At 41.1% G+C, this 72,089-nt stretch overlaps 1 protein-coding gene across 1 annotated transcript; it reads left to right on the forward strand.

Moving 5' to 3' along the window:
- The first annotated feature begins 19,155 nt into the window (after positions 1 to 19,155).
- On the forward strand, positions 19,156 to 46,712 carry ZBTB10 (zinc finger and BTB domain containing 10). The gene is made up of 5 exons (XM_063170797.1): positions 19,156 to 20,079; positions 27,068 to 27,965; positions 36,980 to 37,153; positions 38,971 to 39,146; positions 41,622 to 46,712. The coding sequence occupies exons 1-5, from the start codon at positions 19,156 to 19,158 to the stop codon at positions 41,925 to 41,927; spliced, it is 2,478 nt and encodes an 825-aa protein (XP_063026867.1). The 3' UTR covers positions 41,928 to 46,712.
- Positions 46,713 to 72,089: the final 25,377 nt, after the last annotated feature.

Below are 72,089 nucleotides of genomic sequence, written 5' to 3' on the forward strand. Positions count from 1 at the left end.
TGTAAACAGATTCTTATTGAGTCATTCTTGTCAGCCCATCAGCACTGTATTTCCTCAGCAAAGGTGTTTGACAGCAGACACTGCTGTAACATCCCATGTGATCCCTCATTCCCAGGCAGGGCTGGGACAGACACCTGCCATACAGAGAAATGAGGAACCAAAGGCCATCACAGCTCACCACACTTTCTTGTTTTGCCTTTTTTTTACCAGACTAGTGAGGACTTTTCAAGCCTGTCCTAAGTCAGGCTGAGCTTAGGCCATCAACAATTTTAAAAAGTATGTAGTGACAAGACAGGGGGAATGGATTCAGGCTAAAAGGGAGTAGGTTTAGATTAGAGATAGGAAGAAATTCTTTACTGTGAGGGTGGTGAGGCACTGGAACTGTTGCCCAGAGAAATGATGGATGCCCCACCCCTGGAAGTGTTCAAGAACAGGTTGGACTGGGCTCTGAGCAGTCTGGTCTAGTGGAAGGTGTCCCTGCACATGGCAGGGGTTGGAACTAGATGGTGCCTTGGGTGCCTTCCAACACAAGTGATTGTGAGATTCTGTGATCTCCCACCCATCCCCTAGTGTGTGAGAGAGGTGAGCAGGAGAGTCCTTCAGGGCCCACCTCCTGTGGGATGGCAGACAGAAAGGAGAGAGAATAGACCTGCAATGCAGATGTAGGGAGAGAAGGTCTTGACATGACATACCCTAAATATATGTAGGCCTACAAATACTGACTTTGGGATAAAAATATATATTTTATACATAATATATTTGTTTAAGGTATTTATACACACACACATATAAGCATAGAAGAGTCAACACTTTAGGGCCACTTACCACAGATTAACTACTTCTTGGTTCAGTGCCCTCAGAAGATGTGTCATCTGTAGCAATATGAAGGAGAGAATCAAGACCAAAAATAAGCTCTTGACTTAAACCTGGGTTTAAATTTTTTTCCTCTACAAAGCAGGCGTGTGTACTCTGCTGCCTGGGAAAAGACCCAAAGCAAATTCTGAAGGACAAAGGAGATAAACAAACAGCAGTTTAAATTAGCAAACCACAGATTGATACACAGCATATGAAGCTAGAGCAAAAGTGAAAGCTCAGGGAGAGGCTTCACAAGGCAAGAAGATTGTTTTGCCAGAAGATAAGCATAAAGACTTGCCTGCAGCCTAGAAACAGGCTCAGATCAGCAGTACCCAGCTCCCCACAGCTGCTGGATTTACAAGACTAAAATTATTTCCCGTAAAAACTTCAGGCAGGTTGTTCTGGTATCTGCAGTTACCATCCAGACTTTGTGAAGAAAATCCAGGTGTGCTGCTGTAGACCACCAATACAGACTGTGGGGAGCAGTTATTTTGGGAAATAAATGCTTGTAGTCATTTCAGCAAGTGGGAAGGGTTGAAAAACATGAGTTTAGTAATAGGGGCTCCATTCAGTTGCATAAATAAGTAATTTATTTCCCTCAGAGTGTCCTACAGAGTTCTGTCTGACCCCAACTATCGATGCAGGACATCCTCCAGCCAGGGAATAACATGCTCTGACTCCATGATTCAGAAGGCTGAACAATTGGTTTATTGAGCTATACTATATTACACTATATACTAATACTAAAACTATACTAAAGAAAACCTGTGACCCTTTCAAGTCAGCCACAACACAGCTTTGACCTAATTGGTCAATCAATCAAACAACCATCACCAGTGTCCAATTAACAAATCACTCTTCAGTAAACATCTCCATAACACATTCCACAAGTGCCAAACAACAGGAGCAGCAAATAGAGATAAGAATTGTTTTCTCTTCTCTCTTTGAGCTTCCTCACTGCCTTCCCCAGGAAAAATCCTGGGACAGAGAATTATGTCTCTCTCTGTTCCAAGAGTATGTGAATACCACAGCCATGTACTCTCCCATAGGGCATGTCTGTCCTGTAGACCCTGTGCTTTATCCATCAGTGTATGTGGATGTCTCACATGCCAGTTAGGACACCCTGGGTGTCAGGAGCAGAGCATTCACCATAGCCAGACAACCCATGAGGACAAGAAAAAACAATACTAAATACAAGTATAGAAGTTATGGGGGAAAAACACCACAAATTTACAAGAAGGAGATGAATAGCAAATGGATAAAATTTTGCTACTACCAAGTGTGACTTGAAAAGTGTTAGAGCCAAGAATCCAAGACCAGAATCCAATGCTGTGTACACTACTGTTCTAGGAAAAGTATTTGTACTGAGGTGTGCAGATGTGTCCCTTGGCCACGACCTGGGCTCAGGGAGCTGTGATGGGAGGAGGCACCAGCCCCAGCTGGAGCCCAGTCTGGGGGTTCCCCAGGGGTACCTGCTCTGGCTGACCCCACTTTGGCCACACAGTTTGCAGAGAGGCTGTCTGGTCTGTGATTGCATGTGGAAAAAATGTACTCGCTGTCTCCAAGTTATGATTTCTTCTATCCAGAAACATGACACAGCTGATGAGCGTATAACCAACGTCATAGTCAAGGTATTTGCCAGAAATAGCACACTGATAATGGCAGTGGTAGACAATGGACCACAGCTTACAAGTGTCAAAGTCAAAGCCTTTGCAAATCATGCAAACATTTTACTTCAAATGCAGGATATTCACTGGGCAAGTATGCTGTGGATAGTAGTGCTGCAAGAGCTAACTGTTTAAACAGGTTATAGCATGCAGAGGTTAGGGAAGCCAGATGTTTTGTGAAAAATAACTAAAAATATGTAGAAGACCTCATGTGAATGATAGAAAATAAAAGAAGACTCAAGTGCCAACAGCCTATGAAACAGCCTTAAGAAAATCTGGAGTTATATCAGAGGAATGTCTGTGAAGAGAGGAAAAGAGAGGGAGCATAACCACACAGAAAAAGCTTCATCAGTGCAGGTCATGGAGATGGACTAGTTAGAAAGGTAAGATGGGAAATATGAATAAAAGACATTATCTAGCTAAGGGAAAGATGGACATAAGCAGCCCATGACAGATGGTAACAGCTGAAAAATTGAGAAACATATGTATAAATGAGAAAATTATTCAAGTAAGTACTCTAAAGAAAATGCAAGCACATCAGCAAAATATTTTGAAAGAAAGTCTGGCTCAGGGGAATTTCTGAGAATAAATGGCATTGAAGAAAGACCGAAAATAGTGAAGTTCTAAAGAGGAAGGAAGGAAGGAAGGAAGGAAGGAAGGAAGGAAGGAAGGAAGGAAGGAAGGAAGGAAGGAAGGAAGGAAGGAAGGAAGGAAGGAAGGAAGGAAGGAAGGAAGGAAGGAAGGAAGGAAGGAAGGAAGGAAGGAAGGAAGGAAGGAAGGAAGGAAGGAAGGAAGGAAGGAAGGAAGGAAGGAAGGAAGGAAGGAAGGAAGGAAGGAAGGAAGGAAGGAAGGAAGGAAGGAAGGAAGGAAGGAAGGAAGGAAGGAAGGAAGGAAGGAAGGAAGGAAGGAAGGAAGGAAGGAAGGAAGGAAGGCTATGCAATGATGGTTCAGCCTATGACAGATTATAGGAAAAAGGAAGAACTCACCTTCCCATTGAGTGAAGAAGATAAAGAGATAAAGACAGGGCAGAAAATACTCAGGTTCACATTCAAAAATAAAGTTGGGTTTTTTCAATGGCAAGACTCTGAAAATAGGAAAGGTGTAGAAGAACTTGTCCATGCTGAAGAAAATGTCACAAGACACATGGCCATGTTCATTTTTGCATTTGAACTGAGATGGCCACAAAACTGAGCAGGTGTCTGGGGAGTCTCTCAATCCCTGGAGGAGCAGGGACACAGGAACTTCTTCCTAACTAAGATATTTTAGCAAGGATCCCTTGCTGGAGACACACTGAGACTGTTACACTGACTCTCCCTGCTGAAGACTTTATTAGAATTTTTCTGGATATGGGACCAGGACAACTCACCAAAACATAAAGGGCAAAATCTTTGACATAGGTTGCAAACAGAACAAGAGATCAGACAGTACAGAAAAAAAAAAAACAGTTAAAAATGCAGCAAAATGCATGTGTACAACAGAAGACTGAAAACAAAAGACCTTGGAAAGGAGTGGAAGAAAGGCAAAAACAATTTTATGAAGATAGCGAACATCATTGTTAGCAACATAAGTACCACTATCTTCATTAACCAAAAATAAAAGCCTAAACCAAACCTGCAAAGATGGATTTGATTTGAAGAATTAGGCACCAGGGTGAAGCCTGGACTTTCTCCAGCTCCATTCAACAGCCCAAGGTGTCAGAAAGATGAAAAACAGGAACCAGTCAATGCTAAGGAGTGTCACAGATGCCAGAATGTGAAACAAGAAGACTGAAGACAAAGAATCACAGCAGTAAGACACACAAAGTCTATAACCAGCTGCTCTGTCTACCCAAGGTCACCATGTTATTTGCAGGAAATTCTAGGACAAGAATGTTGAGGGAGAATTCCATACAGAATTTTTTATAGTCTGTGGTATCATCTAAAAGGAGTTGACTCAGAAGTGGTCTGATTCAATGGCCAAAACTCTTCTTGAGAGATGTGGCATTCTGCTTGTGACCACACAGGCCACATATCCCCAGTGGAGACCAGATGCTGGATGCCACAGATAAAACATTATTTGCCAGCTTTGCTGAAGGCAGTTTGCAAGAGCCCACTGGAAAAAAAAAAGACAAGATCTTGTCTACCTTTGCTGATCCCAGGGCAGAAGCAGGAGGTTCCAAGTGCACCAGTTTTTGCTGACACACTCTGCAGGCTCATCACACCTCTATTCTCCCTGCTGTCCTACATGGATCCAGACAGGAGCCAGACCTGTTCCTGCATGTAACTATCCTGGTATCTCATAAGGATTTAAATCTGACATCCAGGACAGGAAGGGGATGTGTCAGCAGTGATCCCTCTGAAGGCAAGTCACATGGGTTTCCTGGTGATGTGACAGACTGAAGACATCAGATGCAGGTTGTGAGATTTTTGTCCATGCTAATTCCCAGCTTTGGTGTAGGGTCATGACCTCAGAGAAGTGCAGCTCCACTGTCGTGACAATTTGCCAGAGTTAACAGCACCCTCAGAACTTGCAGGCAAACCATGTAATTCCATCATCTAACGTTGGAGGAGGCCACTAGGAGCACCTTCCCAGCTCAGGAGCAAGTTGCTGCTGCTGCCTGGAGGGTTGGCAAGTCAGATGTGGGTACCACAGTAAAACATAAGTCACTTTTTAAACACATGGAGCTGAGAACTTGCTGTAAACTGTGTAAACAGCAGCATGTGTGCTATAACCCATGATACAGAGTGGGACATTGAGTGATAACATCACAGTAACTTTGTGAGTGCACATGTTGTGTGAGGAAGGTGCTTCACATTCAGTGGGATCAAAGGGCAGCTGAGATATTGTCTGTTTAAGCCTTTGCCTGTTTTCAGTACCATGAATATCTACCCATATTTCCTGCCTTTGAAGGCATCGTTGAAACAGGACACTCAAATTTGCGATTTTATTTTTCCTGAGCATAACAGTAGGGCCACAGTAAGAGCTATTTATTATCATCAACAGCAATGTCCAAGGATTTGTATATTTGGAGGGGAAGAGGAGCAGGGTCTAGCTAAGGGGTCTGCAGCTGTCTTCTCCCCATGAGCACTACCTGGTTAAACACACTCTCCAGGCCATGTAACACCAGAACATTCTGTGCTGTGCTTCCAGCTCCAACAGCAGCTGTGCTTAGCTGCACGTCAAGGTACTCAGCCTGATCTGTGTCTGTTGGGTTGCACACATCAGCCAAAACCCTCCTGGTTTTAATTGCAAAACCACCTTTGCTGATAGATGAAGGAACAAGAGTAAGAAACTTTGTATGCTTTTTATTGACAGTATAACTTGACAATATGACTTTTTTTTTAAGATGAGGGTAAAGGCCAAATTGATATTAGATTTGCAGGAACATTCAGCAATGACACCTACAGAAGTCTGAGGCAACATTTGCACTGTGTAAAATCCCACTATTATGTGGCTCATTTGCAGATTAGTTATGAAAAATACAATTTTCACTAGTTATGAAAAATAGAATTTTCATTTCAAATCTATAGATTAGATTTTAAGGAGCAGTCATGGGTTACTGTAGCTCATTGTAGGTAGCTTTGTCTTGAAAACATGGCACAAACATCAATTAACTAATTCACTCGAAAGAGTAGAAAAATTCACAGGCAAATCTGTAAATTGGGAAATATAACCAAATAAGGCTAGTGGTGATGTTTTGGCCAAGAATTTCAGAAAAAAAAAAAAGAAGAAGACATGTTTCTGTAACAGCCCTTTGAGCAATATGGTAACTCTCAATAATATTCACTGATTTCTTCAGGCACGCTTCTAGAAGTACTAGAAAGTCATACTTTTTCTAATCACAAATCTTTCAGTCTACTTGCCATCATACCACAGCTTATTTTTTGCTTTAACCTTTTACTTACAAAGTTAACAGTTGCTCACAAATAAGGTTTAATATATTCAAGATTCAAATAGTTCATACCAACAGAGTTAATCCTGCATTTTTGTTTTCCCACATGAACATTTGTTTGTGCCTTCCATGTCTGTTGTAGATTTAAAATATTGGCTTTGATACAAAACATGCATTATTTATAAAAGAGTGGACAAGAGGCAAGTTGCTAATATACTTCCTGAGCTATTACACACCACATTATGGAAATGTTACTAAAATGCCCTATTTCACACTCAGATCAGTTTCAGAAGCATTTAATACCTGAGAAAAGTTAAGTGATAAGTTTATGCAAAACTTGTCAAGGTAGATTTGTCCTACATAAAGCTAAATTCAGACTTCCTTCAGGAAACTGGCAAGTGTCATTATTTCTTTTCATCCTGTTTTATGATCCCAAAGACAGTTGCTATTCCTGCATTTCTTTCATGAAAAAAGCACTTAGTAATCACCAAGGATAAGACTTCAGCAAAAAGCAAGGCCATATTTGTTAAAGTGGGTTTAGAGGAGGCCACGAAGATGATCAGAGGGCTGGGCACCTCTCCTATGCAGTCAGACTGAAAGAGCTGGGGCTGCTCAGTCTGGAAAAGAGAAGGCTCTGGGGAGACCTTAACGTGGCCTTTCAGTACCCAGAAGTGGTTTACAGAAAGAATTGGTGAGATATTCTTTAGCAGCGTCTGCGAGCGACAGGACAAGAGGTGGCATTTTTAGACTGAAAGAGGTCTGGGCTGGATACCATTAAACACTTTATGAGAGCACTGTGAGGTGCTTGAAGGGGTTGCCCAGAGGAGTTGTGAACTCCCTGTTTCTGGAAGCATTCAAGGCCAGGTTGGATGGACCTTTGAGCAATCAGGTCTAGTGGAAGATGTCCCTGACCATGGCAGGGGGAGTGGAGCTGGACAACATTTAAGGTCCTTTCAGCACAAACCATTCTGTGATTCTCTGAATCTATTAGCAGACATAAATTCTACTGCAGTTTTATTTATTGTTATACTGGTCAAACAAGTTGTCTGTATTTTTCACCAATTGTGGTTCTTCTGTACTCAAACACATATCAATAGCTGTACTCAACTTTTTACGGGTTCTGTTTCAAGGTACCTCCTCTCGGTACAGGACACATATTCCAAAGCTTCTGATTAGGAAACATCAGGGTAGAAAGTCACATTGAAACAAGGCACAAAATCTTTTCTTCCAGTTATCACAGCATTAGATTTCCATTTTCCATTGCCATCTCGCTTCATAGTTAGAAAGAGTTTGTTGTTTCCAGTAAAGCTGTCCCATTCTTTCCCACTGGCAGGACAAACTGCATCTTTCATAACATATCAGCCAGGGCAGTGAGAGGGAAACCCCTGTGCTGCAGTAAGAGATGTCATTTCTGTCATGATAGAGATATCATGACTAAGTAAAAAACATTGACTATAAAATTTCTTTTTTTTTTTTTTTATTTCCAGAAAGTACAGTTTCCAATGTAGAACAGAAGTTTCTAGCTAGCCCTAATCACTTCAAAAACCTGGCCTGCTTTCTTGTCATAATCAGGAAAGCATTGGATGAAGTATGAAGTTAGTCTCTTCCCATTCCTACATGCATCTGGAAAACAGATCCTGGCTGAATGAATTGTATAAAAGTGAGGTGGGAGCATGCAACCTGTGTTACCTCGTACTTTCCCTTGTGCAAAGGACTCAGGAGCAGAGAAATTCTTGATTCCAGCTTCATCCCACCTCATGCAGCAACTATGGGGGAGTTGGCCAGGCATCAAAGATGAAATAAATGTCACCCTTAGGTAAAACAGTACTGTGCCTCCAGGAAGGTTGGGATTCATTGTCCTGTGTATTAACTCAATTTACAACTCAGAATACTTTTTTGAACCAATTTTGGAAGCAAGCAATTTAAAGGTTGATCTATATTTAGAGCTGTGCCAATAAAGCAATCCAGCTGTACTGAAATATTACCCAAGAAAGCCTCTTGAAGTGAATTCAAGAAATTAGGTTATTTTACAGCCAGACACAGCTAGAGTCCATGATTTATAGTAATTTACTCGTGGTTTTACAGTCAGGATGCCACTGTGGAAGGAAGAAAACAATAGAAAAATCCAGAAAAAGCAGTACCCAATTAGAAAACGGATATATAATGCCTGTTGACCTGAAATGAACATTAATTCACACTGGTGCCGTTTTTAATTGAGTGGAAGCAGTAACAGATTCGGGTTTCTATCAGACACTAGTCTGTTCATGTTCTCACCCCATTGCAGCAACACCCAATTGCTTTCCAGTAGTGCATTAAGCAACACCTCCTTTGTTCTCTCTTCCTCTGCCCCAGGGGAGACGTTTGTAGGAGATTTGCTTTGATAATTTGGATGCTTCTCTTTAATGTATATGTTGCAATGTATTTATGTCATAAAGGCAGGTTAAATAACCTTGTTTACATTTGGATGATGATGTTTGCAATTGTCTCAGCTCCTGAGGGAATTAATTCCATAGTCTTGGACCAGGCTTTAAAAGTTTTAACCACCTGCATTAAGGAGATACTTTAAGGCCCAGGGGTAATATTTTTTTCTTCATTTTCGTCATGTTTTTTCATCTTGAATTTTAGTCCATCTTCTAGATGACTGGTTTTGAAAACAGGGTGTGTGGACTCAAGGGATATGAAAGATAATCCACTGGGGTGCACAAAAAAAATACGTTCTGTACCATTAATAAATAAATTAATTAATTTTATCTTTAGCTCATCCTTCTTTAGTTTTAATTTTGTCTATGTTTTCTAATGTACATAATATATCATGATGACATTAGATATATATATAATTTATAAATTAAAATTACAAATATATTGAGAATGATGCTCAAAATTTTTTTAGCGATAGGGGTACACTACCAAAACATTTGAGACCACTGTTCTAGAGAGCCCTATCTATCCCCTAATGACAGTGCACCCTAATAACATTGAGATCCCAAATTTTGATCAGTATTTGTAAGCCAATGCAAAAAAAAAAACCCTAATAGAGCATCAAGCATGCTTTAAAAATTGCTGCTGTTGTGGGGCAGTCTTCCTACACCACATGGATTTCCCTGGTGCCAAGAACCCCCAGCAGAAATAGCAGGGAGCTGTGCTCTAACCAAGAGGTGTAAGAAATATGAGAATAGAGCACAACAGATCTGTGAACACAGGAGTCTCCTGGGCAGGAATGATTAAATATCAGTGGCCTCATCAGCTGCTTTCAGGGTACCAGCACAAAACCCAGAATTGCTCCCAAACTGTAGACTGAACTGACTGTGGGTCTGTGCATTTCCACCAAGGAAACTGCAGTGGACATGTAAATTCTTCAAAAGTAATTTCTCTGAGAAACACTTTTGTCTTCCAGAGATTTCTGGTTCAGGAGCTGGTACCTTTATGTCCTTGGAAACACAATGGAGCTGTTAATGTGAGTGTTGATGTGACACAGGTTGGGTGACCTGTGCTAAGTGCATTAACATTAGCACCTGGCTTTGAAAATGTAGCCTCCCTAGATTAAATCAAATTGTTACAAAGGTGCTAACTAATTTTGAAAATACACACACACAGATGTGTCTGCAAGACTTTTCTTGAAGTAGCCACTTTGATTTAATCTCAACAGTGCTACACCTTAACCCATTCTCTGGCACACAAAAACAATTAGATATTTTTCCAGTTTATTCACACCTTCCAGAAAAACCTTGTAGTTATACTGAGGTAAGCCTGAAGTTTTCCCTACTAACCAGGTTTTCACAAAGCACCAGAGTTCACATTTTAGCAGTACTATAAAAATGGGGGGATGTGAGAGAGAGGGAGTTCCTAGAGAAAACAAGAGATGCCTTTTTGAAACGCCCATTTAGCAGCAATGTTCCCCACAGAACATTAAGATGTAGCAGATTAGGACAAGTGCCTGTCCACACCACAAAGAAGAGGAAGAGGAGGAAAAGAAGGATGTTGAGCAAGACCACTTCAGGGTGGCACCCGAGGTGCTGATGCTTCTGAGACTCACTTTAGGTCCATGCCATAGTGAAGGGAACAGCGACCAAAATTTCAGCAACATTTTCCCAGGCCTTAAAGGGAGTGCCAAGATAACAATGGGTATTCCTACTAGGATTCTGATTCACATAGGGGAATGCACGAGGTGTAAGGTCACCAACACTGCATGTGGGAACCCCTTGTAGCACAGTGTGTGGAGAGAAACGTTTTGGCACACCTGAGAGCTTTGCTGGTTTGGCTTTGGGGAAATGTTCATCAGGGAGGAGGATGGCACCAGGGCAGTGCAGAGGCAGGCAGCGCTGCTGTGGAGTCCTTCCCTTGCTTGCACTAGCCTGCCTTGGGAAAAACAAAAAGAAAAGGGAACATTAGCTCAGGGAATGACTGGTGAAGCTGGCAGGGGATATTTCTAAGGATAAAATGGAGTGTCAGGGTCTTGAGGTCACTCCCATCTTCCCGAGGGTTTGGCTCTCTGGGCTCAGGGCGAACCCAGAGACACTGCAGGTGGTGACCTTGAGGAAAACTCTTACTGAAAGCAGAGCAGGGTGGCAGCAGCCAGGGCTGCCCCTCCTTCTCCTGGAACCTCCACCAAAGCTGATTCTCTTCATTTTCCTCTTGCCTTTGGTCCCTGACTGTGTTTCACTGCAGTGGCACTGCATTCATGCCTGTGCATTGCCTGCCAGACTGCCAAAGGAAAATATTTGCACAACTGTGTCTGGCATTGGCAACAGCAGAAATTGCAACATCTATAATGTGTTCAGCAGTATTAACATTTGAGAGTGCTAGCCCTGCTCCTTACTGACCTGGCATTAACATTTTTGCTGTCAGATTTCACTCAGTTTTAGGAATTTTGATTTAAATTTGATTTTCTGAGTGAATAAAGCTATCCTATATACAATATTCTAAGGAATCATTCTAATTCCCTCCAGCAAATACAGTTATAATTATGGCTGCTGTATAGGATTGCAGGATTAGCAAAGTATGCCAATAATTAATTGGCTTGTATAGTTTCTTTATCTCCTCCCAAGAAAGGAATCCACAAACATTGTCCTACAAGAAGGACATTTCAATAAGCAGAATTTTCAAATTCACTCCTGTTTAACACTGTGTGGACTAACTCCACCCAGGTGAGATTCTGCAGCCCATGATAACTGTTAGTAACTGCTCAGTAATTAATGAGGCAGGCTGAATGGATATATATGACTTTGTGAACTTTGGTAGCTTAAGATGGAGAGTACCATTGGCTCACTAACAGATTTAGAAGTAGGAAAAATGTGTAAGATTATCCAGAATTGGATAGTTGGATAAAAAGAGAGGGATACATCAGATTACCCAAATTCAGCAGTCAGAGTGTTAGGAGGAGGCTGTAACCTGACTGAAGGGGCACTGATCAAAGCCACAGGGAAAATGCAGTTGTTTAAGTACCCAGAAGGACTTCATTCCCTTCCTGATTAGAGGGTATCTTTGACAGCTCATTCACGGCCTGATAAAGCACATCCATCCAAGCTGCAGACTGAAAAATACAGCACTACTATGGAGGCCCACCAAAGAAACAAAAAACATGAAAGAACAAAAATGTACTATTTTTCCAGTCAGGCAAAGGTTGAAAACCAGATGTTTCCAGAACCAACCACCGTTCAGAAGAGACACCTAACCCAGACAGACAAAAGGATCAGAAACCTGTGAATAAGAAAGAATAACAAATCTTAGGTATAAACATGCTATATTACTTTAAAAGAGATTGCAGCTAAGTGGAAATGCCTTGCATTTGTGAAGACCAAAGTGGTCATAGCTGTAGCTATAGGAATAAAAAAAAAAAAAAATCAATTCCTTCATCATCTGAGCAGTTGGCCACAATGAGTGAGCAGATTTCAGCCTCTTGTAGCACACTTCAGATCAGGTCCTTCAGTTCTACTTCAGAATTTTTTTTTAGCAAATCCTATGTTCTTTCTTCAAGGAAGCACACGGAAATATACCTATCTAGAGGTAAACACATGTTCAAGTACTTCACTGGAACAAAAATTCATTTAGGCTGCAGGTGACCAACTGAAACAAATAGCAGGGCTGTCCTTGTGTAGAATAAAAAAAAATGGGGAAAAAAGAAATAACAAAAACCAGTTATGTGAAGCTACAGCATTAAGATCAGACTAAGCAGAATTTTCCAAAAGAAGAGATAGTTAGTAGTCATAACAACAACAGTGGTAGATAAAGTACAATCTCTTCATAAGGATGTTTAGGAACTCCAACATGAAAATACAAGAAAATGTAGTCTAAAGAGATCAGGAAAAGACAGTGCAGGGGTTCCATGAAGGAAGGGAAAACACTATGCATCCCATGGGCCTTCCAGGCAAGCTGATGATGCAGCTGGAGGAGAAAGCTCTGCAACAGGAAGGGCACACCTGGAAAGAGGGTGGCAAGGACAGCGCTTCACAGCCAGGCAGACAAAACTTTCAGAGGCCTGTGGGCAACTGGACCCCTGTAGGTTTAAGAGTAACAGGAGGTCATTCACATGACCATGAGAACATGTACAAACTGGGAATGAAGTCTGGAGCCCCCTCCCTGGGTGTGAACTTCCACCCGTAGTGTAAAATCAGTGTGACACAGCCCCAGAGCAGACTGTCCCTGGGCCGAGGGGCAGCACTGCCACCCTGCATCCAGGTGCTGCCTGTGCATCTGGCATCCTTGACAGCAACAGCTCAAGTTCAGGATAAGGAAATGATGCATTTAATTTTGCAAGACTAACAGTTGAAATTTACCCATTAGACCTTCTGACAGAGTTTGTTGAATAAGGTGGCTTTTACACCTCTGGATGCTTTCAAATTGTTTTGTACAGCCAGAAAGGTATAAAAGCACTTAGTATAAAAGAGATTTAAGCCAGGAATGTGTAAGAGGACAGGCACAGCCCTGTTTGGAAGAGGCACAATAGCCGTGGTGCAGACAGGAGTAAGTCATGCTCTGGCACTCAGCTGGCAGACAGGTGTGCCGGCTGCTCGGTGACATTATCACGCTGCCAGTTGTTCCCTACCACTCCTCTGCCGAGGCTTTCCACCCCCGCAGCTCTGTTGGCAGAAGGAATTAAGTGAGCACTCCCCCGTGTGCTTCCAACAAGTCAGATGGATTAGTCAACAAAGAGGGTTTAAACCAACCTGCTCGCTTTGCCTGGAGCAAATGAAAGTGCTCCTAAACAAACCTTTTTACCAGCTGAGCTACGGCTGCAGCAAGGGCAGCATCGGAGGGGAAGCGCGAAGGGACAAACTGGCAAAACCTTCAAGAGGCACATTTACACCTGGCACACACTGGCACACACTGTTATCCAGAGATTTATATGTAAGCACAAGTGATACCATCTTACACACACAACACCGGTCCATGTGTATGTGTTATTCTTCAGAAACACAAAGTTGATGCAATTACACTGAAAATCCTTCCACCGTGGGCTAAATTAAGGCACATTATCTCATGTTTGTTATGTACTAAGAGCATGCAAGGGAACAGGTATCAGACAATGGATGGTTAGCTTTCATTCATAATACCTTTGTAACCTAAGGTCACAGCCTGTGACTGTGTAAAATTAAGTAATTGACCTGGAAAGATTGTGATTTACTTTTCCATTGTGATTTACTTTTCCAAATATCACTTACAAGGTAATTCCAAGATGAATTATTGCACAAGTTCAATTTGAGTTCAATTTACCTCAGAAACAGCTGCTGATTAGTCCAAACATTCTGCTGACACACCAATATGAGAGTTTCTACTCATAGGAATTACACTTTCAAGTCTTCTCCAATTGTAATCTGGAAACAAGGATTGTGAAATGACCAGATATGCCCATGCCAGGCTGCACAGCAATGAAATTCCAGTACACACAAGTCTTCCCACAGCATTCAGTGCTCCCTAGGCAGCTGAACACGTGCCACCAAAATCTACTTTGGTTTCTGCACTTCAGTGACACCTGAGCATAAGGAGAACTGCAAACTAAGGATGGAATCCAGGTTTCTGAGTTCTTTCTCATTAGCTTCAATCATAGTATTCTCTTTCTGGTACTTGTGCTGTGGAGTAGCAGAGTTCAAACTACAAAGTGACAGCTTACACTATTTATTTTCTGCTATGATCTATTTTTCCACTTCTGGGGTATCAGGAAAAATGTGCACTTGTTCCTGCCCTGGTAATAAAGCTTCAGTTCCAATACATTCACTTCCTGGGTGATCTCCACATCAGAGAAATGCTTTGCTTGAGAGACACGAGCACCTTCTCTCCTATGAGTCAGCTCCCAGCTTCCAAAATCCCTTAACATACAGGAGTATTTGAAGTGAAATGCTCACATGCCCAGGAATACAGATTTCATAACGCAAAAATCATCTTAGTGAGCCTCAAAAGTTCTTTAAAAGAAATCTTGAGTCTTCCTTGCTGAACACCCAATGCAGAGATACAGACTCTAGGGATAGGACAACAATCCATCAGTTTCAGAAGCTGTCTTGGAAGAGTCAGCCTTATCATGAAAGTGTTTCTTAGGTCACAGCAGGAATTGCAGGACACAAATCATTCCAGTTATAACATGCTATTGCCATCAGTGCATTTTTGTTGAAAATGCTTATGACTGGTATGGCATGATCTATTTCTCACTCATTTCTGTAAGAGTTAGATCAGACTTTAAATACTCTCCTCAGCTGCAACAGAAGGAGACACTGGATGTGTGTGACAAAGTCACTGGCCATGGTGTGGGGCTTGGAATTATGTGATACTTAAGGTCCCTTTCAGCAAAACCATTCTGTGATTCTATGGATAACACACAGGCATCAGTCATGCAAGTATGAGAATTTAATCCTCAGAGTCTTGCACAACAGGTTTTATCATCTAAAAGCAGAATATCCTACGCTTTTGTGTGGGAGCTTGCAATTTGTTCACTGAAAACCTAATTCAGCAGTATATACAAACACAAATTTAAAAGTTTTGGTAGAATGAGCTTTAAGTAGTATTAAATGTGAAATGCATTATGAAATACAAGTGATTATATTCATCCACAAAGGAGTTTTGTAAACCATTCCACCCAGATATATATACAGCTGGCATGAGGAACAGGATTTATGTGATTCTTACTCCCTTTTCACAGCATTATGACCATTTATTTTTAAATATTGAACAAAACAAAAATAATAGCAAGTTATGCCTTTCTGGACAGTGTCCCCTGCACAAAGTACTACCAGTGATTGGCAGTTGTATAGGCATATTTGGATTTCTCCTGATTTGGAGCAGAATGCCACACTGCAATACTGTATGTACATTGAGGTATCAATTATTAATTCTGTTGTCTTGTGTGAGGCACTGGCTTTTCATTTGCAAGAAGCTGAATCAGTTTATGTTTCTTCCCAACTGAACAGTGGAAGATTTCTGCATCTTTCTGTAAGAGAGGACAAAGAAGCAGACAGAACCAAGGACTATCAGAGACATAAGGTAAGGAAGCTCCATGTTGTGTCTAAAAAACTAGATTTCACTGAATAAAACTGCATTTTCCATCTACAGTACAAGAATAGTTAACCTCTAAAGATTTCTTACCTACACTTCCATCAAAGAATGTAAAAGCAAAGATATCCTGGCTGTTGGCCAAATTAATGAACTTTGACAGTAAACACTACTGATTCTCAAGAGACCGTGGGTGAAAAACATATGTTAAAAAATACCAGCAGGTGTACATCAATGGCTATTTTTTAATTATGAGCCTTACTAGCATGTGGGTTTGTCAGGGGAACAGGAAAGCTGAAGAAGAAACTGCAGTGTTGTTACAAAATAAATGCATTTTCGCTACAGCATCTCAGGATGCTTTTGGAAATATTTTCTCCTACTATGAACACAACAGAAAACTGCATTTGCAACAAAGCAGTCTGAAAGTGAGAATTTCTGTTGTGAAGATTAAGTGGTTTGCAAATTTTTGCAAATTACTCAGCAACAAAGAGCATCATGCAAAAGTTAAGGTTACCTGGGGAGACCTGCGTCTGTGAAGACACCCTGTCAAATGTAATTAATAAGCACACCAATGCAATCTTGGTTCTAAGCGTGGCAGAGCCATTATAGAACAATTAAATTAGCAACAATGATTCGGTTATGTTCCCTTTTCTGCTCAGTGGTGGAATCCCTCATAGAGAGCTGACAACAAAGGCATGATGAGCCCATTTGGGAGGAGCGATTGCAAGAGCTCAGCACCCGGGGAGAGCGTGAGGACGTCTCTGAGAAACTTACTGTAACTGCAGGGTTGGCCGTGCTGTGAACTGAGCGAACTCCAGAGGCTTCCTCCAATCTAAATCATTTTATGATTCTGTATCGATTTGTTAGCACTCGAGATTACCTGTTGCAATCAAGTAACACCTACTTCCACTTGGGAACAGCAGCGCTGCAGCTCCCTATCCCACCATTCCTCCGGAGAGCTTGGCAGCTCATCCCTGGATGCCCACGGAATCGGTTTTTAACAGAGCAGTCCAGGGTGCACTTAATGTTCCCAGAGATGACAAGCAGCCTACTCTGAAAATGTGAATCCCAGCAGGGATTCCTCCTGCAAACTTTCTGTATGCACTCACTGCCATCTGTGCTGATTTAAACATATAGTGCGAAAGACTCTACACCACAAAATATTTCTTTAAAATCAATATAAAATGGGTAAGAAATTCTAATGTAGGTAAGGGCTGAGTTAGCTGACAAATGCTGACAGGTGAGAATCAAGTCACAGGAATGCCAAATTATGGATACATCGCAAAACCTAAAACTTTATGAAGTACAGGTCTGTTTTGTGTTGTATAGAGGCTGTATCATGGGAACTCTTTGCTTCAATGGACCCAGACCAGCAACATTACCTTCACCCTGTGCCCCAGCGAGGCACAGCAAATTTAAAAATTCTTTTACTCCAATCATTCATCTGACTCTTTGCTTAGATTTAGACCATTTTTGCTCCTCTACAAGAAATCTGATACTGCCTTTTATAGTTACTCTGTTTCTCCACGACTTACTCTCCTCTCCTCTCCCCCGAGAATTTTAGAAATATTTTCCCAGAATATAAATTAATTTTCTACCAAATATCTCCTTTCCACAAGCAATTATTTGGAAGGAGGAAATCATTCTGGTTTATAGATTTTTTTAATAGTATTCCTGCAAATTCTTCTCAGAAGCTTAAGGCCAGCTGTTCTGGACCCCTGCCTATTTCCAGGTGAGCACGGAGGGGGTTTTTTACTACTGAATATATGTGTGAGCATTACATGACACCATCAACACCGCACTTCTTCAGCTGGAAGAGCCCATCCTCCTCCCTCTCTAAGATATTTTGCTGTCTGTAGTACTGGACCTGACTAGATATTTTATTATCTGTACTGGACCTGACTAAGTGTTCGTCATAGTGGCTGGATGGGCTGTCATTGCTGAATTGCATCGGCACCGAGGCCTCTTCTGTTTCTTACTCTGTTGGCACAGTGAACAGACTGGGGGTGCCAAACGGGGGAGCAGGTGACACCATAAAGCAAGGAGAGCAGTGCTCCGTGCTGGGTAACATCCTGTTTCTGGGCAGAGAGGAAAATTAGCCACCTTTTTCTTGGGAACTGCCATACCCCTGGGGTGTGGACAGTGACTGCCTGAGCACTTGTTCTGGTTTCCTTCTCTCATTTTTGCACATACTGAGCTATTCTTCACCTTGACCTACGAGTTTCCTCGCTTTTCCTTTTCTGTTTCCCCCACACTGGGCATGGGGCAGAAGCGAGCAGGTTGCCCACAGAGATGGTGGAGTCTCCCTGTTATTCAGGAGCCGCCTGGAAGCAATCCCGAGCCATGTGCTGCAGGCTGACCCTGCCTGAGCAGGGATTCTGGCCCCGGCGACCCACAGCGGCACCTCCCAGCCTTTGCCGTCCCACGATGCGCGCAGCCCGCCGGGGTCAGGTGCCCATGGTGTCCATGGTGTCCATGGTGCCCGTGATGCCCAATGGTGTCCCGGCCGCTCCCGCCCCGCGCCGCCACCGCGCGCGCCGTGCCTCGCGCCTCATGCGCGAATTCGGGACCCGCCCCGCCGGCACGTGCGGGAGGCGCTCGCGCCGCCCCGCGCGCCTATAACGGTCCCGCCGCTCCGGGGCCCCGCGGAGGCTCGGCAGCTGCTCCGCGGCCGCCGCCCCTCGCCCCTCGGGACCCGCGATGTCCCCCTTCCCTCCCTGTTTCCGGCAGCCGAGGGGGCGGGCAGCGGCCCCCGGCGCGGGCAGATGGGGGGGGGGGGGGGGGGGAAGGAAAGGAGGGACGGAGGGGGTCGACCCCGTACCCCCCCACACCCCCCCCCCCCCCCGCCCCACACTGGGCGGGGCAGGGCGGGGTGGGCGGCGCGTGACGCGGCGCGGCCGCAGCGCGCGCCCGCCCCCCGCCGGCCCCCCCTCCCTCCTGCCCGCCCCCCGCTCGCGCCCCCCCTCCCCTCCCCTCCCCTGCGGCGGCGGCGGGCGGCGGCCGCGGTGCATTGTGGGCAGCCCGTTGTTCATTTGCCACCCGACCCGATCCGGGGCCTGTCGGGACGGAAGCGCCGCCGCCGCCGAGCGATCGAGCGGGATCCATTGTGGGCAGCCCCGCGCCCGCCGCGATCCAGGCCGGACCCGGGGGAGCGGGGAGCGAGCGGCCGGACTTCGCTTCTCTCGGTCGCCGCCCCCGCACGGCAGCCGGGCGCCTCCTTCCCCCGCCCCGTTCCCGCGGCGGACGGAGCGCTCGGCCGGGCGGGGGGCGCGGGGCGCGCCCGCCATGTTCGCGGAGATAAACCGGCGGACGCTCGCGTTCCGCGGCGGCGGCCTCGTCACCTCCGCGGCGGCCGCCTCGGCGGCGGGGGCCGAGGCCTGGGAGCGGCAGGACCCCGAGGCGCTGAACGGGCGCGGGGCGGACGAGGAGGCGGAGCTGGAGGGGCTGGAGGCCGAGGAGCTGGAGGCCACCGCCGCCGAGGAGAAGGAGCTGCTGCTGCCCCAGGACGCGGCGTCGCCCCCCGCCGCCGCCGGCCCCATGTTCGCCGAGAGGAACCGCCGGACTCTGGCCTTCCGCGGCGGCGGGGGGCTTCTGGCCGCCCACCCCGCCGCCAACAATGGCTGCGAGGCCGCGGCCTGGCCGCGGAAGCACTTCAATGGGCGGGGGGCGGACGAGGAGATGGAGCTGGAGGGCGCGGAGGGACTGGAGACCGAGGGGCTGCTGGAGGGCAAGGAGCTGGTCCAGGACGGGGGTTCGCTGAGTGACAGCAGCGACGACGAGGAGGACGGCGAAGGGGGCAGCCTGGGCGACGGCAGCGGCGCCGAGGGCGGCAGCTGCAGCAGCAGCCGGCGGTCGGGGGGCGACGGCGGGGACGAAGCGGAGGGCAGCGGCGAGGGGGAGAGCATCCGGCACTTCCCGCTGGCCAGGCCCAAGTCCCTGCTGCAGAAGCTGCACATCTCCTTCCAGGGCTCCTGGCTCAAGGAGTTCCCGTGGCTCTACTACTGCCAGGAGACCGGCCTCATGTCGTGCGCCTGGTGCACCGCGGCCGTGGCCGCTGCTGCGCCCCCCGAGGTGATCATGTCCGGCGCGCCCCTGCCCGGGGGGCACGACGAGCTCTGCAAGGGCACCCGCAACTACAAGCGCACCCTGCTCCTGCGGCACCACCTCTCCGCCGAGCATCGCCTCAACGAGCCCGGCAGCGCCGAGCAGGTACGGCACGGGACGGGCAGGGGGCGGCGGGGACGGAGGGAGGGAGAGAGGGAGGGGCAATCCCGGCCTCCCCTTTGCATAGGTGAGGTTTTCCTGTGCTCACGTGTGTGAACTTCTCTAATGGCTGCTCGTGGTGGTTGCTGCCCGGCGGGCTGGCCACACCGCGTTGCTCTCGCTCGCCGCGTCCGGAGCGGGGGACGAGCCCCCTCTGGGATTTGGGGCGACTCTCCCGCTGGATGTGGGCAGGCACACAAACGCAGCACGAGCTGTTGTTTGTGCCTGTATTCCGTTCCCGTTATCCGTCCGGCCCTGGCGAGTGCCGCTTTCATTAGTTCGTCTGTTTATCTCTTGAAGATAAACCGGCGATGTGGGAAAAAAGTTGCGTACGAATCCCAGTGTCACAGCACTGATTTAAATACGCTCGTTACAACTTCCTCCTGCGGTACGGGCGGAGGGCGGGCAGTGTCCGGCCAGCGACCGCTTGTGAAATGGGGACTCGGCGGCGTGGAATTGGAATCGCTCTGCCTGCTTAGCGGTGTGGCCCCGGTGCACTAATCGGATAACTCCGTGTATTTAAGTTCTTCGCGCTGAAATCTTTTTTTTTTTTTTTTTTTTTTTTTTTTTCCCGATTGCGTTGCCTTAGATTGCGTTGCTGAGCAAGAAGTCTGCAATCGCTTGGTGTGTGTTTGAGATAAACATGTGGTTTCCTGAAAGCCGTGTTACTATGCCAGCGCTCCTCTGACGCTGTAGGAGTAGTGAAACTCTTCACGTTCCCCGCTGAACTTCAAATCGCTGTGTTTCTTGGCTGCTTTCACGAATGAGGCAGGGCTTGCCCTAGAATATATGTGGATGAGAAGCCCCTAAAGAATACTTAGGTTGAATCCGCAGCCTTCTGCAGCCTTTTCTCCTAGGGATGCGGGATGCCTGCGCTGCTAAAGTCCGCTCGATCGCTTCGCTGGCGTTAAACTTGCCTGCGGGCACTAAGTGTTGCTTCAGGTTAGGCTAGTCCCTGAATTGTTAGGCTGTTAGCCGGAATTAATTGATTCGTCACTCCGTTTTTCTGCATCTAGAATTCCGTTTTAATTGAAACACCCACCTTGGCTGGGTAGCTTTATTTGGCGTCTGAAATGTAATGCGGTGGTTAGATTGAGGTTATTGCTTGAGCACTCTTAAGGAGCTCAGGGTACCTTGGACAAGAGCTGCTAGTCAAATGTTGGGGCAGTATATCAGGATTACAGGATGACTGATAAAACATTAGGTGAACGTTAAGGGAAACCCTATGGTGCACAAATACCAGTTATACAAAATATTATTTTTGGATTTACAAATGCAACATTCACCTTCAAGATGGTTAATACTACCTTTTCAGCGAGCGCAGTTTTATCGCAGCTACTCTTACAGATATTATGTGGTAGTAGGTCATCTTATCAGTTTTCTTCAGTCTTCTGGGGTTTGCTACTCACTCTGCAGTGTTTTAGCCAAGCTTGCTTTCAATTAGTTGCTTCTAATTAAGAGACTTATATTCTTAGTTTCTTTTACTTCTTCATATCTTTGAAAGTGTTCCAGTTTTGCATAATGCTATTGCAGTGTGTTCCTTACCGTCTTGTTGCCTAGTTTCTAACTTTGAGTTGTGAATGATTACTTTGTAGAAGTATGTTCTGTCACTGTGTAGCCTCCTGTGTTAGTGGATGCTGTTAATCCCTGCTACACTTGGAAGCTTCTCTCTGTCTGTTTTAGCTGTATTTAAATAAAAGCTATTCCAAGCATTTTTTCTCTACTCAAATAACTACTTTTTTTCTTTCTGTCCTCTTACCCTGACTCTGTTGCAAAACTGTTAAATATTGGGAGGGTGGAAGGGAGGACAGAATATTGGCTTGTTATCACAGTAACCTACAAGTTAATATAAGTTTGTATTTGATGATTGTAAGTGTTTATTTGAAGACCTTTCATTGCCATGGGAATATTTGTAAAAATGAATCGCTACTTTTATACCACTGATATTTTAAGAAAAAAATATTTGGACTAACTGTGATAATAAATGAAACAGTAGAATAGATGAGTCAGTGGTTCTTCACTGTACAAAAGATAAGGTTGGGACAAAGGTAGCTGTAATGAGATTTTTTTTTAGTGGAAAACAATGCTTTGTGCATCCTTCTGCAGTTACATTTCAGTTAAAAACTTCTCACGAGGGAAGGAGTTGCAGTTTTTCGGGAGTCAGTGGAGTTTTCTTTGTGGCGTACTTTCACATTACAGTTGCTTTATCAAAAACCTGATTAAGAATCTCTGTTTTCTTTCCCTTCTATGTTTAATTTCCGTATCCTTTCATAGGCTTAATGGCACTTGAATTTCTTTTGATACATATGTTTAAATTAATACCAAAACAATAGCCCCATTTTTTTTCTAAATGCCATGATACCAGATACTTGGAACAAAAGTAGGTAATTTGTACCCTGACCGTATTTCCAACATACATAATGAGGCAGCAAAGCCGTTTAGATTTAATGAAACTTGGGACAGATCTCTCAGCCTTTGTGTTAGAGACAGCACACATGTATTATGGACTTGACAAGCCTCAACTGCAGGGCATGTTCAGCAGCTGCTAATAAACATATGGCATAGTGCCACCACTCCAGAGCAGAAAGGAAATTGTAGGTGTTAAGACAGTAAAGCAGTGGAAATTTCTATAGGTCTGTTGGATATTACACTCGTGAAGAAACAAGTGATGATTTCAGTTTATTTTGGGGATACATTTAATTTGGAATGCCAAAATACATCACAAGTGGTTGCAGCTGCTGTAATTCAAGGGTATTGAGCTGTCAACCAATGCTACTTTCTAAGACCAAATTCTTGAATCTTTTTCTATTCTAGTTTTTAAAATAATTTTTCTCCACATTAAAGCTTAAGGAAATCTGTCATCATCTTTAAACTACCTTTGTAGTGAACAGACTACTGTGTTGCAAGAATCTTAAGAAATGGATGCTTAGTGGGAAATTATGGCAAAATATTTTAATTCTTTGATGAATTTGGGTCCATAAGATGCAGATTTATTGGCTGCTGGGGATTTCTCTCCTCAAACCATCTTCTTAAAACATTTTCTTTCTGGACGTAATTTAAAGCTAAGCCTTGGAAATACTGCCAGAAAAGCTTTCTCCAGTCTAACAGGCATGTTGGTTTAAAGCAGAAGCTCTCCAAAAGGAGGAAGGCCTTTGATGTGTTATTTTTTCCATGTGAACTGGAATTGTTTGCATTATGTGAGCAGTGATGAATGGAAGTCATGCTTCAGATGTTAGAGTTACATTACAGTGTTCTAAGTTCACTTCTTGACTTACTCTTAGCAGAGTGGAGAAGTTGAGGAGGAAGTCAGGACTTAAAGTAGACAGTACCACTTAGTGTGTTTTTATTTAATGTTTTTATCAAACCTCAAACTACTCAGTTTGATATTAGGCAATTAATGAAATAATTTGAAATCACTGAGTTGTCTGTGAGTGGTGCTGTATGGCAGTGGAGCATCGTGTGCAACTGATGGGACCATGTTTTGAGATCATTTTCCTCTGCATGTGGTTAAGAAGCTACTGATAGCTTAGAAGATACATTTACCAGAGTAAGAATTAATTTGGGGGCACAGGGAACTGCTGTAGAACAAGATGTGGTAGTGGGGAAGGGATTAAAAAATGTAACGTGATTACTTTTTGTATGCATGTAGCTGAGATGTGATGTGTGGTTAGGTTGGTTTGGGTTTTTCTTAATTCTTCCTGCCCTCACTGTCCCTCCAGGGACAGAATGTGCTGATGGAACAGTTGGAAAAAGAAAACTAAACAAACTAAACTTCTAGTTGCAATTTTTGATCATCTGTTTCTGCTCCTTCTGTTAGGTTTTGGGCAAGTTTAATTAATGAATTATACATATAACATAGTAATTTATCTTAGTGTGTATTCTTTTGAAACTGAGCACAATATCAGTTTCCTTAAGCCGTCTCTGTTCTGTTACAGCACTTCTTAATCTCACCCACAGAGAGACGTTTTTGACTTAGAGCACTGAAGAGTCCATAAATTGAAATGAAATTGTGCTGATTTTTATCTTCTATTCCTTACTAGTGTTTATTAAAGGATGAGGTGGTTTGGTGTTGGGGTAATTTAGTTGATGAGAATATGGGGTCTGTATTCTGAAAATATAGTTGATATCTAAGCAAATATCATTAGTTTGTTGTTCTCATTAGAAAAATCAAGAACCCATATGATGATGTGTCGTGTAAGTTACAGATGTTTGAAAATACACTTTTTCCTGTAATTATTTTCTGCATCTTGCCTCCTGTTGAACTGTACTGTATTTTTTTCTGTATCAATGTCTAAATTTCTCATAGTAATATTATTTTGTCAATTTTTCTCATAGTAAATATCAGTTCTACTTGTCATACTTGGTGTACATAGACTTGATAACTGCTCAGATGTCAGGACTTCATTTGAGTTGTGGCACTAGGGTTAACTGTTGTACCATACCAGCAGTAAAATAGTTGGTTTTAGTACTGCAGTTAGTTTTAAAAATGTTTATGCACCCACATTATAGTGAAGCTATAATACTAATTAAAGCTGTAATACTGATTGATCTCTTTCTCCAACACACATCCCTAATAGCTTGGACACAGGTTGCATAATATCTCATTTTTCCACTCAACCTTCTGGTCTTGTCACAATGAAGATTTCAGTCTTGTGTTTCTGTAGCACATTTGTGATCTGCAGCTGCTCTTCACTATCCTGGCTTGTCCTGTTCTCAGGAAACAAAAACCCCACATTGTAAATATCAATTTATTTTTTTTGTCCCAGCTTGATTGGGTACTTATACTTGCTTAGTTAACATGTACTCTCTCTCCATTATTTAATCAGACGTTTGTCAAAAGAAAATAATTGCTGCAGGTTGTTTTTTAAATTTTCTGTGGTGTTTGATGTGTTCTCAGGGAATGAAATTGGCAGCTATCATAGCATCTACCTAACATTTACTGTGTGAGGTGCAAGTCACTGGTGATTGACGAGCATGACAACACTTTAGGGTACTGTCATTTTCATCTTAATCTGATCCAGTGTCAGCGTAATTGGTGTTTTGGAACTGTGCAGTGCTCCATTGCTAAAGTGACAGGAAGCTAGTCTAGAACCAAAATCTGCTGAGAGCTTGGAGTGACAGCCTTAGCTGTCCCACACCTGGAGCAAACTGCTTCACAGCCTTCATCCGAGGTAGTACTTGGGGTGTGTCACAAAGTACAGAAAAAAAATTAGGATGAGGTGGGCAAAGATCTACTGCTTGTTTTCGCATAAAAGCCTAAATGCTTTTATTCCTTTTTCTTTAATGAAGTGTTTTTCTGAGAAGAGTAGAGATTCAGAAGCAACTTGAATGTGACAGCAAACTGAAATTTCTCTGCAGGATGCGCTGAAATGGCACAGTTTGTTTTGGTTATACCAGGCCTTATTTGCTGCTTATGAATGTAAACACCGTTTTAGATGTAGTTACAGCCTCAGGTGTCATTCCAGTGATCCGCACTGGGATTATAAATTGACATGAGTACTGATTTAATCCACTAAGGTCTATGGGGTGGAAAGTGACTTTTAAAATATATGTAGCTGGTTTCTGCTATAATCTCAAATTAGGGGTAGTACTGTCCTGTAATGTATATTTTAACTCTAGCATAGCTTATGGGTTCATGACAGTGCTAACATTTCCTTCTTAATACTGATTTTGACCTGTAATGTTGAGGCAGGTGAGCTTTAACATCACCTCTAGTTCGCTAATCAGTGAGGTGTTTTAGGAGCTGAGAGAAGAAAATAATGATTTGGCTTGGAACTATCCAGTTTTGGGCTTTCCTTGTTTGCTAGGAAAGAAGAGAGAATCTTGGGGATAAGAGTATGAAACAGACTGTCATTGTTGCTGCTCTTGATGGCAGCATATGTCAACCCATATAAGTATGGTTTCAAATATGCCAGTCTGTGTTTTCTGCTTTCTCCTAGCTGCTGCTTTGTAGCATCTCTGAATCATCTTTAACATGAGTTAGAAGTCTTCTATGTGCTCTAAAATCTAGTTCAGATCTCTTGATCTCTCCCTGTCCTCATTTTAATAATGAATTATGTCTTGGTGTTGGATTTTGTGAAAGTATTAGGTTTTAGCAAAATTTTGAAGCCTTTTTTGAGATCACATCTTAAAAAGGCTGTGTGTGTGTAATAAGTACTGTGCTAGTGTTGCCACTGGAAAGTTTGGGAGGCTTATTTCAAGAAAGTCTGAGGCAAGTATTGTAATGGAAGCTTAAGTCAGGAGTTTTTTTGTCCTCTGCAGTATTTTGTCTGCTTGTTATGTGATACACTGTTTAATCCTAACCCCGCTGCAGTTAAAAAACAAAGGATAAATACTTAATTTGTCAAACTGTATAAGAAATCTGTTTGCTGTTATATCTCCTTTAGCAATATGTTTTCTTTAAAACATTCAAGACCGATTGGGGCATACAGGCCTAATCTATGTCTGTTCATATCTCAGCATGAAGAAAATGTTGAATCACTTATCCAGATTCTGTTTAATTGTTTAAGTGGAGATTTCTGGGGAAGAACAAGGGATTGGATATGTAAGAATCATGTAGTTAAATCTTCGGAAACAGAAGCTCCTGAATCTTTAGTATATGTGGGTTAGGAATAACAAGTACTTCACACTCAACTATATATTTCCTTACTTTTGGCTGAAATTTCCCTTCCTTTGCCCTCAAGGCAAATCTAGCTCTGTTTGTTTTAAACTTGGGGGTGGAAGGTGCAGAATGAGAGCATGATTTTTAGTTTTCAGAAGTATCTTGTTATTTATATATTCCTCTCTGCCTTTGTGACCAAGAACATAAATAACAAAAAAATTAGTTTGATTAGAATAATCTTCTTTATTTATTTTCGTATCCTTATTTTCATGTTTAACTAAGGAGAGCATTTAGTAAGAGCTAATTATGTTTGTGTGGCTTTTTTAATTGCAGGAGGCAGAGTTACCATCAGAACTGAATAATGAAGGATACTGTGATTTTAACAGCAGGCCAAATGAGAACTCTTACTGCTATCAGCTCCTGCAAGAGCTCAACGAGCAGAGGAAGAAAGGCATTCTTTGTGATGTTAATATTGTGGTGAGTGGGAGGGTCTTCAGAGCTCACAAGAACATCCTGGTTGCAGGCAGCCGCTTCTTTAAGACTCTGTATTGCTTTACAAACAAAGAAAACCGTAACCAAACCACTGTTACCTATTTGGACGTTGTTGCTGTTCAAGGTTTTTCTGTCATCTTGGACTTCTTGTATTCTGGTAACCTCGTGCTCACGAGCCAAAACGCCATTGAAGTGATGTCGGTGGCCAGCTACCTTCAGATGACGGAGGTTGTCCAGTCCTGCCGCAACTTCATTAAAGATGCCTTAAACATAAGTATAAAATCAGAAGCTCCAGAGACTGTTGTAGTGGATTACAACAGAAGATCTGTTAGTAGGGATGGTTTATCTCCAAGGGATCAAAAAGTTGCCAGCTTCTGGGCAACACGAAACCTCACCAACTTGGCAAGTAGCATAAAAACTGAGAACGATCCCTACCCTATTGATGAGGGCCAAATGGAAAGCTACCAAATGAATGACTGCAGTTGGGTCCAGGACAGCTCACCTGAAATGGCTGAAAATGAATCTCAAGGTGAGGGAAAAGTTTTCGTGTGGAATGACATGGGTGCACAGGGACAATCAGTTCAAGAACCTGGAAAAGCAAGAAGGAAAAACCAAACTGCAAAGAGATTTATTTATAATGTACCACCTAATACTGAAGAGAACTCTGAAGATTGCTCAGTGTTGCAACCGTCAGTCCCGTATCCAGAAGAAGACTTGTCATTTATTAAAGAAGAAGCAGGTAAATATTGCATAATGTCAATTATGTCATTTGAAAATTAAAGTATTGACTGCAGTACCTGACTACATAACTTTTGGGTTTTTATTTTTTAAATTATTATGCTGTATGAATAGTTAATGTATGTATTTGAAGTACTGTCATTTGCTTGCCTCACTTTTTGGTGAATTAATAGTTTTGAAAACTTACTGCAATTTAGAAGCCAAGTTAGGGGTGAATTTGAGACACAGCTGTAACAAAGTTCTTTAGATGTCTGTTGTTTCTAAAGCAGTTTAAAATGTATGCCTGCTTCAAACATCAAGGAGCTGTGGATGTCTCCTCCAGGGGCCCCGCTCTGCTCCTGCCCACGGACGAGCAGTGGTCCCACAGGGGGCACTTGGGGACCCAGGGCCGTGCTGTGTGGTGCCAGTGCTGCCTGGGTACCGTGGTGACACGTGCCAGTGCAGTGCCAGTGCAGAGCAGCGTGGGGTGGGCGTGGGGATGTGTTTCTCCAGTACAAGAGACCTTCATGTGCTTAGTGAGTAGTGTGACACAACAGAGCAGCTCTGGAGAAGCAGCTGTGCTGGGGAGCACTTCTGCAAATGCCTCACTTATCTCTGGTCTTCATCTCTGAACTCTGGGTAGGTCTGCTTTAGCTTTACTTGAGAGTTGTGCTTGTGAAGTGAATTTCCTGTACTTCTCTTACTGGCTAAGCTTTGTTAGGCTGCACAGAATTCCTTCTGGCTGAGCTGAGGATAAGAGCTGTTTCAGGAATGTGATGGTCGCTAATATGCCTCAGGTCCACAGCACCAGGTTAGATGTAGCCCAAGTGAAGCCCTTTAGCTGCAGAGAGTGGGGGATGTTGAGTCCTCAGCACCCACACAACAATTCTGCCTCTGCTGGGCTACACTACTTGCTCTAATTGCAGTGCCACGAAAAAGAACAACAAAGTCTGGAGCAAGAGCTGTGGGTGTGTGTATTAGCTGCACAAATACAAAATTTCTGACACAAATTAGCATGTGATTTTTATTGATGATTTATAGGGGGTTAGTATTCAGTGTCTTAGTGATGGAAATGCAGAGAATATGCATTTGATGGCACCAACAACAAATATAATTAGTTGTTTGGATTCTGTGAAATTTTATATGTGTGCTGTGAAGATTTCTTGGAGAAATAATGGAGGGCATGGGCAGTGCAGTATGTTTAGTCCTTGTTTTTTGTTGGGTTTTTTTGTTTGTTTGTTTGTGGGGTTTTTTTGACAGAAGCACCAATGTTTCCAGTACCTTGTTATGCTAAAGAATTAAATTACAAAATACATTCATGTAGCATTTTGATGAAAAGAACTGTATTGGAGACAGATCATACTGAATATGTGTTGTGGTGTCAGTCCAAAACCATTGAAAGTTCTGTGACCACGGGGGAAAGTTTATTTTACTGAGTTTTAAATTACTAGTCAACTAGTGATCTCCTTGGTATTTTCAGAGCACACCATATATGTTCCTAAGTACATAATTACATTTTCTGTCAGTGTCAGAATTCTTTTGGAAGCCTTATCTAATATTTTTGTAAAACATCTTCACTTTTACTAAGTTCTTGAATGCATATTGTTTGAAACAAGAAGAGTGAAGCAGGGCTTGGTATAACTTACTTTTCACCCATAGACTGTTATTCAGCCTTTGGTATTCTTTCTCTTCTGCTTGTGGCTCTTTTTCTTTGCTTTGCAGGTCGATTCCACTCTCAAACACTCTTTTAACTGCTCCCTCTATGCCAAAGAAAAGGTGGAAGAGGGAGGAGTGCAGAGTTGGAAGAATATCAAGAATGAGTTGTAGAGTAACCTGCAGGTTACACAATAACTTTTTAGTTTTGGATTAAATTTCCTGTGGGGATGAAAAACTACCAAAAATAATAGGCACTGAGAGGTAAAAAAGCCATAAGAAAATGTAATCTGGAATAGATATAAGACAATTCTATAAGAAGAAAAATAAAGAATAATTAATTCTTCTATTCAGAGCTAAGGAGTGCGCTCTCCTGTTGGTTGCTGAAACAGAAACAACGAGCTTCTACTATTATGCTTTGTCATGTTCTGGTGGGGGTAACACCAGCAGTTATGAACCCTCAGTTACATGCAGGGGGAGTTTCTGTGCCCTTGATTTAGGTTTGGGTTGGTCTGGTGCTTTTATGATGATACTGTAGATATGGTGGAAGAGAAGCCTACTTAAGATCACTCCTCTCACTACAAAAATTTATCCCCGAAGCCACTTCTTTGAATTCTATAGTAAATGAATTTTCCAGTTGGGTACAGTTGGTAAGTATTAGATAGTAAAGAGCAAAAGCTTTCTGAAGCATCTGCTACCCCTCTTGTTCCAGTAAAGCAAATATGTTAAACTGCTCCTTGCTGAACATGAGTTTTTCTGCTCCTATCCAATAAGGATATGTCTGCTGCTTCTTCCTCTCACCCTGTGTTGCTCATGCCTTGTGAAGGCTGATGTAGAATAGAGGTTAGATGGAGTTAAAGAATAAAGTAGGTATTTATTAAAAAGCCTCAATGGACACACCTTGAGCAGCACAAGACCTCAGCCATGGCTACACCCAGGATGAACCCAAAATGGCCACAAAATGGACAACCAGCCACGTGGTCTCACACTCTTATAAGTTCAGGTCCGTTTGCATATTGGAGTTAATTGTCCAGTTACAGCTTTAGGTTATGAAGTCCCGTCCTTCTTGTTTTTCTGTCTTCAGCAGACCACTGTTTATGCTTTTGGGCCTGAAACTTAGATCATTTGTCCTTGGTCCCCAGCTAGAGAAAGAATTGATTTGTCTACCTACTCTGTGAAGAGAGCTTACTATCCCCCAATATGAAGCTCAGAACTACACACTAAAGCAGTACAGAATCTGAAAAATTTAAAAGCTAAAACCCGAGGCATCATTGCCAGTGAGTTTGTTTAACACCATCCCTGTACAAGTATCATGTTGGTGAGCTTTAGAGAAGCTTTAAAAATCTAAGATAGTACAAGGAATTTGAAATCTATCTTAGATTTACTTATATTTTACTTAAGTTTTCAAGACTTCTCCAATTTAGCTATATTAATTAAAGTAGCTGTTTTAGTTAAACATAGAATGTTACCACTTATCTCAGTATTTTGTCTCCTAGTTGATAATCTGCTAAAAAGGTCTTTTACTGTTTACAGCCATCATTCATCCTACAATTAACCATTTACCATAGTGAAAATAACCATGCAGACAACATATTACAGTCAGTGTTAGAGTGTGTTACAAAAGATCATAAAAGCTCAGTGAACATTATTCATCATATGCTTAATGTCTCTTCATGGGGTGATTTTGTCAATTTTCATCACTTCTTGGGTATGCCTTTCATCTGGGTGTGGTGTTTTTTAAATCTGTCCTATCCTCAGACTTCAGAACACAGCTGTGAAGTGTTGCTTATGCTTTCTGGAACTGACTGTGTTGATTTTTAGGACACTTGCATGCAATAGCCCAGTAGCTTTATGAAGCTATAAGTGTGTAATTTGTTATTGTGATTTTCAGGCTAGATTATGCTGTGCTCTGATGGGGGTGAGGGAAAGGATAACAAGGGCAGGATTAAAACAGTCCACAGTGGAACGAGAGGGTTCCTAGCTGATATTGTAGGGGTTCTTAAGGAATTAATTCAGCTTGCTGTAGAAACAACTACTTTTCAGAAGGATACAAACAGAAGCTAAACTTGCTTACAAAAAATGTAGTGCTGGTCCCAGCGTTTGTCATGTTGCAAGGGAGGAGCATAACACAACTTGATTAGGCTTTACAATAAAGCAGGTATCTTTGTATTTGAAGAAATCAAGATTGATGGACTTATCAGGACGTGTATATTTCTTGTAGGGATAAACCCCACTTGACTGACTGTGTTACAAAAGAAAAAAGAATTGTATATTTTTCCTACTTTTCCATGGTACTCTAACTCTCAGTCATATTTTTTTTAGACCTTAAGCTGATACCTCGATTAAAAGATTTAAGTTCCTTGATGGACCTTTAATCAGTTTATTTGCCCCATTCCCTATGTAATCCAGTGTTGAAGGTGTCAAAAGTTTTTAGAAGTCATCTGAAAAAACTGCAATATCTGACGGTCAACCTCTTCCCCATTCATTCAATTCACCTCTCCCAGGGATCATCCCAAAGACAAGCAGATTCCCTCCTCACATTCTTACAGTATGGTCTGTCCCTGAGCCTACAATTCCAGGCAAATATATTATGCACTATATGCAATATATTATGTTTTGTGGGGTTTTTTGGGGGGATTTTTTTTTTGGTTTTTTTTTTTGTTTTGTTTTTTGGTTTTTTTTTTTTTTTGTGAATGGGTTGGGGAAGAAGGTTTTGTGGTGTCTACAGATCATCTCTGCCTGAAAGTCTTTTTGAGTCCCAGTGTAATGCATTGACTTACTAAAAAGGATCCATGAGAACATTTAACTCCCCCACAAATAAATGGTCTGCATGAGGAAAGTTCTTGACTTTCTTGTGTTTCATTGGTGTAGTTGTTGGAGGAGATCAGCAAAATAGCTTTCACTTTCTTGGGAAGGAATTTTTCAGGGAAGGTATGATAATCAAGTGGAAAAGCAAGTGCATAATATATTTGGCATCAGTTAGTGGTCTTCTCTCAGGGGTAGTTGATGCTAGATCTGACTACATAGTTACAGCAATATATCACATTTTTCATGAATGAAAAACAGTAAAAATGGAGAGCAATTTGGAGCAATAGAGTATGAGTAAGATTGCATTGGCAAAATGTCTTAAGTATGTCTGAGCCCTCTGTTGCCAGGGGCAGTTAAGCAGTATTGTGCTTCCAGAAGTCTTTTCAGAAGAAGCAAGGTTAAAGACGTGAGGAATACTCTGGGAACAAAGGGAGCTCAAGATACTTTGTTTTCCCCACCTTCCCAGTATGTCAGTCTTGGCAGTGCTGTTTCCTCTGTCATGTTACCTAACATAAGCAACAAATCCAGCTCTCTACTAGCAATCCAGATTGTATCAGTAGATTACCACTGCTTTCTTTGCAATCCTTGAAAGCTATGGCCTAATCGCTTATCCTGTCTACTTTCCGTCTTTTTTAATTGATTAGATGAGCAGTCAGTGTCAAAAAAATACAGTGAAAAATAGTATTTATTTTTCTCTTATTTTGGCACTGTTTCCAGTGCTAATATATGTAAAGAAAACAGGAGTTGAGTTCACTACAAACAGTTGTATCTAATGCAAAGTTTTGTATCTTTTCCCTCAGTGCACCATATGCGTGTCCTTTTCTGTAATGCCCTGTTCAATGGGCACTTCTGTCACTGAACTTCTCGTTATTTCCCATATCATCACCTACTCAGTAATGTATCCTTTTCTGGCCCCAAATCTGTATATCTCCTCATATAAATCAGAAAAAGAGTGAAATCTGTCAAACTAAGGGTGCTTCTGGCTTAGACACATTCTCTCTTTCTGGTGGTGCATGCCTACCTCTTGCCTTCAAAACTGAAAATCATTGTATCTGGCTTCTGGTTATCCTTTTTCCTGAGAACAAATGCACTAGAACATAAAATCCTTTCACAATGTTTTTGATAGCTTTTTTTTTTTTAGTGGTGTAAAAGCTATACAACCACTTTATTTTATTTCACACTGTCCTATCTCTTGTCAAATCAACATAGTGTGAATTTTAGTGCTGATTGTTAATGAGTTTCTTTGTATTCTGTTGTATTTTTTTTTGTTTGGCTTTGCTTGTTGTTGACTTTTATTAAAGATCCCATTACTGATATCCTTTTATCCATGCAGACTAGAAGAATGGGTTAATATTTGAGGTTAATTGACATTTGGATTATTAACTTACACCTCTTAGAAATCAACCAAAGTGTAAGAAGGTTACCTTAGATCAGAGAAAAGTTGTGATCAGGTGGTTTAGTCTGGAGACACAGAATATTATTGCTTCTAATTAGCTTTTTCTTTTTTTTCTCAAAGGTCTGCATTACCTGTCTATACTTTCCCCCTTTGCACCCCATCCCCAGTCTACCAGTATGACTGCATCCATAGTTGCTTTAGCCTCCCATCAAGAGGCTGTCATCTGGCTTTGAAGTGACCAGAACAAGTCAGATGATAATTATGTCTAGTTTTGCAAGCAGGTTTCAGGGGACAGTAGCCTGGGTGAGAGGAGAAATGGGAGAAAATACTATGAGCCACAGGGGTCTGTAAATGTGTTGCCTTCTGGAAGCTTACCGGACTGTAGGATCTATATCCAGCTGGGGAAGGTGGAAGAGGCTGGGTATTGCACTTCCAGCTTCCAGACTGTGTGTAATTCAAGTCTGTCTTGTTTGGATGAGCACTTAGACACTGAAGATGCCTTTTGCATGGTTTTGTTTTGAACACATTAAATGTGTGCTTAATCTAGAAAGCAGGTTTTCTAGGTCAACGAATTATTCTAAGAATAAGCATTAGGTTTAATTATTATCTACTTAGTCATGTATACTGAAGCACAAAGCATGTGTAGCAACCTCTTATCGCTTGTGGTATCTGTGCTGGTGTTCTTTCATGTTATAGTGGGTCTTCTCTTCCAGTTGGAGGTTGAAGGATTTAGTAGCTACTACCTACACTAGATGACAGCTCTTAAATTTATTTGGCTATGCTGAGTCTTGTGCTAAGTTCTCAAATTATGCAGGGGTTTGAACTCTTAAATTCCCTCAGACTTAAATATCAGCTGCGTACATAAATGTTCCTAGTGACATTTAGTTTGTATTCTCATAAATACAGAAGAATTGTCAAAGTGACAGTGTTATATATAAAATGTGCTCATCTTGGTCCAACTCTTACCTATGGTCAGTCTTATTGTGAAGGAAGCTATACAATAGTGCCTGTACACAGCATAACAATACATCTGTGTGCAGTAAAGACTTGGGTCTGTTGATCTTACAGATATTCATCCTATAAGGGAGGGAAAAGTGATTAAAATACTTTGTTACTGACTGACCTTTTGCTGTTCAGCTACAGTTCTAGTTCAGGGAGAAAAATCTATAACGAAAGGATCTAATACTTTAAACATTATAAAAGTAGGTTTGCTTTTTTTTTTTTTTCCCCTCTGCTAGATCCTGAAGCCTGCTGTAATTTGGAGGCTTTTAGCCTTAAGATCACAACACTGCTTCCTCTCTAATCCTTTCATGTGTATTACAGAAGGAAATCTTCCTCCTCACCTCAAAGGAATGTGTAGTTGGCATGTCTATAGGGTATCTGTGTTCTATTCCTTGAGCTGTTGAGATGCCATTGCTGGAGTCCATCACTCCAAATTAGTATAAGGAGTTCTTGCCTCTTTTGGACATAACAGAAGTTAGGTCAGTAATTATAGTTAGAGTCAGTAATTTAAAAAATTTCCTCACTGCTTTGTGTTTTTTAAGGGAGAGGGAAGTTTATTCCCTTCCCTCTTCTTCCTTTTATAGCAAAATAAGTAGTTAGATGAACTAAAATACTACTATTTCTCATCTGCATTCACTCATGCTCTGCTTTTTAAAAGCTCTGGTAGAATGCCTAATTTGGCAGTCATGATCCAGCTTTGCTTGTTGTTTGCCATTGTCTAATGGATAAGATAGATAGAATTATAAGCTTCCTACTTGTTGAGTGATATCCTTTTGAACTGTTGTCTTATGGTGCAGACTGAATCACTGCTGCCAGTGTTAATGCTGCCTGACAGTATATGAAACTACTGTATGTGTCTCATACTGTGAGGATTTGTAATCTGTACTTTTTTCCAGTAAATCTGCAGGTTGGAAGTGTTTAAATATGCAGCTTGCCATTAGCTGCATGAAATTCTGATTTAGCCTAAGAGAATTTCCTCTCCCAAAAAATCCTTAGAATGAATAGTGTAAGGATAAAAAGAAGTCTTTGGGCTATTAAAATCTATAGTTTCAGGCTTGAAAGCAAAAATACATCTCCTCAAGACTTCACAGTGGTGACATTTGGAATCCAGTGTGAGGACCCAACTACCATCTAGAGAAATAAAAAGAAATCTGCTAGTTACCACTGCAGTTTGTTTATTTAACAACTGTTTGCCTGTGAGGAAAGTAATGGATTTATGAGTTCATGATTTCCAGCAAACTCCTGTCTTGGGGATTGGGGGGAACATTGATTTGCACTATTGCCAGAAGAGCTTTTGCCCAACAAATATGATTTTGTCAAATTCTTAGTGCAGCTTTATTGTGTTCTATTTATAGTTCTCTGTGCTCTGCAATAGTGACTCCATGGTCACTGATGCAGTTCTTACTTGTTATAAAGTATGGAAGTAAACAAGCTAAGATATTTTAAAGGCATTGCACACTTCTGAATGGTTTTGGTTTTTTAAAGAGGAAAAAACAATACAAAGGCAACATAAACTGCAGGAGATCTTGTCTTAAGAGCAAATGTAAATATGCAAACTAGTCTTTTAGACTGTAATATTCCAAGTAATTATGTTCTCTTGAATTGATGTGGTTTTAGAGTAATGGAGAAGATTATTCAGAAAGGATTTAAACATAGCTGTAGGATCCTTTATATAAATAAAGGTATTTAAAGCACTATATATATATACCATGAAGATATTTTAAGGCAATAAAGAACCACCATGTCTCTAGTAGAAAATACTTAGTTTTGTACCAGCTAGACTACTGTGGCAGTCCAGGTGAAGTCACTGCACAAAGCAGTTCTGAAGAGAAAGGTTTTCCATCAGAAAACCTTTCAGCCCCCTCATGATGGTCATGAGGGAATACATATCCTTAGCATCAAAGCCCCTGTAGTAGGAAAAAGGCTTTCAACTTTTCTCAGCATGGGGAGAAGAAATGGTGCTGGGGAGAGTAGTTCAAGGGTCCCATTTCATTGAAGTTAGGAATACAGTTCTTTCTTGTTTTAGTATTGAATACTATGTGAAAACATGCTATAGTTACTATTTTAAGGTTAGAAACGTTTTTGTCACAGTTTAAAAAGGATCTATATTGCTAAACAGATGAGATTGATGACTGATTAGAACCCAGGAAGCTAAAGAAAGAATGTGTCTTTAATAGCTACTTCAAGTGACTTCAAGTATGGACTGTTGCCGGGTACTTCAAATGACTTCAAGTACGGATTGCTGCCGGGTACTTCAAGTGACTTCAAGTATGGGCTGCTACCGGGTACTTCAAGTGATTTCAAGTATGGATTGCTGCCAGAATCTTGGCCAAAAGAAGCTTGGGAAAATGGTAAGTGTGTCTGATGGAGAGTAGGTAGAGGGTTAGGAAATTATTTAGTCAATCTTCTTCCATGTCATTTGCCTTTCTGGATAATGTACTTCCTTGGAGGGAGGAAAAGGAATTCAAATGTATGGAAGTGTAAAACCAGAATGTGATTTATATCAGTTCTAGTATTGTGACTCAGTGTGAAGGTACCTGAGGTCTTTAACGTGATAGCTGCCTGTCTCTTTACTAAGCTAAATACAGATAAATGGCCTTTGAAATCAAAAACTTGGATGGTGAATATATGGAAATAAATATAATTTTAAAAGGAGATCTCAGCATATGTCTTGCTATTAAAAATAAAAAACTTCATTGCAATAAATGTTTTTAGTTTGGCGTAGCTGTAATTAAGCCTTTTTCTGTCAGTTCAAGCAAGCAGTTATCTGTAATTATTTCTCTGTCTGAAAACATACTGAAAATACCACCATATCTAAAACAATAGTTGCCAGTTTCTTACAATATGTAAAGTCTTCAGTAAAAAGAACATATCAAGTACTGGGTAATAGTAATGCTTACCTCTTCTCTTTAACTGAGCTGTTACTGGGATGTGCCTTATGGTTTATTTGAAATATTTTGGGGTTTACAGTAGAAGTAATGTGGTCATCACAAGGTGAAATTTGCTGGCAGTCAAGAAATTAGAAGTGGCTCTTAGGAAGTCCGCCTGTTCTTAAACCAATAAATTCCCATATATTTTACAGCCCTGATGTCTGCCTGCATAGGATTTACTTTTCTTCATGTGATGTTATGTGGACATGCAGCTCACATGAGTGCTCCAGTATGCAAACTTGTGAATATTAGCAAAATGTAACTTGCATGTTTGGATCGATTTAAAAGCTCAAAGGAGGCAACTCTAGAGACATGCCTGTGAGCATGTGCACAGAATGTGCAATTATGTTTTCTTCTTGCCAGTGTGAACACTAGAAACTCTTGCACATAATCAGGTAGCCTTAGCCAGTGCTTTTTGGATGCTTCTAGATGGTTATGATTATGTTCATAAGTTCTCACCTGTAGTAAGCTGAGTCAGTATGTTATTATCAAAATAACCTTTATATTTCTGTGTGGCCTTCTCCACGCCATAGAATCCTGTGGTGTTTTTTCACACAGTAATAGGCAGCTGCATTAAACCTGTTTTGCATATATCCTTTGGGCAAACTATATAAAGAGCTCTCTTCCATCATAAGGAAGAAGTGAGATGTTGCTTCTTCCAGAAGTTTTTTTCTGCTCTTTTTATTTTTTCTGCTGTTAGATCAAAGTAGAAAATAGGTAAAATCTGAACCAATAACTTCCCTTTTGAGAATTTCAGAATTTTGCTACCTCTTAGTGTCCTACTCCTCTTCTTACTTATACTTTTTTTAAGGTCAGATCTTGGTAGGCAGTTCCTGCATGTAATTCTAAATAGAATATGGGAAGAGAAGGTTGCAACTGTCTAAATGCTGCAGGGTTAGAGGGTTTCTAATCCAGAACAAAATGTTTTCTGGTAGAAGTGACATCTAGGAAAATGAAATATCGGTAAATTGTAGTTAACGTCAATTCATGAAATAAGATTTCCATGGTAAAAATTACTTGATTACAAGTAGGTATTTTTCTAGTAGAATTGTACATGCAGAACTTAGCAACATTTTTGAGTTCTGCAGACAGGCATTGTCCTGATTTCACTGATGAAAAGTCATGTGTTTTGCTTTATTGTTTTGGCATCTGTTTATTTTTGTGCACCAGACAGAACAAATTTAGATTATTTTTTGTGTGTTTCATCATCTTTTCTCCTGATGCTTCTTATGTTTTAGGTGATTCCTCTGCTTTAATCATGAACAAGTTGAAGTGTCCACACTGTAATTATGTAGCCAAATACAGAAGAACACTAAAGAGACACTTGCTCATTCACACAGGAGTGAGGTCGTTCAGTTGTGACATCTGTGGGAAGCTGTTTACACGAAGAGAGCATGTAAAGAGACATTCCTTGGTAGGTAATCTCAAGTGTTCATGTATATGTATGCACATGTATGAGTGGGGTTTTATGGGGCTTTCAGGTGTTTTGGTAGTTGGAACAAACTGTTCTCTGATTTGACATAATGTAAATTGTCTTATCTTGGATTTGAAATGGATGAAGATAAACATTTCTTGGATAACTGTGCCTCTCATTTTCTTAATGGAAAATGCAGTGTCAATGAAGACAGTAATTTCAAGATTATTTTGAAAGTGATGTGATAAAGGGATGCAGTGTATATAAGTATTCTGTAGATAATGAAAAGCAGTTCTGGCTTAGCTTTACTGCAGTAGAACATCACATCTTGGTCTATAATGATGAATCACTGTTTTCTGTCAGGGCACCCTGTTAATTCAGCAATTGCACAATATCTTGAGGTAGTTCTGAAATGTTTATTTCACAACTAGACAAAGCTATAGTACAGTATCTGCTTTAAGATTAGGAAAGAATGAAAAATATCTGATGCAGAAAGTAAACATCTGTCTGACTTGCATTCTGCCAGTACCACAACCAGGAGTTCAGCTTACCCTGTTCTGTGCACATTGCATAACTCGGGATTTGATTTGAGTACTCATTTATCTGTGGATCCAGAGAAAGTTTTATCTGTCTTGGGTATTTTGTAGGTGCTTTATATCTAGTCTATCATGAAATTAAGATTCCATTATAATATATACTATATAAAATCCAAGGTGTGTTTTAGGACAGTAATAAAAGCAAGACCATGTTGGTGGTGAGAAAATAATAACATTTTTCCAAGCTGTGATTTTAAAAATTCCCCTTGTTTTGCAAGATGTTTTGCAGATAGCTAGAAAAGGTTAGTTAGCACATGGAGTGGGTAAATTGCTCTTCTTCTAGGTGCTGACCCTGGGCTGAGGCAACTCTCAGTATCTGTAGAGGCTGTTGGGTGAACACATCGAGAGCAGCCCTGCCGGGAGGATTGAGGGTGCTGGTGGGTGAGAGGTGGGACATGAGCCACCAGTGTGCTCTCTCACCCCAGACAGCCAAATTGTATCCTGGGCTGCATCCAAGGCAGTGTGGCCAGCAGGGTGAGGAAGGGCATTGTGCCCCTCATGAGACCCCACCTGGAGCACTGCATCCAGCTCTGGGGTCCCCAAAACAGGAAGGACATGGAGCTGTTGGAGCTACTCTAGGGGAGGGCTATGAAAATGATTGGAGGGATGAAGCACCTCTCAGATGCAGAGAATTGGGGCATTATTGCCTCATTGATGGCCATGCTCCTTCCTTTTTGGCTCACCTGAGAAGATGGCAGCAGTGGGAGTTAGCTGGTCTACCAAGAAGAGTAGAGTGGGACTTCAGTTTTCAGTCCTGCATTGTCTGACCAGGACTTGTAGCTGAAGATTTTTTTTTTTCCTCCAGGAAAGGAGAAGAAGTCAGACAATGTGAAAACAGCTGTGGAGTGAGCTCAGAGCAGTTCTGTGCTTTAATTGAAGTGTTCTTTCTCTGATGAAGTCAGAACACTTTTTTTTTTTCTGGATGTTTTTCCCCCCTCCCTTCCCCTCTCAGCTCAACAAACCTCAAACATTCTGCCTTGTGTGAAGTATTATAACAAGTCTAGAGGGTGAGGAAAGCACACATATCAGCTGTACAGACTATACAGCAGAGCTGAAGTAACTATTTGTATCATGACCTAATTTATTTTTCCCCTCATTTAGGTGGTAATTTCTTTTATCTAAAATTGCATCTTTTTCAATGGGACTTCAAATTAGATATTTGAGCACATAATTGTAATCTGTTGTGGGAACACCAGATAGAAGAAGGAAGTCTTCAACTTCATTTTTTCATAGATAATAATTAATATACATGGTTGCTGAATTCATTTACTTGTACAAGCAACATACTTCCAAATTCAAAATCAAAATTTATGGTTAGTCAACAGCAGCCTTCTAATTTTACACACAGACTCAAATACAGGACATAAAACTTGCCTAAGCGACCTGGAAAGTTGATGTTAATTTTAACAGTGTTGGGAAGGAGAAGTCATGGAAGAAGAATTTTGCTCTTTGAATTCTTGAGTATAATAACTCTTGTTTGTTCTTAGTATTTCTAGAATTTAAAATTGTAAAAAGCAATTTTCTAAATGAGCTATCTTGTGTGCAGTGGAAGGGTTTGTGCTGCTCTCATTGCTTCTGAGTCTTGCTCTGTACCCTGAGGAGATGTGAACTGAACACTCTCCTGTGTACAGAACAGGTGACCTGCTGAGCTCCTACAAAGTGGTTTGTTTGTGGGCAGTAGCTCATATCTGCTGAGGAATACATGAATAGCTCTCCAGTAATCCTGCCTTACTCTGAATAGTGTTTGGTATCTTTTGGAAAAGTTAAAAATAGGAATTTTTATATTAATAATTATTGTTGTTGTTAATAGTTTTCTAGTACTATATGCAAATGTAACCTGATATGCCTATAGTCAGCTGTTAAAATTTCTCTTCCATAGGTGCATAAAAAGGATAAAAAGTACAAGTGTATGGTGTGCAAGAAGATTTTCATGCTTGCAGCCAGCGTTGGAATAAGACACGGCTCACGGCGTTACGGAGTTTGTGTAGACTGTGCAGATAAATCTCAGCCTGGAGGGCAGGAGGGAGCAGACCAGGCGCAGGACACAGATTTCCCTAGGGATGAAGAATACGAAGAGAATGAAGTGGGAGAAGGCGATGAGGAGCTGGGTGATGATGTAGAAGAACAGAACGAGCAGTCTCGGTGGGATGAAGGCGGGGAAGTCTGTATGCCTTTAGATGACTGACCGAGCACGAGCCTTCAGGGTGCTGCAGGTGGACACTGTACGGATTGACTGCTTGAATTCTGGGACTGAAGGCTTGCGAAATATGGTACAGGCTGGATGGTAGTTATGTTGCTGTGAAAATGTAGGGTCAAAGCCTTATAGCAAAAAAAAGGATTATTAATTTTTTTATGATATTTGCACAGGACTGTACAGCATACAACCGTTTGGTTGAATTATACAGAGTCCTCACATCTACAGTCAGTTATCAAAAGAAAAATGTATTTTTTATTATTTATAGGCTATAGCTACTTGGGTCCTATTCAGACATAGTAGTAACTGTAATTATGTTGCACATTCATGTACCTGTTAACATGAATGAAGAAAATTGCAATTTGGTATGGAAATACAAAGACAGCTTTCCCAAATCCACTCGTACTTTTGTCAGCGAGTCAGTGAAGCTAATTCGGGCTGGTGGCTCGTTTTCCACAAGCATGTCTTTGCCATACAAACCTTACCTCTCCTGTAATCTGATAGGTGAAAGCCAATCATTTAAATATGTGTCACAGATATTGCCAACACCGTCTTGAAATTTGGGTTGAAAACTTTTGGCTCTATGCTGGCAGGTGCTATGGGTGATAAGCACTGGAGAAGTTTTTAATGGCATTAATTTAGTGTCTGTTTTTAAAGAAGGTTGTTGTTGATTCATCAGTTTTAAAACGATGATGCAGAAGAAATGACCAGTAATGAAATAATAGGCTGATCAGAGCATGGGTAACTCTTGTGCCACTTAGTCAAAAGAGACAGTCATGCTAAAAGGTATCTGATGTAATAATGTTTCTTCTCTCTCCTAAGGCCCCCCTTCTCTCAAAATTTTTTTTGTTTCCCTGGTGTATACCTCAGTCCCACAGAATAAAAATGCAAGGAATGGAGAAAGTGTCATATTAAAACAACTTTTTGGTCAATAATTTCTTACTTGTCCGTTTTTTGGCTAGTTTATGTGATATGAATTGGACACTAGGCTATTGTGCCCATCGTTCATCATTGAACACAAACTATTTTTTATTCTTTTGTACTTCATGGGTCGTTGTTAGTATTTAATATAAACAAACTACATTTAACTTGCTCATTTGCTGGAATTTTTTTTAAGAAACACAAAAGTCCAAAGGAAAAAATGCTCTTTGAGTTGTCTACTTTTCAGGAGGATATGCTCCCTATGCTCTTTGTTTCAGATTTTCTAGGAGGCATTGAAACTTGAATTTTTGTAGCCACGTAGTTTTTTTTTTTTTCTTTTTGTTGGGTTTGTTTTTGGTTTTTTTTTTTTTTTTTTCTTTTTCCTAAGCTTGTAATATTGTACCAATGATTTCAGGCCCCTTTCATAGGGAGGGGACGGCATTACACCTTCACCTTAAACTCCTCTGTGTTGTCTAGCCTAAGGCAAGTTAATTCAGGCAATCATTGGAACAATAAGTCTGATGTACTATTATGTCACAGTGAGTAAATATGCAGAGCATTTATCATGACACATAGCTAGGCCAGTGTGACAGTACTGTATAAAAAACAATTGAGGGTCACCATATTTTTCAACTTTGTTTAATTTTAAAATGAGTATATTTTTTCCTATTTTATGTCAGGTAACTAAATTATGGTAGTTGTGTGGATAACTTTGAATTATGCTTTGATGGACAAAATCTTACTGGTGCTCCATCTGATCAGACTTGGTATGTATTTAAAGAGACAAGCTTTACTGTTGTCCATAGAACAGTAACATAATGTTAAGACATTGTTTTTGCTGATGGAAACTGAGATGATAAGTTTGAACTACAGTTATATGGGAATTAAAATGCTTTTTTTTATCATCCACTTGTTTCATTGGTAGTTTCCACATCATTGTAATCCTGACATGAATAGTTTTTTGGGGAGGGTGGGGAGGGCAGGGTACCTTTTTTACACTGAAGATTACATTTTATTCTCATTGTTCTAGACTGAAATGAGTAATGTGTAATTCTGGTGGGGTCCAAAGTAGAAATTAGTTGGGCAAAGATGATATGAATGAAAAAGTATTTTAAACGTTAAAGTAATGTTCTGCTTTGTGAATATGTAAGTATAGCATAAAGATTTTTCCATCCCATTTATCCCTTTTAAAACCATAGTTTACAATTGGTAGATCTGTCTATATATATAAATATATATATATCTGAAATTCACCTAAATCTGCTTTATTAGAATACTGCTCACTTAATGCTTAGAAACTGGACCTGGCTCTACATTCTTAATGTATTTTCCTTTTTTTTTCCCTTTTGTTTTGTTGGGATTTTTTCTTCAAGGTATGAACTTATTCTCTTGGAACTGAATCTTCTTTTACTACTTAAATCATTTATGTATATCTGGTAAATTATGACCAAATTTGTTGTTAGACTGCATTACAGTAAATTGAAATATACACTTGGTACACTACAGAATTGTTGTGCTTTTGTTCTGGTTCTGTTTGGAAAAGCAGGCCTTAGTAAACATTTGTGTTATTTATAATTATTCAGTTATTATTCACTGGCCTTAATATTCTGTTGCATTGTGACAATCATAATTTCCTTGGTAAAGCTTAACTGCTTGCTTTTACAAGTTGCATGTAATTGCCCATTGTAGGTTGGAGAGAGAGGGTGACTGTCTCTAGCAAATGGTGTGAAATACTCCAGTGCAGGTCCACTCTTCTTGTCTTGGAGAACCATAAGAATTCGGGTGCTATCTCCAGTCTGGCTTTTCTGAGTTTTATTTAGAAGTTCTTTTAAATATGTTAGCTTGATTTGGTATAGTTCTAAATTAATTAAAAAAAAACTTCTGAAGAATTAGTTCTTGAGAGACAGCTCAAGTTTCTTCACTATTATAAGAATTAGGAATAGATTTCTCTTTGTGCAAGAAATTCTTTCCCTCAAGAAATGCTGAAGTTGTGCTGTAGTAACACAGTAATGGATTTTGTCTGTTTTGAGATTTTTTTTTCAATTTTAAAGTAAGACTGATGCCCTTAAAATGTCAAATTTATCAAATGAAAAGATATTCAGTCTTTCATTTTGTCTTCTGATGAAATAATTCTCAACCCAAATGTCTGCAATTTGTGTATTTGGGCAATGCCACACAAGTAGTTTTATAAAAAGAATAATGTCTGTTATTAAAACAAAGTTTGTCTGATGTTGGGATTCCCCCTTTCTGTGAGGGTTTTTGGTTTCTTTCTGCTCTCTTCAAGCAGTAGTGGGTATCTTTTAGAGATAATCATACAGAGCAGTTTCTGGCAGGGCACTGTGATGCAGGACAAAATTTTAATTAGTAAGTAAATTCACTTTAGATTCACAAGTAGAAGTTCTGGTCAAAGTAGGTCAAATGATGCAAGGAAGACAACATAAAATGTGTTTGCCTTATGTCAGAGTTACTACAGTGCATTTGAAAGCATTTTTCAATGGTAATGACAGATGAATCTTGCAGGGAAAATGGCATTTTCCAATTACTTTTAGACAAATTTTGTAGTTCAGTTTCCAAACAATCCTCTAGTAAAGTAATTTCTGCTGTGAAACCAGTTTTGAAAACCAGAAGTTGCATTTACTTGTCAGCATGCATCCTGAGAAGTATGAGTTGCAGTTACTTGTTCCCACAGTGCACACCTGGTTTTTGAGATGTGCAGCCTTCTGCAAATGCAGTTTTCAGGTATCACTACATGTCACTACTTTCTCCTGACAAGAATAAGCATTATCAAGTGAAGAGAAGTTGGGGCCAGGACACTGGCATGAGGTGTGCTGCTAGTTGTGGGTCACAGCAGTAATGCTGTTGGCAGAAGAAGATGCTTTCCTTCCTAGCTTTAAGTTGGTAAGGCTTTTAATAGGATTTGCTTTAATGAGGCCAATCTCGGTTGTTAGCTTGCTTTTAAGTTGTGTTTCACTTGATTCTTCTTGCTCTTGCCACCCAGTAACACAAGTCTCCCACCTGTTCCAAAATACTTTTGTAGTCTGCTGATTCCACATAGATGCAAAATTCACTTTTGGAAGTACTGTACCTTGTTTGCTGTTCCTTTTTTACTTTGTTGTATTTAAATGGCTTTAGGAACTGAAAAGAAAGCAAGACATTTGACACCACCACCAGCCCAAAAAACTTGTGCCAAAAGAAGAAAGGAGCAAAATGTGGAGTGCAATGTAATAAGAAAAGGGCTGTTTTGAGTTTGCATTGTTACAACTCCTCTGGTTTGTTACTTGAATGTTTTGGACAATTCACTGTACTTTTCTCTAGCACTAGTTGGTGACCACCTTCTGATGAAGAAGCTATGCAAGAAGCCCAGTTTTGAGTTTATTCAGTGTCTTCAGAATGTGGTTCAGGCTCTGCAGAGGTAGTAGCACTGAGTAGCTTTCTGGAGATATTTTACTGTAGATCCTTCTCTTAGCATCCCTCCTCACTGTGTGATCTGTTACCCAATTTTTATTTGATAAATGTTTGCTCCTTTGTCTTTTATACGTTTTAATAGCACATCACTGTGCATTGCTGAACAGTATGGTAAAGGTTAAATATTGACACAATGGATAAAGAGAAGTAAGTTGGTTTTCATTTAGGATCTTAACAAACCTGTAATAAAATAATTCCTATGTAATGAAGAAAATACAGGTTTGAAATCCAGGGGAAGGGGTATTGCTGAGCAGAACCCTTTAACATTAAAGATTCCATGTATAATTCATGGGTTGTAAAAATAATTTTATGTGGGAAAAAACTTAAAACTACACTAGAAAGATCGTTAAACTTGAAAATAAAATTGGCTTACAAGTACTTTGTATTTGACATTGTTGCAATTTGAAGTGAATGTTTTAAATAAGCTATACGTGTTTCTTACCTGAATCAATTGGGTTAGCCACTTCAGGATACAGATAAAAGTAATAACTTCTCACTAACATTTTGGTATGTAAACATAACTTCAAGACTTCTAATAATACTCTGTGCACCAGTCTTTAAGTTACCATGCTGCAAATAAATTGAAAAAATAACCATTTTGTTCTATTTTTCTGTGCCTTGCCTCTTCACCCTCCACAAGTTAGATGAAGAGAGATTTCTTTGGATGGCTAAGTGTTAACATTTAATACTAAAAAACCCAACAACTTGCTGCAAATAATTTCTGCTTCTGACATAGAATAGAATTTGTAGAAAATAGCTGTTATTTTAAGCTGTATTTTTAAACTTCTCTCATAATAAGGCAGGTTTAGTCTTACATTATTATGCCGACTTAAAGATGACTAGTTTCCAACAAACAGAATCTAGATAAGGTGGTTGTACCTAAAACTGGAGTTTAGACAAACTACTGCAAAGCTGAGCAGGTCACAGATGGGGTACTTCAGCCCCAGGGTAGTGCATAGCAGAAGGTTTGGATCCCCTCAGAAATGCTGCAGTACTGTGTGTGCTCAGAGGCTTTCTCCTGCTGTTTCCTTTCCTCCCTCCAGCTCCACCAACCTAAGAATTTTGGAGCAAGTGGTTTCAGCTGGGTTTATCAAAAGCTTCTTGTCTGAACAATTCTGCATACATGTTTAAACTGGTGCTTTGGCTTCTGTTATCTTCTAAAGGTGGGTTATTTTTGGTAGATTGTACACAAGTGGGTTTCTTCAGTTAGATGATCATCCCTTTGAGTCTTTGAAGGGTTTGAACACTGAAATTTTCTGTTTGCCCTGTAGAGAAAGCTTTAGGTTTGATATCCTGGACAGGCAAGTCTGCCTGTGTGTCTTGACTGGGATACCAGGGGTTACTGAAGACCAAAGGCTAGCTTTTCCTATTCCCTGGATCTGCACATCTGATTGTACCTAGAGCATGTGAGGAAATGGTCTCATAGGGGACTAGAGCTTCAGTTTGGGAAGAGCCTGGAAAATAACTTCTAGGCCATTGAACAAATAACTTCAGCATTATTTTTAATTATCTGAATGGGGTTTCTCAGAGAATTGCCTTTAGACTTGCATGCATTTTAAGTTTGTTAATTGCGATACAGTAATGTGATTTCTTTTTTGTTAGATGTATATGAATGATTATATTTTGTTGAAATATGTTAGGAAAGAGCTTCAGAGTCCACAGAACAGTGTTAACTGTGTGGCTAGAAAGAAGCAGCTGCAGAAAAAGTATGTTTGTTAGAATTCAGCAAATTCAATCTAATTAGGTAAGAATTAATATTGGGACAGCAAGGAGCTCTAGAAGTTGAACTGCAAAGCAGGAGGGAGGGTGGTGGAAAAGCCAGTGCTGCATGAATGCAGCAGCTTTGTTAATGGGCCTGAAGTCTGGGTGCATTCAGCAAGGAAAAGGTGCTTATCTTGCAGCAGGGCTCAGCTGGTGCTGCTGTAAAACCCTTAACACTTGAAATGCTGGCCTTTAAAGGATAGACCTAACATCAGCCTCCCTTTGGCCCTTTAGCTTGGAAATGCATGCAGGATTAACTGTTAAGAGATACCAAGATTATGCTGAGAAACAGGCATATTTTTTGATTATTAATTATCTGATATTTTCAGATCAAATGAAGAGTTTTTTTTGAGCATTTAAGTGATTATACCATTTCAATGCATTTATTTCCAAAAGTTCATGCAGTTAGAAGCACAGTAGTAGTCCAGCTCCTTCAGAGATTTTATTGATATTGAATGCCAAAACTGTCAGCTTGACAAGAAATAGTAGCTGCATCCCACTTCTATAAACCTAAGATGCCTCTGCCTTGGAAGGGTTACTTTTATGAGTCAGTGTGTGCTGCATTCTCCTGAAACACTGCCTGCATAGGCTACATCTTATTCAAACTAGCCTTAAGTTCCTCCTCCTGGGTTTAGGTTGCAAAACATTATCAGTGAAGAAGTGTCACAAAATAAATCTTGCCTGGGAATGTTGTTCTTGTTTCACATTGCTGAAATGTAGGAAATAAATTTCTGAAGCATTGCTTGAATTGAAACATTCTTTAAGTAACTATTTTCCTTAAGAAATGCTGCTTTAGTGAGTGACCTGCATGTGCTCTTTAGATGTTGTCATGCCATCTTTCTGCAAGTTATCCTCTGCATCCACTTGGAGATCACACTGCTGAGGTCATGGGATATAATATTAATATGTCTATACATTTTTTCATCTTTTTCAGAAATTAAGATAATTGAAAGAGGGGGAGTGGGAAGCTTAATTTCTTGCCTTTGAGTAACTGGAATTCAGGGAAATGCTTGCTTTTAAACCTTACTGATATTTGATATGCCAAGATGTTTATAAGCTGCATAGGATATCTTATATTACTCTGGCTAAGTTTTCAATAATTACCATTGCCATTTTCAGTCATAGTTTTTTCAGAACTGTTGGATTTATCTCTAAGGAATCTTTCCTGTGATAGCTCAAAGATAATTTGCAACTATGGAGGATCTAGTTGCTTTCTAGAAACAGTGAGATAGGATTTTATAATGTTTACAGAGGAGCTGTCAGTAGCTTTCTATTGATAATTATTCTGCTTTGCATTCCTCCTCGAATTGTGTTTTTTGTCTGGAAGATGTGGAAAGCAGCATGGTGACCACTAGAACTGATAGGGCTAAAAAGCCCCTTGCAATCTACAAAAAAGGTGTATGTATATATTTTCAGACTGGAAGCAGACTTCCCTTAGAATTTCTGACACCTTTCTCTGAAGCATTTTAGTTTTGACACCAGCACAGTATTGTGAAGAAGCCACTAGTCAGTCGGAATGTGTGATCGTTGATGCTCATGCACCATTTAAATGAATAAAAGTGTGATCTGATAATGCTGAACACTCTTAAGTGCAGTTGTCACTATTTGAGCTGCTTTAATAACCATGGCTATTGAAATGGTGCCTGTGACTGCAGCATCTGACAGGACTTAAAGCTGTTTTGTTGCCCTTTGTGCTGTGACCTGCTAGCTCATGTTTGGGGGGTTATTTTGCCCTGGGTGTGTCATTGTAGATAACTGTCTTTTCCCTGAGATACTTCATAAAGCTGTCCTGAAGCACTGAGAAAATTGTTTTTCAAGAGCCAAAGTACTGGAGTACCTGTGTAAATCTGTGGTATTTAATGAGAATTATTGGAAGTTCCTGTTCTTTGATGTAGCTTTAGAAAAGAATCTAAAACTGAATGTGGTTTTAAGTTACCACATCAAATGATTTAACTTTAGAGTTTATTCATAGTGATGGATGATGACTCATTTCTTTATCATCACAGGATAAAATCTCAAACAAGTCTTCTCAGACACACTTCCACCTGCTTGTCTTGCACCAGATACTCCTTTTTTCTCTCCTCACTTGCTGGATTGCTTCAATTAAGCACATACTTATCTTTTCTGCACTTCCACTAGCTGGCTCTGAAGTGATTGTCTCTCTAGATATATTGCTTTATTTCCTTACTGTCAGTGCAAAAATGCTGGAAATGAGTTTCTGCAGGAAAGGACTTCAGTGGAGTTAGGGAGATCTGGGTCTGTTCAGTACTCATAGCTGCAAAACCTACTTGATATAAAAAGAATAATGAAAATATTTGACATCAGTATCTTTTCTGCATTTTGGTGTGATGCTGCCTTGCTTTTACTGATGTTAATGAAGATCATTGGCTTTCCCCACACCTCCTACAGCAGGTAAAACAGTTGAAGTAAATCCTTAGTGACTGCATCATGGACATTGGCCAAACAATTCTGCCTGTAAATTGTCTGCAAATTTGGTGTATCCTGAATATTGCTAGCATTCTAGAACATTTCTTTGTAAGTAAAGTATTTGTAAGAAAACAAACAGTAACTTCTTAGTTTTGGATTTGGTGCCACTGTTCTACAATATTTTAGGCTATGCATCTTAAAATGCAGTTAGGGGATTTTTTTGTCACCAGTTTTTGGAGCTATATTGCACTAACTGTAAATTACTGCACCAGATCATTTGTATTTCTATAACTTGATATTGGGCTCACAAAGCAACGTGTTTGATATCAACAAGAAACCTCCTGACTGCTGCACATGGAGCCTGCCAGTCAGTTCTGGCATGAGGAATGGCAGGGAACAATTGAAAATATAGGAGAGGGAATCCTCAGCTTTGACAGAGCAGGGAGGAGGACCCCTGCTTTTTAGAGTTCCTTCCACAGTAAAACTGCATGGAATTAGATTTATGTACTTTGGAAGGCGGAAGGACTGAGTCAGCCCGGCTGGAATTTGAACTTTTGTGCTCGAGCGCTTGGATGATTCCAACTCTGTGCTTACACTGCATCCCTTTAAACAGTGTACAAGAGCTTAGTGCATTGGAGCAGTAGCTCTGCAACCTGTTGTTGCTATGTGCAGGGCAGATTTTGGGTTTAGTGTGACTTCAATTCCCAACTTAAAGGTTAATTATTTTTTCTAATGGTGTTTTTAATCGAGCATTTCAGAATCCACTGTTTGATACTCTGTAAGTATTCAGTATGGAATGAAATTGATGCACTGCAGATATCATCTTTTATGTATTTTCACAGGCAACAGAGCTTTGTTTTTCATCTTGCAGTTGTTAGATAAGCAAGCTGGAGCTCAGATCGTGTCCCTTTGTTCCTTCGAGGACTCGAGATCAGGATTTCCCTTTGAAATGCAGCTGCTCTCCACCTCTCTCAGCTGCATTTCCTGTACCAAATCAAATATCAAACTTCTCATACCACGTTTAGCTTTACTTGGCAAGTAAATACCAGTTTGAAACTTGGTATTTTTTACACTCTACATAGCTTCTGTCAAGAAAAGAAAAAAGCAAGCTGTGTGTTGTTTTTCAGGTGCTAAAACAGAGATTGTTCCTGAACATTTGACCTCTCTGTGTTCAGGATGACCAAAGGAATATCTTATTAATGCTTGTCATATTAATTTAATGCCAACTTTGCCTTGAAGTAACGTCTTGTGGTTCCATGCTGAGCTGTGTGCCCTCAGGCACAGCTGTAATTATGAATAAAACATGGCACAGAATGCAGTTGTATTAAAAAAGTGCAGAAGATTTTTTGGGCAAGTGAAGTGGGAGAAAGCGAGGTGTTGCTGAAGCTTGGGCTGCTGGGACTCAAATGCCACCAGCCTTGTGACACAGAAATCTTTTCTGGAAGCTTGGTCAGGTCTGAGTTTCCTCTCTGCCCAGAAGCAACACTCACCCTTTGTAGTGTGTGTCTTTCTCCTGGGCATCATCCTGAGGGACAAAAGGCAAGTGCACCAGGCATCCAGTGTTCTCCCCAGGGAAAAGGGTTATTATTTTGAGCTTGCTGTTATTTGGTTTGCACCTTTCTTTGATTGTTGCAGGGTAGGGTATGACAGTGTTGAGGTTATATATTTAGTAAACTCTGTCATGAGAAATGGTTTATGTTCATCCTTTCAAATTTGACACCAAGCTCTCCCTTGCCTTTTAATAGAGTTGACACCTTATGTGGGACAACAGGCTCAGCATTGACACATTTTGTGTCAGGTCTGCACTAATCTTGCTCCTTGACAGTTTTAGCAGCATTGGTGATTGATGTGGTTGATTTGTTGGTATCCTGTGTTTTGCTGTTATCAGCCAAAAGCAAGGGGCACAGATGCAATTTCTGGTTTAAGTCCTTTCTATGATGTTTGCTGGCTAAGGTGCCAGTGCTAATAAGCTACTTTACCCTTAAGCTTTATCAGTTTGCTACTATTGTTGTAAAAGCCAAGGAAAGTACAAATCAGCCCTGTCACATCATTACGATGTAAAACAAATACTGGAGTTGGCACAGACACTGTCAAAAGGGCAGCTCTGGTGTTACTTGGGTCTAGCTTGTTTAGAAGTTACTGTACTCAGACCTCTTTTTTCAGATTAACAAAAGTTGTTTACTGAAAATTTATCTATGCCAAGTTTCTTGTGTAGTTGTAACCATTCCTTTTTTTTTTTTTTTGTTTCCAGCCAAGTGTAAAACAATTACAACCACTTTTTCTAGTCTTCTTTTCTCACCTCCTTATTTTCTTTGACCTGTTTTCAGAACTTTTTTGGCTTCCTTACTAAGTGTATAAATTCAAATGATGTATTGTTCTGAAATACAACTTGAACCACATTCTCACTGAACTTGAAGACTGACATTTGGATCTAATTTTTTCACCTTGCAAAAAGGAACTGCAAATAATTGCTCAGTTAAAAAAAAAAACAAAAACAAAAAAAAACAACAACAACAAAAAACCCCACAATACAACAACCACACCCTGGGGTTGGGAATTTCGGCTCATGTTCTTGAATATTTTGGGTACTATCTGCCTGTTAATAATTCCTATCCAAAGGGATGCAGAGACAAAAAAGATCATTTTTGCAGCTGAAGTAAACTTGACTGTCTAAAACTGGTGCTGGGAGAAACAATGAAGATCTTCCATCCAGATCCAATTAGAACTTGACACAGCCCCAGTGCTCATCATCATTTCCCTGGGCTTTTTCTGGGATGACAAGAGAGACCAGAGGACTCGAGCTGTCCTGTAGCTCTTGCAGGATCAAGGTGCAGACATTTCAACTTGTTCAGTCTGTGTTTGGACAACGAAAAGGTGCTGCTTTCCACTGCAGTCAAAGCCGAAGTAACTGCATCCAGGTCTTGAGTTAGTTTGGATCAGGAGCTCACTCCTGAAGTTCTCCATCACCCCCACTTACACACCTGTAGTTTTTATTGCTGAGCTCCCTGAACACTTCATTGAATTCCTTTTGGACAAAACTAAATGAAGAAATACTTCAAGTATGCTCCAACCACAAATGCTTCCCTGTGTGTAGGACCAAATTAAAGCTAATTAAAGGAAATTTCCTTGAAATAGGCATAGACTGGACAACTATTTTACGTGTCTGCTTTTATGGGATCACAGCACTAACAGGCATAGGCAAATGGTGCTACCCTAGAGCTGTACTGCTTTTGCTTACATCGGCTCTACCAAAGACCAAAATGGGGGCATAGAATTTCTTAACTTCCAAAATAATTACTGGAAAAAAGCAATTTACAAACCATGATAACTACTGGTGGGTTTTCCTACCCAAGTTCTTCAGCAGTGTGATGCTGCACAGGCTGGGAGTGAGAAGAGTATTTCTCTTCCTGCTGAGGAAGCAGTACCTGCAATCTTGCACGTCCTCACTTATTTTGTTTTGCTTCAGTATCCTGCTGTGGCTTAGGGTTTTTTAAATGAAGCTGAAACCAACAAAATGTCTTTAAATGTTATAGTCTTTACATTTCATTGTAGAGCTGTTCTGGTGCAGCACCGTGTCTTTACTGGAAGTAGTGACTGAGGTGGGGGAAGTCACAGTGGTGAGAGCAGGATTAGTTCTCAGTTGTGGATGTGGTTTTTTGTGGCCTATTTCTAACATAGTGCAGGGCAAGAACTCACAACTACTCTGTCCTAGAGCTTTTCAGGAAACAATTCATGGGGTGTTGTAATGCCTCTGCTCTCATAGGGACTTCCAACATCCCTCTGAAGAACATTAGGGATAAATTGTTTGCTAATGCTTTGTTTGCTGAGCACGTTGCTGAAGAAGTCTGTCTGGGCAATGGCTATTGCCACAATGGAAACCTCATTTAGCCCTGTTCTGTGGCTGTATGGTGAATACTGCTTGGAATTGCACTGACTGAACATGGGATCCAGTAGTGATGCTTCCTTGTGCCCTGCATCATCATTTTGGTTGAGAGACAGCATCACAAGCAATGTCCAGGTGAGTCACACGGGCACAAGGAGCTGTCTGGGGTGGCCTGAGTGCCTGTTCTGTGTTCTGTCTATAACAGGCCAGTTTGGGAAGGTGGACAGAAACAACTGCAAAATTATTTGCAGGCATGGAACTAAAGCTGATGAGACTCAGCAGCTCTTTATGCTCCTGATTGGACCTGCCTAGAATACTTTTTTTTAAAATAAATCTCTCAAAGAAAAGCCGAGTAATCATTGGCTTTTATATCCTGTCCCTTGGCTAATGTACCATTTCTAAAACTAAGCAATTTCCTTCTTATTCTAGGAGTTGCAAGGTTGGGTCCTAGAAAGGACAAAAAATTACTTAAGGTATTTTGACAAATTGTCACTTAACACAAGGGAATGCATTTATATAGTGCAGAACTTGTTCAGAAACCTTCTACTGTCTCTCTGTCATGTTAAGCACTCACAATAATGCTGATTGGAAGCTTTCCTCAGTCTGATTAAATCTTCATCACACTTGTAGAAGCTACATTTTGACAGGCAGTCATTAATGTTTATGAAGCACGTTGAGAATGAAAACGATGACTGGTAATGTGAGAAGCTAAGCTGCACTTGATTGTTCTTGTGCCCATTGCTCAAAGTACAATTATGTTAGCTTGGAAACCAGCCCTCGAATTATTCTGATGTCACAAACCTCACTAATCAAACTCTCATTGATCATGCAAATTGGGTAACTTCATCAAGCAGGTTTCATAGACACATTTTAAACAAGTTGGGCACCTTCCAGAGATCAGATTGATTGTCCTGTGATAATGCAAGCAGGCAGAATCCCACCTTCCTGGAATGCCTACAGCTCTAGGAGCCAGCTGCCACCTTTTGCCAGGCAAAGACAGTGAGGTGAAAGGAATAATGGCTTTGGGGTGCAGGATTCAAAACAGATTCTGGGTTTGTTCCTACCTGCACAGTATTAATGGATACAATTTAAAGATAACTTCCTCCCCTACAGCTATCTTCCTTCCTTTTTAATAGCCATTTGCAATATGTCACAAAGTGTTTCAGTCAGGGAACTGATGAGGTGCCCTTTCCATTTAATTTTTTTTCCCAGCTGATGTGGCCCATCTGTTAGGTGTGACTCAAAGTGGTGAGCAGATGTTGAATTAATTGTGGAAGTGTCTGTTACCCACCAGGATTAAAAGTGTTTGCCCTCCAAAGATGCTGGGCTAGGGTGAAACTTGGATTAAGCAGGACAAACAGTATTTTTGCTTCTCTCAAATGGACCTGATGCAAATACAGGTCCAGGGGATGAATTCCAATCCCATATTTGATTGTGGCAGTTGGTGAGTTGGCTTTATTTTCAGATCTGGGGTTTTTTTAGGTTCTGAGATCCTATGTCACAGCCCCTGCCCTCCAGCCTACTCCAGCAAAAGAGGCACACCCAGTTAAGCCTCAGTGACACAGCTCTGGATGTGACAGTGGTGGATCTTTATGCCTGCATGAAAAATCATTTCAGTTATCAGCATCTTTTTGAACCTCTGTAAGTTGTTCTGTGATTCCCACGTAAGCCAGTGAAGAGTGGCTGTCACTGTAAAGCAACAGCCAGGGCAGCAGGTACAAAGAGACATTCTGGAAAAAAGCACCCAATTCTGAGAGGCTTCACTTTGTAATGGGATTGGAACACTCCAGTTTGTCTGGTCATGCACAGTCCTACACATATTTACTGTTCTGATCAGTTACTCTTGAAAATTGGCAAATCCAAAGCAAAATATTAATTCTGGATCATTAATTTCAACTTCTTAAAATGCAAGTTCTTTAATTTGAAGAGGCTTAGCAAATGGTTTATTAAATCTAAGTTTATAGGCCCTGATTTTTCAAAGTACTTGAGTTTTACCTTAAGTGTCTTCAAACATCCAAGTCTTAATTTATGTAAGTATCTGAGGGGCTGATGAGTGATACTGATCACTGAGGATGCTAAGATACTGGCCAGTCTGAAAGAAATTTATTCCTATTGAAATATTTACTACCTCAGGTCACACAGAGTCTTGGGGAATTGCTTGATGGTCCTAAGAGTTTGCAAACACTTGAATACAGTACAGAGAAAAAAAAAATCTCATCTAAAAGGTAGGAATATACAGGAATCAGTCAAAGGATGCAGGGAAGTCCTATGCTCTCCAAATGCTTTCCAACTAGGCTGGCTGGTAGATCTCAGATTCAGCATCCTATTTCCAGCTCATAACAACATGTGAAAATTAATTTAGGCATTGTGGTCATGAAATTATCTACCTTTATTTTTGAAAACATGGATGCCATATTCTATTGCTTTTCTTTGATAGTTGATGGTTTTGTGCTGGTATTTTCTTTATTTGTGAAATGTCTTGAATGGTAATTCCAACCACCTTCAGCCATGTAGCACCTTTCATTAGAAAGAGCTTGCCTGTTTGCATTTGTGCAAAATATTCAGTCATTCAGATAGCTTTTGCATAGATTCTAATCTGTGTTGTTTAGATTAGCATAAAGAATTGTCAAATTAAATCTTCATTAAATTGCTGTATTGGATAGCCTTTTGGAAAATGAGAAGAAGGGGGAAAAACAGTGTTTGCAAATAAACTAGAATGTGTTAAGAATGATAGCCTTCTTTTTAAGTCACTTTTAATTTTAATTGAACAATTGGTTATTTTTTTAGAGATAAATATCTTCTTGAAATCCCACTCTATTCCCTTATAAGCATCTGCTCAGAGCTGATTTGTTTTAGATCCTCATCAAGAAGTGCAGTAGGAACAGTAGCTTTGATTTGCAGGAATCTGCATAGACCCAGATAAAAGTGTCTAAATGAAGAAGCAAGAGCCAGCCCTTTGTCCCTCACCTTTCTTTTATAAATTACCATGGTGAAATTACAAAAAAGTCCATTTATCTTCACTTTTTACCAAACGCCAGTACTGATTGTAAAGCTCCCCACGTTGTGGAATCACTGCTGTGATCCTCTGTGCAGTGCTGTCTCATACTCTCCAGCCCCTGAGCTGCTGCTGCTTCCAGGGAAATGTGGCACATCCAGCGCTGCTCCCACGCTCGTATCCACACAACTGCCTTGGGCTACTGCTGAAGAGGGTGACGCTCCTTCAGCTGCTCCTCTCAGCACTTGTGCTCCAGACCCTTCACCAGCTCCTCTGAAAACACAGCTAGTTCAAGCAGTGTCTCTTCTCTGTATTTAATTATCTTACTCCATATACACAGTCATGTTCTTAAATAAAAGTGATCCTCCGATAAACAAAACACATATCTGGTGTCCCCAGGTCTGTCTCTAGAATGGTGTTTAAATCCTTGACAGACATTTTCACACAGTTTGATTTTCCTAAAACCTTTGTGTGGCTGTCATTCTTTCTAAGTGTTAGCTGGACAGTTATTTCTGACTGCTGTTGCTAAGATGGAAATGAAGAATAAAAATTCCATGTGTTTCTCTGAATTGTGCCAGCAGGAGAGTCATCAAAGCTGCTTCCTTCTGGAAAGAGGCCAGATGTTCTAACAAACAATAAACATAAGTAAAAAGAAGAAAGAGAAAGCATGCAGGCAACATTTTTTAGCTAAAGGAAAAAGAATATGTTTGCATGTGCTGGGAAGACTGAAAGAGTTACATTTAATTAGCTTTGGAGAATGTGGCTGCCACTCCTAATTTATGATGATGTATATGAAGCATTCACAATCTCTCCCCCTAACCCAGGCATCCTTTTCCATGCAATCAAAGGCACGAGCGAGATTTATGTCAGTACTGGATTGCACCTCAGCCATGTGTCTGCTTTAAAACATGATAAACTTAACCCAGGAGCTGATTGTGCCTTCTTAATCCTTATAAAAGGAACCCCTTTCATAAGAAGGGAGCTAGGGCTCAATCCAGATGCTTGGTTTCAGATGTTTGAGGGCACCTCCCTTGGCCTTCATCTGCTGGTCAGGTGGGTGGGTGACTTACAGCTCCATATGGTCCACCCAGTCCCATCTGAAGAACTGAAATACTGAATTGGTTCCATAGGATGGAGCTTGCCTTGATGGCCAGGAACTCACAGCAACAGGACCCTGAGAAAGCCTGGAAAAGCCTTTTGCCAGCTGAGTGCTGGTATGTACAGTGGTGCTCCCTCCTGCTCTCTGCTGAGGCAAACAGGGTTTGTTAGTATGCATGCATGGAAAAGCCATTCCACTGTTGCCTTTGCAAATCCAGAGAACTCCAGGGGTTTTCAGCTACTTGGGCCAAAGAGTAAGACTTGCCCTTTATCCTTATTCTTCATTTCACAAAACAATGTGGTATAACAACTCTCGTGTGTGTATGAGTTAGACATGGCAAAGAGTGCCACCAAAAATCAGCCAATGCTGCATCTGCCAAGGAAATCCTCAGACTGGAATCCAATTCTTTAGATCAGAGCTTCTTTAGAAGTGGCTGGTGCTTCTGATAAGATTCTTAGCACTGATGTGCAGAAAATATCATAGTATCTTATTGTGGGCAAAGCTGTATTATTTACCTTTGATAGATCCATAGAGAATGAAGATTAAAGGGAGTCAGGAGTTAAGCAAAAGCTCAGTGAAACAAACTGCTGCTGACATACACAGATAATGTCAACTGATAGCTTTTTGGCATTATATATTGTTTTATAATTAGGTAATTAAAGCAAGTCTGTACAAACTTTAGCTTTCAGGAAGCTGTAAAGATACATGTAAAGTTATATTTAGCCATTAATTTCTTGTCAAGTCTGTCATGCTTTCTCATAAAATGTCTAATAAAAAAGCTTAAACATGCACAGTCTCATGCATTTCTTCTAGAAACTGAGGTATGTAACAGTGCAGCCCTAGAACACCAAAGTACAATAGTAAATATATATATAACTCTTTGCTCTTCATTCTTTTCAAATTGAAGATGTTATTACAGCTTTAATCTTTTAAAGGCAAGAGAGCACTTAAGTCCCACCAGAATCCAGCCCCACTGACTTGGCCGAGATTGTGCAAAAATGTCAAGCTTTTTAAGCAGGTTCTCTAGACTGGGAACTAAAACTGCTGGTTACTGTTCCATTGCCAGAAAATAAATCCTTAGACTTCACAGGGAAAAGAGATGTTATTTGAGCCAGCACAGGGTCTTTTTTTCTGAGTCTTGTAGGTCCAAGAATTGTACACAATATACAGATAGCTCATGACGGACATGGAAGAGCTGAGGATGAATGAAGGCACAGCAGATTCATAGTAAAAAATAATCAGAATAAATGCCTATAGAACAGGCTTAAACCTGGCATATCAGTTTAACTCTCAGCTGCACTTGGAAGTCAATGAAATTTTGTATCTGTAGCTTTAAGACTAATTTTGGTCCTGTATATCTGAATTTTCAATTATTTGTTCAGCGGACTCAGGTTCTTTTTAAAAAAATGCAGACTAACTTGCAAAAAGCTTTCTGCATTTTTTCAGGAACTAATGGTGAGGGGGTTTTGCACACCACTTTTAGTTTCAATAGACTGACATTTTTCACAGAATCAGGCACCACAAGCTATACAGAACAGACAGAAATCTATCGTGGACATCTTTTGTGCTGGGTTTTTCCTTCCAACATTGGATAAACTAAATAGAGGAATTAATGTAAAACTAAACTGCATTAAAACAAATCATGGATGCAAAAAGGGCTGAACTGACTGATATGAAAATTTCTTTGGTTTTGAGTTGTGAGCTTTTTTTGGGGGGTGAAGACTGTTGCTGAACAGTCCATACTGCTACAGTCAGACCCTTTCACAAAGATGTAGGTTGCTGCAGCCACATGCTTGGTCCATTAAAAGTGCTTAACTATCCAATACATGTTTGTTCTTAATGCATTTGACTGCACAGCAGTAAAATTTCTAAGGGCATGTTCATTACTAATCTAACCTGAACCTACCCTGTTTGCAGCTGGTAATATCCGAAAAAATACAGATAAATGAAACAAAATGGGTAAGACATCGGCAAACTGAATGCTGCCAATATCGATTGCTTTGCATCTTGCTTTACACAAGCAGTTTCCCTTCACTGGGAAAATGCTGCTAGCAATTAAATGAACCTTAAGGTGCTCTGGGGGCTGGCACAATTTTACTTCCTTTGTTTCTCTCATGCTTTATTTATGACCTGCCAAGTGCTTGTAAAAGAAAAGCCAGGGCTCACTCTCTCAGCATTTCACAAGGCTTTTTAATTATTGGAGCAAAGCTTGAACCTTACTAGCATGCTTTTCTCTTTAAATTTTAGGTAGAGTACCATTAAATTAGTAAAATAAACTGAGATACTGGTATTTGAAATGTTTTTCTCTTCCTGACTGTGTTGTTATAAAGATATACCAACAGTGACAAGGGGCTGTGGTCATCACCAAATCTGGATGATGGTCGCAGTTTTCTCAGTGCACGTGTTAACCAATTGCATAAATATATGCACAGTTATTGGAGCTTCCAAAGTATAATTCTTCAAAAAGGACTGGTCATAGTAGTTCCACTGCAAACTCCATCAGAGCTTCATCAGAAAATGAGTTTATAACTCATTTTCTAAATTAGACAACAGAACAGTGAGTTTAAAATACTCTGCCCCTTTGTATGCACCTCTATTGTCTGTCAACCATGTTGTCCCCATCCCAAAGGACAGCATGTGTTCTGCTGAGGAGCTAAAAATTTTGGTTTTAAGAAGGTTTAGATTGCCTTTTGTCAAAAGGAGATGTGAAAGGATTTGGAAAACAGTGCCATTATAGGCAAAAGAAGTCATAAATTGTCTTTATGTTCATGTCTTGATACTTCAGCTTTTAAGTAGCCAGAATTGGAATTGTTTGCCTACCAGCTTCCATCTCCCAGTGATGGAATAGATTTGCTGTATACTTTGACACTGGTACTGGCATGCTCTGCAGAACAAATACCAAACTCTCAGCAAGGATCTAAAAGTGCATTTGGAGATCCAAGTCCCTACCTGTGTCTTTGGTAACACTTTTATCTGTTTTAATCCTCTCACCAGAGGTAGTTGAAACAGCAACCTGGTCTTGTGGAAGGTGTCCCTGCCCATGGCAGGGGGCTTGGAATGAGATGATCTTTAAGGTCTCTTGCAATCCAAACAATTCAGAGATTCTGTGATTTTCTGTGTAGGGGCCTATTGACAGCCCACAGGAAGGAGGGAATCAGTCAGGCTGGTTTTAGTTAACTCTGTAGAATGGCACTGAGACCCAAATGCAGCACCAGCCTGGCGCCTCCTGCATCGAATTTATGGGACTCCTGAGCACTCTCATTTCCTCCCCATGAGCCATTTCTAGCACATTCTCTGTCCTGATTGCAAAGTAAATACAGTATGTTGCTTGTGACTGCTGATTTGCAATAAGAATTTAGTATTGTGGCTGGGAGGCTCCAGAAGGTTGGCAAAATCAAAGCTAGGTTTTTTTTGCAGTCAGATTCTCAGTATTTTATTTCTGAGTTTTGTGTTTCTGCATGCAGACACAGACATATTTACATTCCTCAAGCATAGGGAAGGACAATCCAACTTTAAATTCAAAGAAACATAAGGGCTCATATGCCTAATGCCACAGCTCTATAGTATATTACAGGCAGACCAGTCCATTTAGGTTTTTTTTCTTCCTTTAAGGTGGCTTTATGCTGGAGGAGGACAAATGATATCTGAAATTACCTGGAATTAGACCAATGTAGCAAATTGTGAGCTATGTAGCAAATTGTAAGCAATAACTGATTTAGCAATGACAGTTACATCTCCAAACTTTCCCTTCTAATGGGTTTGTAATGGTTCCATGCTTTGGTTTCAGGCTTTTAGGCTCTCAGTGTCCAACATGAAGAAAAACTTGGGCCAATATATGTGACTGACAGAATCACAAAATGGAGTCGGGACACACAAAGCTCTGTTTGGGACCACAGGAGAGCACTCTAGCATTGAAACTGCTATAAACACACTACGTCACATTTAAAGTAGAAAATAAATGTAATTGAGACCAGACTGAGGGAAAATCTCCACATCCTCCGGAAACTTTTCTTAATGTGATAGATTGCAATATATTTTTCCTACTTGCATCTCAGGAAAAGGGAAGGAATGAATTCTACTAGGCTGTTTCATCTGAGGGAGTGGAAATTCACTGTGCACACTTGGAGGAAAGTTTTTACTCTCAGATTCTTTGCAGAATAATAGCTTTGTAGCCAGAAGTGTAACAGCTCCTTGAATAAATGAGGCCAGTCAGGCTGGAGGGACTGGAGGTGACTGCACAGCTCCTTGGTTGGGGAGGAGGGTGCAGTGCAGCAGGGGCAGCCACCAGAGAACCAACATCTCGAGGGGAAAGAGGCCCCTATCAGCGAGCTGTGGAGTCACACTTCAGAGATTTAATACAACAGGGAGTTGTAAGTGCTTAGAATTAAAAAATTACCTTCATCTTCTGCAAGTCTTGTTCTGCATGAGTGGTGGGTCTTGGCTGGATGCTGGTAGCCTTTCTGGCCTGCTTTCATTATAAATTACTGTTTAGGAATTGTTGCCTTGTCCATAAAGCAGTATGGGTTTGTTTTTTCCAAAGATCATGTGATAACTGGAATCACATGCCATCTGTAATTTTCTTACTTCTCCCTAGAACATAATATTTTGACACAGCAAATAATATGGATACCTACTGTTCTCATCTTGCAACAAACAGACCACCATGCAATGTTTCTGAGCTCTCTCTTGTTTAAGCAATGCTCCACAGTAAGAGGCAGCTTCTGTGGGTTTACTGCGCCTCATTTTATAATAGGTTTTCTTTCTCAAGATTTGGGTTGCAGGAATAGGGAAACTGCAGTAGAAGAGAACTTTGCTGAAGAAAAAAAAACCAAACAATCCCTCCTAGCACTTGCACAGAGCTTGGAAAATGTGAGTCAGGTCCACTCTCAAGCTCAGAAACCAGAAAGCAAATAAAAGAACCTAACAATGTTGCCCAAAATAAATAACCACAGTGTGGAGGCACCTAACTGGGGGACGTGTGGAGGAGAAGTCATTCATTTTTTTAATCCTCAAGCTTGGCACATCTGCCACAAACTAAACAAACAAATTGTTATTGGAGTCAGTAAGGGACAACTAATGTAAAACAGGCTGAGACATAAATTAGTAGTCATGGTATTAGTAGTCATGGTAATCCGTCACAGGTGAGCACTCCTCAAAGAAATGACTTGAAATGCCAAACAAACCTTCTACTGAAATCCTGGGAATCTGTTTATCCAACCACTTCATTTTAATCTGAGAATCAGTTACAGCTACTATGAAAAATGCATATAGAGAAATATAAGCACTTCAAACTGTTGTAAAATAATTAGTAAACTTCCTTCCACAGCTTCCCTGCCGTGATAGCACCTGTGCAGCCATGTGCAGAACCCAGTCACAGTAAGTCAGGCCTCCCTAAATCAGAAGCCATGAAAACTTTAGGCATTGCTTTTTTTCTTTCTAAATTCCAACATTTTATGGAATACAATTCTTTTTCTTTGCAACCATTGGAATTATCAATGGCAAAGAAAATAAAAGGCTAAATTCCTGCATAATCTTAGCTCCAATGATGAAGTTTGTGGTTTTATGGGGAAAAAACCTACTCATGGTGCAAAACCAAGGATAAAACAATGACAGCTGGTAACAAGTAAATGGGCTCATCTTCTAAATGCTTTCATACTCATGGCAACTGTTCGAGCAACTTTGCCAAAATTTGTCAGGAGATGTCATATTATTCCTCTATATTTGTTCCATGGGTTAGTGCTGTCTAGTAGCATTTCAGTATCAAGACAGTACTTTAGGCTAAAGAAGGTGATCATATGAACACTGAGCAAATTGTTAAGTAGCTGTCAGAATGACTGGCTCAAACCAACAAAAGATTAACACTCCTAACTTAGACCAAATGGGTCGACCTAATAGAGACACAAATATGAGCTCTGAAAATAACTGAGCGGGGGCTGTTTCCGGAGGGCTTGAGGAACACTGTGACAGTAAGTTTGTTCTTACAGTTCAGCCAGCCTTAATCATCACCTCCCATTTCTCACTTCAGATTACAACTGTCTAAAAAAATTACTTCTGTCTAAAGTGCGGATAAACTTGGAAAACAATGTGGTGGGTTGACCCTGGCTGGATGCCAGTTGCCCACCAAGGCTGCTCCAATACTCCAGTCCTCAGCTGGGCAGGGAAGAAAAAAGCTTAACAAAAGCTTGTGGGTTGGGAGAAGGACAGGGAGAGATCACTCACCAGTTACCATCATGGGCAGAGCAGACTCACCTTGGGGACATCTGTTTAATTTATTGTCAATCACATCAGAGTAGGATAATGGGAAATAAAAACTAAATCTTAACACACCTTAAATTGGCCCCACACACTCACACCCCCTTCCTGGGCTTAACTTTGCTCCCAGTTTCCTCTCCCTCCTCCCTCCCAGCATTGACCTCAAGACCTCCAGACTCTCATTCTTCCCTTGCCCTCCCATGGGAGACAGTCCTCCACCAACTTCTTCAGTATGGGTCCTTCCCATGGACTGCAGTTTTTCATGAGCTGCTCCCCTCCAGGGCCACAAGCCCTCTAGCATGGGCTCCTCTCTCCATGGGAGCACAGGTCCTGCCAGAATCCCACTCCAGTGCAGGTCATGGGACCACAGCCCATGGGGTCACAGCCTCCCCTGGCCATCCCCCTGCTCTGGCTTGGGATCCTCCATGGGCTGTGGGTGGATCTCTGCACCCCCTGGTCCTCCACCAGCTGCAGGGGCACAGCTGTTTCACCATGGGCTGCAAAGGAATCCCAGCTCCAGTGCTTGGAGCACCTCCTGCCCCTCCCTCTGCGCTGACCTTGGTGTCTGCAAAGATGCTTATCTCACATATTCTCACTCCCCTCTCCCAACCAAACTTGATGGTTTGGTTTTTTTCACTTTCTAAAATACATTACCCCAGAGGTACTGCCGCCATTGTTGATGGGCTCAGCCCTGGGCCTGTGGTGGGTCCATCTTGGAGCCAGCTGGCACCGGCTCAGTTGGACAAGGGGAAACTTCTGGGGTCTTCTCATAGAAGCCACCCCTGTAGCCTCCCTGCAACTAAAAACTTGCCACAAAAACTGAATACAGCCCTTATTTTGTGAGATGTACTGACTGCTTAGGCCCACATGGATTTGATCAGAATTTGATGAGTAGCGCAACTTTACATTTCTTTCTTAGGTATGAAGCTGAAACAACTTCCAACAGAGTCCTAGAGGCTCTTTTGAATGTTCGTGACCTGTGCTGTTTGGGTATGAGAACAAAGCTCATTTATTTGATGCCTGAACAATCTTAACAGAGCTAAATATCTTAGAAAATCTTTATTTAGATTTAATGGCAGCAGAATCTAATTAACAGTTGTATATTAAAGACTTGAAAGTCTCTGATCTCTTAGAAAATCACCAATACTGCCAAAACTGCAAACTCATAAAAACAAGGAGACTGATTTACATTGAGAGATCTTTGCACTGAAGTAGTTTATGCAATTTCTTCGAAAGGAAAATAATAGCTGTAATGAAAACCTAGCAGGAACACAAAAGTGATTAGAGGGCCAAACCTCTGTGAAAGCATGAAATATTGGAAGGACTAGTAATGAAGGGACTTGCCAAGTGTAAGCAGCAGAATACTTCACTATCAGTTAGATACTGCAAAGTTTCGGGTATCTTCATGCTATCATAAAGAGGAATCTAGGAAACATATTTATGCTTTAACTACAGAGTTCTAAAGGCAAAACTGTGCCCCTAGCATGGGTGGGTACAGCCCCACTCTGCCTGGCTGCCAAGTGATGAGGGAAGCCTGTGGGCGCCAGGTAATGTGAGGCTGTAGCATATTTTTCACATTTCTCTGCAGCAGTACAGACACTCTTGGGTTCGCTTGATCTGATGTGCAGAAAGGAAAAAAGAAATTGCAAAACTCTACTGGAGAGGAGAGCAGAAAGAGCAAAGGTCATCTACAATTATCATAGAATCACCGAATCATTTAGTTTGGAAAAGTCCTCCAAGTTAATTACGTCCAAATTTTCACCAAACACCACCATGCCAACTAAACCATAGCACTAAGCGATAGTAATTTTTTTAACATTCCCAGGGATGGTGACTCTACCACTTCCCTGGACTGCCTGATCCAGTGCTTAAACCACTCTATCAGTGAAGAAATGCCTCCTGATGGCAAACCTGAACCTCTCTGGTTATGGTTGAATTTATGCTCTCTTGTCCTGTCGCTGGTTGCCTCAGAGAAGAGACCAACTCCCATTTGGCTACACCATCCTTTCACGCAGTTGTAGAGGGTAATAAGGTCTCCCCTGAGCCTCCTTTTCTTCAGGCTGAACAAGCCCCACTTCCTCAGCTGATCTCCATACAGCTTGTGTTCCAGACCCTTCCCCAGCTCCCTTACCCTTCTCTGGAAACACACTCAATGTCCTTCTGGAAGCACCTCAATGTCCTTCTTGCAGTGAGGGGCCCAAAGCTGGACACAGTTCAGTGCAGCCTCTGTATCAGCGCTGAGTACAGGGGGATGATCGCAGCCCTGATCCTGCTGGCCACACCTTTGCTGACACAAGCCAGGATGCCGTTGGCCTTCTTGGCCATTGGGCACACAGTGATTGATGTTCTGTTGGGCTCTCAATAGGCACCCCCATGTCCTTTTCCATTGCGCTGCTTTCCAGCCACTCTTTCCCAAGCCTGTAGCATTGTCTGAGCTTGTCATGATCCAAGTGCAGGACCCAGCACTTGGCCTTGTTGAACCTTGTACAGGTGGGCTCAGCCCAGAGATCCAGCCTGTCCAGATCCCTGCGCAGAGCTTTCCTGCCCTCCAGCAGATCAACACTCCCAATCAACTTGTAGTTCTCTGCCAACTTACTAAGGCTGCACCCAATCCCCTCCTCTAGGTCATCAGTAAAGATATTAAACAGAATGATTTTATATCTCTCCTCCCTTCAAAATCCTTGGCTTCTGACTCTCTTACCAGAAGAAAGTACAGGTTTAGAAATAAAAACAAAATAAAATCCATGTGACTTTGCTTTTGTTTATCATCTTTTTGTTCCTATTGCTCTACAGTAGATGACTAATTTCCCCTTCGGTCCTCAGGGGGGACTGGCAGTACAGCATGACCCCCAGCTGCTTCAGGAATAGCTCTTCATTTTGCAAGGAGAAACTTCTCTGGATGCAGAATGTGCAGCCCATGTGCAGTCTCCATACTGTGTCTTTCCTAAATGCAGCTACACTCAGAACATGAAAATAAGGCCTATGGCTGCCTTTTACCAGGCAAAAGGGTTCCAGAATAGGATGAAGACCAGTAACTTCTCTTCCTCTGTCCCACAAGCTGTTTACATTTGGAGAAGACATCTGACCATGACTGTCGTACAAGAAAGAGAAGCCCTGCATTTATCTGCCTACCTGAATGAGTTCCCTCTAATCTTGCAACCCGTAGCATTTGCCCAGGTCCCATCAGCCAGCTCTCAGTCTTCTAGATCCCCTCCAAGGAATGCCACAGCCACACAAGGAGAAAATATAGTGATCAAAGGAGTAACAGACAAATATTCACTGGAATTCTGACAAAGTCAAACAGTTGTTTTATATTGATCCCAGCAATTTTTTGATGAGCAGTGAGATGCAGCCGTACTCTGACACAGCAGAAATGGGAAAATCAGAAGTACCTGCATGTTAATTAGACCATGAAGATTACAAACTTAGTTTTTTGCCTTCTGCATGGATTTCTGATGTACTCTCTATAGCTTTTCTCTGAATTTCTTTCTTTTTCTTTTTTTTTTTTTTTCTTTTTTGACCTAGAGCAGTTGGGAATATTAGCCCTCCAGAAACAAGTTTTGCAGGAAAATCTAATTACATACACTATATTTCAACTCAGAGCACATTTTACAGCATACTTTGAAAACAAAGCTACTAGTTATGGTGCTATAATGTTATTACTGATGTTATAATAGGGATTTTGTGTCTGCCTTGACTCCCATCTCACCACTCTATCAGACTGGTTGACTTTTGCAGTCTGATTAAGCACTAAGTCAAAACATAAATCCTAAGGAATTTTCCCAGTCACACTGACATTTACTAGTTTTCTGCCATGCATAAAAACACCATTCTGCAAAACCCCATGCTGTTGCTTTAGTGAATGAATGCAAAACACTCCTGGAGCCATGGTAAATACAGACTTTTATATTGAGACTTGAAATTTATTCCAGCTGCATAATCTCTTGTCTATTGCTATGTCCTGTACTTTCCTAATGAAACCACCTGTTGTTTCAGATAAATGGCTAAAACTACTATCTGTTTAAAATTTACAGTCCAAAAAGAACAAGATGATCATTCAATCTGTATTCTCCAAACAGAGAATTAAATTCAATATTCAGATGAAAGACAACTGTTCAACTGGACAGAGAAGCAGCTGAAGCAGCTTGGTAGCCTGCATTCCTAGCAGGAAGAAAGTCCTCTGCTTTTTAAATCTAGGCTGTTCTCACAGTTAGAAATACCCTTAGGAAACAGCAATCAGATTCTCCCAAATATGGGGAACTGCACAGTTCCCAAATAAGGAATTCTCCACCGAGTCCCAAACAAAGGAAATCATCTGCTTTTCCTACTGTAAGTCAAATGAATCATTTTTACTAGAAGAGACTCAACTATATTGTCCTAGATGAACACATTCACTTCAGCATTTTGAAGGACCTGCGCTTTCAGTTTTGTTTTTGCAAAAGGATATGGAAACAAAGTCTCAAGTCCCAGTAGGCAGACTTGTTTCTCTAGCTTCTTTGTATTGTCTGCCCCAACTGATTTGGGAGAACCCCTTTGTCTGCAGCAACAAGCTGAAAAGCACTTTTTAAAAAATACAAACTGCCTGAAGTTTGTAGAGAGTATGTTCACATGATAAATATTTGCTACTGCTCCCAGAACAAAGGGACCAAATCCAGATGCGTGCAACTAGTTTAGGAAATGGGGAAAAAAAGTCTTAACCACTGTCTAATCTGCTTTTGCTATATTAGCCTTTTGCTGAGTAACAGGCTTTATGAACCTACTCCAAGGTCAAAGACTATTACACACATGAATGTGAAAAACTGCCTTAGAGCCCATAGCTGATATTCTCTTGCATTCCAGTTTCAGCAAAGACACCTCTACCTCTATGTTACTTGTAATGCCAGCTTGGGAGCACCTGGACACAGCTGACAATGTGCAAGCCTATAGTTCCCACCTGGAGTTAGGATTTCTCTCCTATAGAAGTGCTTTCTATCAAGTTCTTACTTGCAACTTTCTAAGAGCTGTTTTAGCCCACAGGCAGACCTCTCAATTACTGCTGCAAGATCTCCCAATAAAATCAGGACCAAATTATTGGGGTTTTATTTTCCCTTGGAGAAGTTGGTAAGCAATCAGATTTAGTGGGAGCATGGCCTCTGACCAGTCTACATCTTAACCATCCTCCTGACACCCTTGAAGACAGCAGTGGTTTCTAGGTGATCCAGCCCACTCACTCCTAGGAAGGTGCCTGCAGCCTCCTAGTCATGCTTCCTCAGAGCTGCCTTCAAGAACAAATAGAGTTAGGCCCTATAAAGAAGGCAACACAGCTGGAATTTCCATGAATGTCGTCTGACACTCACTTTCCATTCCTAAACTTGAGAGCTAGGTCTCAGTTCAGAACATTTTTCAGCTCCAGCAGAGACTGGAGTTCCTCAGACTTTTTTTTTGCTGGTAACAAGAGCACAACTGATTAACAATGCCAAAAGAATACTGGCAAGAGTGAAAAGGTTGTTTTTTGCTCTAAGGAAATAATGCCCTTGTTCCATAAGATTTCCTCTTCTACTTGGAGAGAACAGAAAGGTGGAGAGGTGAGACAGGAGATTGACACTTGTCCTGCTTCACTTCTCTACAACGCAGTGGAGGGAGTTGTGTCCACATCTGTTCCTAAAGTGAGCACTGGACAAAGCCCATCCCTGCTGCAGAGTTCAGCTCTCTCAATAAGCCTCTCTCAGCTGTGTTCATCCCTGGGAAGGCGCTCCCCTGCCAGGATGTTCCTGCCTCCTCCCACCCACTCACCCACCCGAGTTTCCCTGGCAGCTGTGTCTTAGCCTTGCTCCAGCCCTTAGGATATCTCCACCTACCACTTCCTGCCATGAAAACCTTTCAGATTTACACCACATCTGCTCGCTTGGATAACGAGGCACCAAATGCTGAGCTGTATCATCTCTCAGAGGCACAGATGGGGGATGGGATGCAGAAGTGGCTTCATGTACCAAGGCAGCTCTTTTTCTGCTTGGGTTCTAGGGGATCAGCACACATTGGGAACTGAATCTGTTTCAGCAGCCCTGGAATTCCTTTGATTCATTCCAGCAGCCCCAACAGTACATAAGAGTCACCACAGTGAGCACTCCCTGCACAGCAGCTACAGGTGGGGCAGTGTTTATGACTGTGCTATACAGCACTCAAGGTGTGACAGTTCTCTGCTCCCACTGTGATCCCTCACAATTCCTCAGCTGCTGTGGCCTGGCCTTGACGGGTTCCTTAGTCACTGACAGGGCTCCTGTGCTGTTCCCTTGAGGACAAATACACAGCTCTATTCCAGCCAGGTGTGGAGGTTGCAAAGGCTTGTAAGGCAGAAAGCAGCTGGGAGAAGGGGCAGGAAGAGGTGAGCTGTCTGGCTGTGTGGAGATCAGGAAAGAGCTGCAAAAGGCCGCAGTCCTTTGGGAGGAGATGTTGCACAGGAAGCTCTGCAAGAAAGAGGAGTGCTCTTCAGACTCCTTGACATCTTTTGTTGTGGAAAAATGAATGAATTGGTTCAATGCATTGTTATTCAGGAGGTGACTTGTTCTGTTTGCTGTATTCCAAGTTATTAAAAATGGAAATACGAAAAATGAAGTCAATTTTCCAGACTCACTCCACCAGTGGCTGAAAGGAAACAAATATTTTCACATTCTATTTCTAGCAGGTGTGTAATTTAATGTTGCAACACTGTGATGTTTGGGCTGTAAATGCTTCAAGGAACTTGAAAGAAAATTATTTCCATTGGATTTAAAATCACAGAAACCTTTCTATTACTATGAATTTCTCACATGGTACAAAAATGAGCTCTGATGCTTTTAAATTTAGCTCTTCTTTATTTACCTCATAACAGCATGAAAGGGTTCATAAATACTGAGTATTACACCACAAATAATGTCAAAACAATGAATGTTGAAATTCCTAAAGACAAAAACTGTAGGTTTATGACAGTAGGCAACAGGGACAGAAGAGAGAGACAAAGAGAGAAGGTAATTCATTAAAAGCTGAACATTATACAGAAGCAAATATATGACTATGTTTCTAATAATGTAGCCCTCAGAATCCTTTTGAATCCCTTAAGACTTGTGTGTGGAATGCAATATATGCCAGAGGCCCAAACCAAAGAACGCACACAAATACTTCAAGGAATTAATTATAAATACTATAAGATTCCTGTGTGTAGTGTAAATTATTGTTACTGCAATTTCAAGGCTCTTTATGCCTGAGATGAATAAAAGCAAGTTTGCTGTGTTCCCAGAATATAGGAATAGAGCTGTGAAATGAGCAATGTCCATCAAAATAAAGGGCCTATAAGAATTCTGAGATTCTGCTCCATGGCACAATAAATTAGGGCTT

This window comes from Melospiza melodia, chromosome 1 (genome assembly GCF_035770615.1).
Source record: "Melospiza melodia melodia isolate bMelMel2 chromosome 1, bMelMel2.pri, whole genome shotgun sequence".
Classification (NCBI taxonomy): Eukaryota; Metazoa; Chordata; class Aves; order Passeriformes; family Passerellidae; genus Melospiza; species Melospiza melodia.

What these genes read in the sequence shown, in the direction of transcription:
- ZBTB10 (XM_063170797.1), top strand. Translation starts at nt 19,156, where the DNA reads ATGTTCGCGGAGATAAACCGGCGGACGCTCGCGTTCCGCGGCGGCGGC. An exon ending in ATTTATTAAAGAAGAAGCAG is followed by an intron (nt 27,966 to 36,979) that starts GTAAATATTGCA and finishes TGTCTTTAATAG; the next exon opens with CTACTTCAAGTGACTTCAAG. An exon ending in AAAAGAAGCTTGGGAAAATG is followed by an intron (nt 37,154 to 38,970) that starts GTAAGTGTGTCT and finishes CTTATGTTTTAG; the next exon opens with GTGATTCCTCTGCTTTAATC.